At 31.9% G+C, this 72,089-nt stretch overlaps 6 protein-coding genes and 1 long non-coding RNA gene across 7 annotated transcripts; 6 read left to right on the top strand and 1 right to left on the bottom strand.

Annotated features, from left to right (window-relative positions):
• The first annotated feature begins 17,285 nt into the window (after window positions 1-17,285).
• LOC11425204 (pterocarpan synthase 1) lies at window positions 17,286-18,659 on the top strand. Its single transcript, XM_003625271.4, has one exon. The coding sequence runs from the start codon at window positions 17,363-17,365 to the stop codon at window positions 18,017-18,019; it is 657 nt and encodes a 218-aa protein (XP_003625319.1). The 5' UTR covers window positions 17,286-17,362; the 3' UTR covers window positions 18,020-18,659.
• An 11,676-nt stretch (window positions 18,660-30,335) lies between these two features.
• On the top strand, window positions 30,336-31,143 carry LOC11424576 (pterocarpan synthase 1). Its single transcript, XM_003625269.4, has one exon. It carries the CDS (start codon window positions 30,396-30,398, stop codon window positions 30,978-30,980), a length of 585 nt encoding a protein of 194 aa, XP_003625317.1. The 5' UTR covers window positions 30,336-30,395; the 3' UTR covers window positions 30,981-31,143.
• A 3,125-nt stretch (window positions 31,144-34,268) lies between these two features.
• On the top strand, window positions 34,269-35,139 carry LOC11421669 (pterocarpan synthase 1). The gene has a single exon (XM_003625268.3). The coding sequence runs from the start codon at window positions 34,380-34,382 to the stop codon at window positions 34,959-34,961; it is 582 nt and encodes a 193-aa protein (XP_003625316.1). The 5' UTR covers window positions 34,269-34,379; the 3' UTR covers window positions 34,962-35,139.
• A 2,736-nt stretch (window positions 35,140-37,875) lies between these two features.
• LOC11418495 (pterocarpan synthase 1) lies at window positions 37,876-38,811 on the top strand. The gene has a single exon (XM_003625267.4). The coding sequence runs from the start codon at window positions 37,955-37,957 to the stop codon at window positions 38,537-38,539; it is 585 nt and encodes a 194-aa protein (XP_003625315.1). The 5' UTR covers window positions 37,876-37,954; the 3' UTR covers window positions 38,540-38,811.
• A 9,377-nt stretch (window positions 38,812-48,188) lies between these two features.
• Window positions 48,189-49,001, top strand: LOC11440447 (pterocarpan synthase 1). The gene has a single exon (XM_003625264.4). The coding sequence runs from the start codon at window positions 48,289-48,291 to the stop codon at window positions 48,862-48,864; it is 576 nt and encodes a 191-aa protein (XP_003625312.1). The 5' UTR covers window positions 48,189-48,288; the 3' UTR covers window positions 48,865-49,001.
• Window positions 49,002-55,354: 6,353 nt separating this feature from the next.
• LOC11437341 (regulator of MON1-CCZ1 complex) lies at window positions 55,355-65,448 on the top strand. The gene is made up of 15 exons (XM_003625261.4): window positions 55,355-55,513; window positions 55,820-55,889; window positions 56,551-56,652; window positions 56,986-57,118; window positions 57,213-57,427; window positions 57,573-57,832; window positions 58,855-59,008; window positions 59,246-59,355; window positions 59,444-59,531; window positions 60,184-60,516; window positions 60,592-60,666; window positions 61,806-62,344; window positions 62,632-62,740; window positions 62,839-63,018; window positions 64,904-65,448. Exons 5-15 carry the CDS (start codon window positions 57,260-57,262, stop codon window positions 65,078-65,080), a joined length of 2,193 nt encoding a protein of 730 aa, XP_003625309.1. The 5' UTR covers window positions 55,355-55,513; window positions 55,820-55,889; window positions 56,551-56,652; window positions 56,986-57,118; window positions 57,213-57,259; the 3' UTR covers window positions 65,081-65,448.
• A 68-nt stretch (window positions 65,449-65,516) lies between these two features.
• Window positions 65,517-68,832, bottom strand: LOC112416485 (uncharacterized). Its single transcript, XR_003007001.2, has 3 exons — window positions 68,696-68,832; window positions 66,372-66,467; window positions 65,517-66,201 (listed from the first exon to the last, which is right to left on the bottom strand). It is a non-coding gene; the product is annotated as an uncharacterized lncRNA (long non-coding RNA).
• Between the last annotated feature and the right edge of the window lie 3,257 nt (window positions 68,833-72,089).

The raw sequence follows: 72,089 nt of genomic DNA, 5'->3' as shown, positions 1-72,089 counted from the left end.
ACAAAAAAACCCTAAGGACTAACTTGTTATAATAATATGAGTAATGGTATTTGTACAACTATTTTGAGACAACTTTTAAACACCATTCTTTTTCTATTTTCTTATATGTTAAAAACAATAGAAAGAAGAAAAGGAAGAGAGAGAGAGAGAGCAAAAACATCATGAAAGAGAAAGTTGTTCAAAAATTATCATAAAATAATTGTATAAATATTATTTCTCATAATCATATAACTTAAAGGACGATAGGTGATATCTGACCTATGCAATATCCACATATGTGATGTGCTTTTAAAGTAATATTTTGTGTATATTGAAGGTATGTACATCTTATAACAAAGAGATAAAAAAGAGAGAAAAAATAATGCGTTAGAAATGATAATTTGATGATATGATATAAGAAGAGAGATATGGAGAAAATAAAGTGTTGATTCAACGTAAAAAAAAAAATGATGAGTATCTATTTATAATTGTTATATTTATCACGTGCATATAGTGGTTTTCGGCTGAAAACATTAGAAGCTGATAAATTAAATTTATTAAATAATAATTACTATTGTCCCTATTTTAAAATAATTGATGTTTTTAATTTTCAACCCACCATTATTTTTTTCCTTCCAATTATACATTATACTAATACTTTAATAAAAATATCATACACTATTTTATTTAATTTTTTTTAATATATGGGAAATGATTAAAGTATATCAATTTTTTTCAAACGGAGAGAGTATTGTCTTTACAAAATTTTATCTAAATTTTGAAACAATATGTTAATTAAATGTAATGATAAATAGAAGGTTAAATGCATCTAAAGGTCTTTAAGTTTTTCATTTTTTTTCAAAGTGATCATTTAAGTTACAAAAGTCCCAAACAAGTCTTTTTAGTTTTTGAATCGTTTCAAACAAGTCCTTTTAGAGGATGATGATGATTCAGATGATAGCAACAAACAACATTATCCACCATTTGCCATGCCTAAAAAGATGACTGATTTTAAGTGGGTGTTAGGAGCCAAATTTGATACCAAAGATGAGTTCAATGAAGCAATTACCAACTATGCTATCTACAATGTAAGACTAAAATGACTTGCTTGGGATTTTTGAAACTTAAAGGACAACTTTGGGAAAAACGAAAAACTTAAAGGACTTTTAGATGCATATGACCTAAATAGAATAAAAAAAGATTACTTTTTTTTTTTTGAAGGAAAATGAAGATTATTTTAAAATCAAAATACTCCTTTCGTTCCTTTTTAAGTGTCTCTTTTGAAGAAATTATTTGATCATATTTAACTGTCACTTTCAAAGTTCAATGCTTGTTTTACCAATATTATCCTTAGTTATTTATTGTGGAGAGAGAAATATATGAAATGAAATGTTAAATGAATAAGGTCATTATAGTAAAAATGTAACTTATTGCATCAGAAGTAGTAACAATTATTGATTGTTTTGATTCATGTAAAATGTCAACAAGTAACAACTTAAAAAGAAATTGAGGTAGTATATCGTCTAGAACATGATTATAGCCTTTTGAAATATCCTCACGATGATCTTTAACGAACTGCAGAGCCACTTGGAGACTGATAGAAACATGCGAGTAAGACAAAAAAGGATCATATCCAGAAAAGGATAAACAGAAAGAACATATCAATGTTGTGTTACTTAAAGGAAAACAAAGACTGAATAATTATTTCTGACTTTGGTGAGTGGTTGGTAAGGGATAGAGAGATGAGTACGAATAAGGTTGATTCATTATAATATATGAGCAGGTCTTTTAATAATACAACTCTAAATACAAAATGGTTGGACACCGAGGGCCTAAAAAGAGAAAACAATATATGTCTCGCTAGAATACTAGATAGTTAGCCAAAGAGAAAAAAGAAAATATTAAAACCAAGACAATAGGTTTGACTACAACAAATGAAAATGAAAGTCGTTAAAAGAAAGAGAGTTATGCGATTCCAGCCACTATCATGAATGAAGTCTGATGCGGTCTACTAACTGATCAAGCAGTAACTCTTGATTACGAAATATTACTGTATTACACTCCTTTCAAACAATTCAAATAGTAGTGCCAACCATACATTTTGAAGTCCAAAACCGATTTCTTTCCTAGATTAGCCAACGTGACCTTAATTAAGTGGATTTCGGGCAGGTCCATAAGGTGGTATGTTTACGCGCTAAACATGGGAGGTGACCGGATCCATGAGGATAGTGGAAATTGGTCTAGTTTGGTACAATTGGTAAGGGTTGACCACTTGTAATGTCGCAGGTTTAACTTTTATTGTAAACATGATGACCTCTTTGGTGGATAATCTATAAGTATTTTTATTAATGATCGTCGAACCTTGAGACTTACCGTGACTCTAATGAGCCCCAACGTCATCTCATCTAACATTTTTTCTATAAGAAAAAATCATATATCAATAATGCAATGTCATATTATTTAATGAATTAATAACTCATGTCTTATTATATTTATTAAATAACGTGACAATAAATTATTTTGATGCCTGTGTACGATTTTATTTTTCAGTGACACTAAATACAAATTAAGTCCTTTTATATTCGTAAGTTTTAATCGTAAAATATCAAGAAATAAAGAGTAATAATTAAATTTTCTCCAAAAAAAAAAGAGTAATAATTAAATAAAAATAATACAAGTGTAACTCAACTAAAAATATTCAAAGACTTTTCAAAATAAATAAGCAGAACTATTTAATTAAACCAAACTACGTACATCATAATAAGTTTGTTTAATACAACTTGTCAAAAAATATACAACTTGTAAAAATTGGTAAAAAAAGATGGTCATGTTAATGAGTGCCTCCGAGACATTCTTTAAGGATTCAAAAACAAGAAATTATTCCATTAAAAAGTCAAATATTTCAATTTCCAATGCATTAATTACACAAATTTTCAAAAAGAAAATGACTATTTAAATGTCTTAAAGAGTGCCTCAGGGACACTCGTTAACATTTCCCAAAAAAGATATATCAACTTTAACGCATGAAAAGTACCAAGTGTGTAAAAATGGATAGCCCTTTTTGCTTATTAAAAAATGAGCAATGTTATTTGAACAACCATTTCTTGTACCAACTTGTTGGACAACCAAATTATACAAATAAATTTAGGTAGTGACACAAAAATCAAAACAGTAGAGAGAGAAAGTAGAAGGGCAATGTGAATATGAGAGAAAAAATTATCACAAAAATTGTCAAAAAATGGTTGTTCAAATATCATTTCTCTTAAAAAAATGGACCAGCCCTTATATCCTAATGTATTCCCTTTTTGCTTATTAAAAAAAGAGAAATGATATTTGTACAACCACTTTGTGACAACTTTCTCTCTCATACTCACATTATTCTCTTATTCTCTCTCTTCTTTTTTCTCTCTCCATTGTTTTTGACCAATAAAAAGAGAGAAAAAAGAAATTGTCACAAAAGTTATATCAAATGATTGTTCAAATATCACTACTCTTAAAAAAAATGGACCATCCCTTATATTCTAATGTATTAGTGCAATCTTTAAGACTCAAAGTCATTTTGACCTAGCTTTTCTCAACAAAAAAGTTATTGGCATTACATGCGCCAGCCTGCTGGTCTAAATAATGTTTTTTTTTTTTGAAGGGAGGTCTAAATAATGTTTAAATTACTTATATATATATATATATATATATATTTTGTAATTTTAAATTGAATTGAAAAATAAAGTGTAAATAATACAGTTTTATAGAGACATCATATTATATATGGTAACTGGGTTGGTAATCTAAACTATCCACTTATTCATATAAGAGCTGAATTTTTTAAAGTCATACTTTTATCTCTCTCATACATATGGAAAATGTCTCATATTAGATTTAATTTTAGATCTCTTAAGATATTGGATCGGACCAACAACTAACCAGTCTAACCAACTAATTAATTTACGGTGTGACTAAAATTTACATCTAATAGTGGTTTGAATTTGGTCGTGAAATGAGAATCATTTGGGTTTTCTTTGTTTTTTCCTATGATTATCGTTGCTCACTCTCACTCTCTCCAGTGTCAATAGATATGCCAAACACCGCACTGAAGGACTGACTGAGGAGCAGGATCAAAGACGGTGTCATGAGCAAAACCATTACTCATTTTATAAATATCCAAAATTAGAAGAGATAAGTAAACACATTAAGACCAAGACTTAACATTACACTACACCTTAGAATTTTGAAGATACTTCTTTCCTCCATTAACACAAAAATAAAACACTACCATTACAAGCCATGGATGGCGGAGATAGACGAATGTGAGGATGAGGATGAGGAAGGAGAGCGAGGAAGATGAGGTACAAAAATGAAACGGTAACAGAGTGTTTAATAAAAGGGCGATGCTATACATCTTGACAAAGTTTATCCCAAAATTCTCATGAATGGTAATTCCTTTGGTACCAAAAGAAAAGTTCCCACATGCATACGAAGTGGTTACCAACAATTAAGGAATTGATGTTGTTTTAAGCGTGTCGGAAAGCTTTTGAGAAATCATTTTTCGCTGTACAAAGCATTTCCCTTAATAAAATGTTATGAAAATAAGAGTTGCAAACAGAATATATAGTAAAATATAAAAAACATTAGTAGCGGAGTTCCAATAAATTATCATCTATCATTTCCCTCTCAAATTCGTGATACATTATTATATGGAGTATTGAAAGTTTGTCAATCATACAAAAGACTCAATCCTAAAACATATTTTCTGATATTCGAACACTATCCTCAAACTAAAGCTCACATCAAACCAATTGATATTAGAATCAACAATGATGAACAACCAAAGAAAAAACAATAACCATACTAATCAATCATAATAGAGTGGGAACCAATAGAAAAAAGAGCAACCAAAGAAAGAAGCAACAATCATAATAAAGAGAGTAATCAAACGTGTGAAGGATAACCATAGACGGAACATCAGTCAAAGAAAAGAGAAACCAAAGTAGGAGCAACAACCAACGAGATGAACCAACATAAAAGGGGGGATCATCACCCATGTTAAATAGTGAGGATAAAGAGAAGAACAAAACCAACAAGAAATTCAAACCAAACCAATATAATTTAGAATTAAATATGTAAATGGTCCCCGTAAGTTCGCGTGTTTTTGGTTTTAGCCCATGTATCTTTTTTTTTTGTTCTAAAACAACCCCTATAAGTTATAAGCATTTTGGTTTTAGTCCCTGCCGTCATAATCTGTTACAAAAACGTCTATGTGGCAAACGGAGGATGACTTGACGACGTGTGACGTGGCAGATAACGCTGACGTGTCGTTCTACATGCTGAGTCACAAAGTTAAAAGGACAAAAATAAAAAAACAAAATTCGCAGAGGGACCAAACCCAAAAATTCATATAAAACTTCATCTTCTTCCTTCCTTCCTCTTCTTCATCATCTTCAACATATCATTATCAAACTTCATAGAAAACCCATAAATTCATTAATAAACGTCAACATCACTGCACTGGAAATCCATCAAAAATTTATTTGAAAACCCCTTTTAGCTTAACTAAAAGTAAAATCAATCAAAATATTCATCAAACTACATGAAATCAATCAAACTTCATCCAAAATTCTAAGCAAACGGGTGGAACTAAGCCGCTTTCAAGAGAGCCATACTTTCATGTGGTGCTTTCAGAAACACACTTTAGTCCCCGTTATGGAATGGTAATTTCATACTTGGTTTCACAAAAGGAAGAAATTAAAGCATATATTATCACGCTTTCTGCAGAAAAATACTATCATTTTCTTTGTTGATGGGTCACTTTGTCCAACTAATTATTACATCTATTATTTGATATTTTTTTTTCTCATTTGTATCATTTTTGGTGGCTTCTAACAAGTTAGATCTTATATTAAGATGACAGATTTGTGACCACTGATTTTAGCACCTTCCGTTTCATGCTTTGAAAGATATTGGATTGTTGTTTCAGAAAGATCCATATGTCTGTATCATAGAAATCTTGAGCAAATTTTAGTATACAAGACATTTTCATGTTTGTGGAGGTTCATATCCCTTTGTAATTGTTGTGCATATATATTCAAGGAAATCAGAAACATAATCTGTTACAGATGAAACTAAATTCTGTTACATTCTATTATGAAACTAAATTTTGTTATCCTCTGTTTTGATGAAGATGTTGATTGATTTTACTTTTAGTTAAGTTAAAGGGGGTTTTCAGAGAAATTTTTGTTGAATTTCTAGTGTAGTGATGTTGATGTTTGTTGATAAATTTATGGGTTCTATGAACTTTGATGAAGATGTGTTGAAGATGATGAAGAAGAGGAAAGGAAGGAAGAAGATGAAGTTTTCTACGAATTTTTGGGTTTGGTCCCTCTGCAAATTTTGTTTTTTGATTTTGGTCCCTCTAATTTTGTGACTCAGCATATGGAATGACACATCAACGTCATCTGCCACGTCACACGTCGCCATGTCATCCTCCGTTTTCCACATAGACATTTTTGTAACAGATAATGACGGCATGGACTAAAACCAAAACGTTTATAACTTACAAGGATTGTTTTAGAACAAAAAATGATATAGGGACTAAAACCAAAAACACGCGAACTTACGGGGACCATTTACAAATTTAAGCCAATAATTTACGATCAAGTGTCAAGTAGTACTTTGTAAATTGACCGCAATTATATCACCAATGAAAAAGAAGTAAGAGAAAGATGTAGTATTTTTCAATTGCAACCATTTTCAAATGCAACAAAACTCTTTATTGGAGCCAACATACTCAACGACAGGAGTATATACTAGCAAATTATTGGAGTGAACAATGGACAATGGAAACAATGGGCAACTAAACTTCAAGCCTTTAACTAATCCAATGGAAACAATCAAACAAAATTAAAAAAGGGTTACTGCTTTTAACTTCACAATCCAATTGCAACGTAACTTTCGATGCAATTGAAACAACTAGCAGCTTTTTCTTTCTTATTTTTTGCAGGGGAAATGCAACAAGCTTTGTTTTGATATCATGTTAACAATAGACATCGACATAGAAAGAGAGAAGGAGACTAGAGTTATAATTAAATGAAGAAGTTATGAAAATTAGAGTTACAAAGAAAATATATAATGGACTCTATATTGACGGTCAACAACCCTACAAGCACGAATCTTAGGACAAGACGAGGTGGTTTGAGTTAAAGGTGGTTGTTCAGGAACGTTTTACCGCATCCAACGGTGGATCCCAAATGTACTTGCGGTGAGTATAATCTAGAAAACTAGGGTTTAGTATGTTTATGTCATGCATTGAGAATAATCTAAAGGTGGAAGAGTATTTTTAACTCTCTTGAACTTATGTATTATTGATTTGGATCCTAAGTAACTTAAGCCCCAAGCCAAGAAGCGTACGTGCTAGATGCTTCTGGATGATTTGACCAAATATTTAGCTCAAAATATGGGAAATGCGGTTTCACCGCTAAAGGGCATGGGCGCGCCCTTACGGGGGAAAGATGTATCCTTTGTAGGGCCAGTGAACCCTTTATAGTATATTGGCGGTCCAAATATTAATTATTATAAATTAAAATATTATTTTTTAAAGTAGATTTTTTATATTTGATGTGATGTATGCTTCAATTTATCCTTATAAAGCTTACAATATATGTAGGAAAAATTGGATGTATATTATTAGTTTATTGTTTGAAAAAACAGACGCATACTTTTGTTTCAAAAAAGAAAAATGAAATTGGAATTTTGTGGATGAAAAAAACGTGGAATTGGAACTAAAGGTAGACAACCAAATTTTTCAGTAGAATCTAATCTAATCTAATCTTCTAAAAATCTGATGAGCAGTGATTCACGATAATATTCAAAAAAAATTCTCTGATAATTGCTAGAATTCAATACACGCTTATTACAATCTTTCAAAAAAAAAAATACACGCTTATTATAAAGAAAAAACTTATGGGAGCTTCTATGGTGGAAACTGACTTTTTTGAAAAAGTTAATTATGATCTTAATGTTTGATTCATTTTTAAATTGTTAATTACGGATTAATGATCAATAGTAATTCATCGAGTAATGCTTGCAATATCTTGGACTTACAGATACTATTTTATCATTGGCATCTTTAACATGCAAACAGAGTTGATGATATTATGTGGTAGTCTTAAGTGTTACACTTTGTGGAGTTTACACTTAAAACAATGTATGATAAAATTAGATTAAGTGTAGTCCTGTTAATTTAATAAATTGATGATACTATGAGGACTGAACTTTTGATGTCACTGTACAAACAATGGGGTGTTACTCATTATATTTTTGATGGTATAGTATTAACTTCACCAAAAAAATCATTTTCATGACTTCACCATAAAATTTTCCAAAACTTATACCAACAACAAAAATAAAGAGGAAGAATTCAATACACGCGATCTTGAAAAAGGGCAAAAAAAACCACAACTACGAGTGATGTTTTGAAAAGATTCAAAGCTTAGAACTTTAAAAAAATTTAGTCAAAAACAAAAACCTTAAAAAATTGTAGTGTCAACAAAAGAGTGGCGGACTATTTAAGAGTAACATCACTATCCAAAATTAATAAAAAAATCATGTCTTGTCATATTATAAGCTGTCGCAATTTATTGATATATCTATGTTATAATATAAAAAAATACATAGTTTTGACATTATTTTTTCATTTCGAATTATACTCTTAAACAAATTTACAAGAAGGTTATATTATTAATGTAATTTAAAAAATAAAATTTTATATTATATTTATTATATTTTTGATATTATTGAAAAATATAATATAGTTTATTATAATATTTTTTATTTTTTTGACAAGATATACGATATGAAAATGCAAAATATTTATGTCTATAATTTAATCAAAATAAAAATAAAAACAAACTAACACGAAACCATTTATAAACCTACAAACAAAAATAAAGTTCAACTTAAGATTCCAAACCAACGCTCATGAAAAATCTTTTTGTTGAAAGATGACGGCATTACAAGCTTTTCAAGTTATCCCACCGCATGCAACATTTTATGCATCTGTCGATTAAAAAATAATCTACCATAAGATTGAACACGTCCCGTATTAGTAATTATTTATCTTTAGTAAACTCTCTTTTTAAACCTTTTGTATAATCATGGCCGGATCTAGAAATACATTTAAAGCGTGGCTAAATAAGTAGCAACTAAAATAATGATCAACTTTTAATATTTTATATTTTAGCGATTAAATTTTTGTCACTATTTCTGTCGTTAAACGTATTATTGGGTCAAGATGGGAGTTCGAGGGACCATCCACATCCAGGAAGAGCAACTGTACAAGTGAGAGAGACGTCACACTCTTACTCAAAACTTTAAGGCAATATGTTTATGGGTCTTCTCACTTATAAAATGTTTAACCTCCACTTTTCTATCAGATATATGACATATATAACTCACACTTGCACACAACACTCCCCTTCAAGTGTGAGTTCATCAATTCATCGTGCTCCCCCGTCAAGTGGAAGCTTTTACTTGCTTGTATCGCCGTTGCTGCTTTCTCCGCAACGGATCGGCTGCCTCGATTGTACCCTTCACTGAACCGGGGCTCTGATACCACTGTTGGGTCAAGAGGGGGAGCCCGGCGGACCACTCACATCCAGGCAGAGCAACCGTACAAGTGAGAGAGACGTCAGACTCTTACCAAAAACCTTAAGGCAATATGTTTATGAGCTCACTTATAAAGTTTTTTCTGTAGGTCCTCTAAATTACTTTAACCTCCACTTTCCTATTCGATGTGGGACATATAACTCACTCTTGCACACGACACGTATTGGAGACCGATTTTTACTTTTGCGACTGAATTTTCAATCACTATTTCTGCTATCAACTACCGATTTTCATACCTTATAGACTGAAAATTCGGTCGCTAAAGAAAAAATTCTCTATTTAAAAAAAAAAATAAAATTTATTTGTGTCTATGGCCACACATATCCATGAGCTAGATCCGCCTTGTTTGTATTACCTCGAAATATAATATAAGTTTATCTTAGGGAAGATAAAAATAACTTATAAACATAGTGAAGTCAAATAATAATAAAAGAGTTTCGATATCAAGAAAAGTAAAAAGCAAAACAGATAGAGAATTGATGTTGACATATTTGGTTAGGCTGAGACACACGAGTAATTTACCTAAATGTCCTTCGGCAGTTAACTGTCGAATTTTATGGATACCGACTGCAGTTAACTCCCGAGATTTTCCTCGGCAGTTAACTGCCGCCGATTTCATTTTTCCTCGGTAGTTAACTGTAGAGGCGTCCTGAAGCCATAAAATGGCAGAACCTCTTGAGGTAGAACCTGTTACATATGCATGTGTTTTTACACATTGTTTCAATGCCAAATCATAAAGTCAATCAAAGAAAATTACCAACATAATTGAAATTGAAAATATGATACGAAAACGAACAATTGTCATAAATATATGTCGTCGAAACAAAGTAACAACAAATGTCATGAAAATACTGTTGGAACAAAATGTGTTTCACAATGAACCTTATTAAGTTTTGATGATAACAAGGTATTAAAAATTGTCAATTGGTTATTACTAATAATTGTTCAAGTGTACAGGACCAAAGGCTACTCAAGTTATTTCAATAGGTCTTGGAAGAACAATGGGAAAGAAAAAGAAATTCTGAGCATCTGAAGAAAACTGCTCCTGAAGCTGAAGTGCTTCTGAAGTGATGACGTCATCAGAAGCAGAAGGTCATCAGAAGCAAAAGTTTTCATCAGAAGCAATATCTTCACCAGAAGCTACGTTTGATCCTTTAATCAAACTGAAGATTCAAAGTAGCTGATTCTCAATTCAGTCTTATCCAAGAAGAACGAAGAATTGAAAGGGAGGTATCAACGGATATATGGATAGCACTGAGCACTTGCCTCTCGTTAATAGAGTTGACAAAGTACAAGTGTACAACCACTACCTCCACTACTCTGTTTTCTGTCTACGCTACAAGACAAAACAACAGCCATGCCTGCAGAATTTGTACGTTCAAGATGGGAATGAATTTGAAGCTTATTCTTCAAAAGACTACACCCAAATCAGGCAAAGGATTACTGGTGGATAATCAAAGGATTTCAAACGACTCTTTAGACGTGCTGATTATCTCAACGTCTCTTTCACGCCCTTATATAAAGGTGTGAAGACTTGAAGATAAAAGAGAGAGATACATAAGTTCAAAAGCGCCAAAACTCTGTCAATTTGATTCTACAAAGCACACTGAATTTCTGCACTGATTTGATACATCTTAGAAATTCAAAGTCTAGAGTCTTTACTGTATTGTATTGTGAACACCACTGATTGTATATCAAGTGTTCAACTCAAACTCAATTCTCTGTATTTTTGTTTGATTAGAAGTCTCTTGCCTGCGTGCTTGAGCATTAGAAGTCTCTTGCTTAGTGCTTGAGCATTGGAAGACTCTTGCGTGTGTGCTTGAGCATTTTTGTGAAGTCTCATACTTAGAAAGTATTGAGCAGTTGTAATCTTTGTGATTATAGTGAAATCTCCTTGGAAATGCAAGGGGGACTGGACTACTTCCGTGTTGTGGAAGGAACCAGGATAACTGCTTGTGTCTTTGTCTTTCTTTTCTCTGCTCTGTTCTTTTCCGCTGCAATCTGACTCTGATCATTTCATCAGAAGCAATCAAACTGCTTCTGAAGTTTTATCAGAAGAAGTATTTTTTTAAGAGAAAAAGAAAACACAATTCAACCCCCCCTTCTTGTGTTTTTCACCTTCAAATACAACGAAACGATCAAATGTCATGAAAATATACACCAAGTCATGAAAATATATCCTAAACATAAAATACTACTACTCATGGTCTTGCTGATGCTACTGGTGCCTCCTCATCGGCTTCTGGCCTCGCCTCCTAGTCAAGATCGGCGCGATCTGCTTCCTAACATGGGTCATGGTCTGAAACCACTGTTGAGGGCTCATGACCTCCTCCTGACCTATCTGCGCATCAGCGTAGGCAACAACGACACTAACCATGTCATAGGTGTCAGGCGAGCTTCTCGCCTTGTACCGCTCTCACTGCTCTGCAATGATCTGCTCTTCATTTGCTGGCCTCGGAAGATCTCCTGAAAGAGGTGGAAAAATCTGAGGGTGAGACACCTTAGTGTACCATAACACATAGCCCTCCCTCATATGCCATGTCTGCTCTGCTGCCTGCTCACCCCAATCGGCCTCCTTAAGCGTGTGAGTGCGGAAGTATACGAATGTCTGCACAATCTGAGGCGGTGTCAGCTCTACAACATCCGCCGGATGTCTAGGGTTTGTCTGGACGTATCCGTATTGCCTTAACACCCTCTCAGGCAAGTGACGGTACACCCTACTCTACGAACACTGCAAATAATCCAGCCTGAATACCAGAATATCTCCTCAAAACCCTGGATCTTCCTGTGCTCTTCGTACGACCTCCAACATACGTCATCAAACTGAATACGATCAAGCAATGAGCGATACATCAACCCCTCTCCATGACCCTTCTATAGCTTCCATCTCGCCGCAACCGGAAAGTTTTCAACATAGTCGGTGTTTGGATCAACACTGAAAAACTTCGGAAAATGGGCCAAAAACCATGCCTACACAAACCAAACAAATCACATTTATAAATTATTACGCACAAAAAATATAAAAAATAATAAAAGTTAAGGTTCACATTTATAAGTTTCTTACGGTGAGCAGTGTCACGCTTTCCTCAAGAGCTCTGTCTCCAGGCTTACAGGCCTCAGCTAACTCGCCGTATAGGTATGCCAGTGTCATCCCTCCTCACGAATAATTACGCATCCCCGCGTAGCCGTCCTCCATGGTCGTCAGATAGATCGACTCGATGCGTTTGTTACTTCTATCACCAAACAACAAGCATCCTACAAGACAGAGAAGGTAACACCTCACACAATATTTCCTAATCCTCTCCAACTCCTCCATCTCCTCTGGATCCTCTGTATCCGCCAATATGTTAGCCCTACCAAGGTACCTCGTATATAATTCCCTCAGCTTCGGATAACTAATGTACCCACCATACTCTGTACCGCAAAATTTCTCTGCCTCCTGCTGCGACACACCCAAGTGCCTCACCATTAGTGTCGCTCCCTCATGTTTCAACATCTTCTTCCCATGGCTCAACATCCGCCCTTCAATCTGAAGATGCATACGAGATGCGACATCATCCAAAGTCACAGTCATCTTCCCCAAGGGCATGTGAAAAGTCTGGTCTCGGGATGCCACCTCTCGCATAGAGTCATCATCAAAGCATGAGGCACAGTGGCGTAGCCCAGGTAAACCAAATCATGTAATCCGCTCTCCCTAAGCGGATCCCAAAACCAATCCTGATTCCCGTTTGGACGTCCGAGACTCAAAATCTTAGTCCCATGATTAATCGATTTTACGTAACGCACCTTACGAACCTGAAATAATATAAAAAATAAACATAGTTTAAACAATTTATACATTAAACAATGTAAACATTTAACTAAACAATATAAAACTTAACAAATGCAAAAATAAAACAGAACACATGTAAACCTTAAAACTTAAAAAAAACACATAACAAAAACAATTTAAATCATAATTAAACATAAACAAAACAATAAAAGTTGAATAAAGAAAATAATTAAACATAAAGAAAATAATTAAAAAAACACACATATTAAAAAAGATTATAACAAACACATATATAAAAAAAATTAAAACATTAATTTTTGTTGCATATGATAATTTAAGATAATTAAAAATAACACTTACATTATCTGAATTATACCAAAGCGGCAATGTCACATGCTTGTCATAAGAGTTCATCAGAGATATATCTTCCGGTCCTTCAAGAGAGGGAGGCTCCAAAGGTAACACTGCTGGGGTAGCCGCTGCTGCAATGTCATCATCATATGCTATATGCTGCTACTCTGGTATATGATCCTGGTCATACCCACCATCAGTCACATCGTGGTGTACCTGATCCTGATAATTCAGGTACTCCACCTCCTGGCTCGGATCAACCACCTGCGACTCTTTAGGCTGTGTAGCCTGAGAAGCCTCCTGCGAAGTCCCTGAACCATCCCCCCTTCGACCTCTTCCCCTCTTTGGGATGTGCCCGCTTTGCCTCTGCTTCCGGTGGCTTTGAGTCATCGCACGCTTACCACCAATCATCTTAGATGGATCAATGGGGTCCTGATCGGCCATATCTACACAAAAAAATTAAAAAATTAACATCATTTCCATAACCTAATCAAACACATTAAACCTAAACTAAACATAAACATAATCAAACACATTAAAAGTACAACAATGAACATCATTTCCATAACCTAAAATCATTCAATATAATCATCATTACAATAAAATTTATGTCCATCATTTCCATAATAACCTAAACATCATTCAATAATTAACATACACTTAATCATTTCTACACACTTAATCATTTGTGTCCATCATAATTCTCATAACCTAAACTAACTAACAAATTAATATACTCTTAACCAAACTATAATTAACAGCATTTCTATCATTTCCATAACCTAAACTAACTAAATAATCAATATAATTTTCATTGAGGCATTTGATCAAACACTTTGTGTGCAAAGTATAAAACATATTCAAATTGTGTTCATTTGCCACCATTCAAAGCCACATTATGATTTAAACAACATAGGCAACAAGTACATTCATTTTTCAATTCATAAACTACACATGAAATCATCAAATTGTCAATTTTAAAATCAATCCTAACCACATCCAAACTACTATAATTTTTTTAAAAAAATAAACCTAAACAAACTAACATTATTGTTAAAATGATTGATACAACTTACTTGTGATAATGTGCTGTTGATTTGCTTGCAATTCGTGAAAATGGCTTTGGTGAAGATTGGAAAGAATTTGAGAAGTTTGGAGAAGTTTTGAAACTGATATGTGTTTATGTTTTTGCTTCTATTTATGTTCAGCACGCCTCGGCAGTTAACTACCGAGGTTTTTCTCGGCAGTTAACTGCAACCGGTTTTTGAATTCCTCGACAGTTAACTGTCGAAGAGACAAAAACGTATTTTATTTATGTGCCTTAGTCTTATGTAATGTGTCAACATCAATTCTCAAAAAGATATATAAAAATAGAAAGAAAACAAGACATTAATCCTGCTATGTCACATATGGCATGTTATTTTGGTTTTATGACAAAATGGCACCAACCATTTTTTCTGACCAGAAAATGTCACCTACGTTGAAATGTAGAAACATATAAAACAATGTCAGCATCTTAAAAAATAAAAAATAATGCATGAAACAATGTCAGCAAGCAATTTTATTTTCTTGCGTTCTTGTATTGCTCTTTTTTTATTTTTATTTATTTTTTTTTTTTTTTTAAGGATTCTTGTATTACTCTTATCTAGGCACTACTTAATTGTGTGATTAAATTTTTATTAAAATTAATCTTGTTAAGGCGGATGCTAAATTACTAACGTGTCGGTTTTTGTAATTTTTTTTATTGTGTTTAATTGTAATGTTAAGGCAGATACTAACCGTATTAAACTCTTAGTGAGAGTCTGCCGCCTATTTGGGTCCCATAATGCTCGAGGGATTAGTCTCCGCAGTTGCGCACGGAGGATACCCGATTTATACCAAAAAATACTAATTGTATTAATCTTAATCTTATCTAGGCACTTTATTATTATTATTTTTTATCATTACTGAAGGTGATAATTTTATGTGCTTTGGCAAGTGTTGGTTTTCGCGCTACTAGTTCGACAATATTCTCAACTTAGAATCTCACATCTATAATTCGCGGATGACACTTTAATTCTCGTCCCAATATAATGGCTATCAAGGTCAACTTGATCCTCTTTAAATTGGTGTCAGATCTCAAAGTGAACTTTCATAAAAAATTTGTTAGTTGGTGTAAATGTTTCACCTTCTTTGTTAGAAGATGCATCTCGTGTTCTTAAATGCAAAATTGGTTAGAAGCCTTTTAAATATTTGGTCTTTCAATTGGTTGCAACCCAATAATGTTCACCATAGACTCTAATTGTAAGACACGTAACTTCTCTATGGATGGTCGTCTTGTTTTACTCAAATCTGCTTTATCGACCTTAGAGGAGGTGGGAGCTCCTAATTAAGGTTCATTGGAACACTATTTGTTAAGATAGGAATAAAGGTGGTTTAGGTGCTCCTAAGTCTAAATTTTTACTCATAGGAAAATGATTTTGAAGCTCAAGACAAATCAATAAGGATTGCGGTTAAAGATTTTATCTCTGGGATTGAACATGGTCGTATGAAGCATGGACTCCGACATAGACACTTGACACGATACTAGCACATACACTTTGACACCGCTAGGGTAAAAATACAGGACACCGGCACCGTTACATATATGTTAATTTATTTATAGACAGTCTAAATTGAAAATCAAAATACATATATAAGCATCTAACTTGAGCAAATTATTTCATTAGAAAATGTTATCAAACAAGATATCATAGTATTTGACCTTTATTTATTCATCTACTATCAAAAAAGTTAAAAATGTTATTATCAACTTTAATGTTTAAAATCCCTAATTGATCAACATTTCTCAAAGCATATGTAACTCTTGTATCTACGGTATGTGGAAGCAAGAGAGAAAAAATGTTTCAGATATTTGTCTGAGTTGTCTGTCACGACTCGTATGAGTATTATATAGATGTCAGACGTCAGTCCTAGGAGTGTTGAATTAAAGAAAAAACAATTTTATTTAAGACACCGAATTTAGTTATCCATATATGCCATACAAATGTCATAGAAATGTTGGATACCGCGATAGGGCTAATCCTAAAGGTGTCCTTAATTCGTAGACATGGTCATGTTGATGCCAGAGGTAGGTAAACAATATAATCAACAACACCTCATAGTTTTTGGAATCAAGCCCATGATCTGACTTTATTACCTTATATTTGAATCTGTTTTAAAAAATAATTATTAAAAAAATTAAGAAAACTTGAAAGTTGAAACAACACAATCATATGAATATCCGGAATTGATTATTTCCATGATCTCATCTCATGCATGCAATGCCGCATTTTCTTGAGGCTTATTATTCCGTGACTACAACAAAAACAAAAAATAACGACGAAACGTATAGTAAAATACTTTGGTTTGATTTTTTAATCCATATTCAACTTTTATCCTTAGACCGGCATCATATTATCGGATATATACATATAGTATGAGGTCACTCTCCTAAAGTCCAAATACTTTTCATAGTCCCAACCGTCTATAAATACAATCCTTTTTCTCCTTTCAATTATGCATCACTAACAAATTACAACCTAGCCAATAATACTAACTTCACCTATTCACAAATATATCACTATGGCTAACTCCAAAACCCTATTATGCCTAACCTTCTTCACAACCTTTCTCTTTTCTTCCTTTGTTAACGCCACTTACTACCAAAATATTTCTCCATCATACCTTGGTTTCAAACAAGAGAAACTCACTCACATCCATTTTTTCTTGCATGACATCGTTTCTGGCCCAAAGCCTACCGTAGTCATATCAGCTGAATCACCCTTAAACGGTAAATCCAAATCACCCTTACCATTTGGCTCCATAGTGGTTTTGGAGGACCCATTAACCGTTGGACCTGACCTTAAATCTACACAAATTGGAAAAGCACAAGGTTTTTACCTAACAGTGTCTCAAGAAGCTGTGCTTGAATTGGAACTTGTTATGGGCATGACCTTTGCGTTTACGGAAGGAAAATTCAACGGTAGCACGCTTAGTGTGTTAGGGCGCAACACAATTGGTGCCCCTATTAGGGAAATGCCAATTATTGGCGGAACCGGGGAATTTAGATTCGCACGTGGCTTTATTCAGGCAAAAACTCACACGGTTGATTTACATATAGGTGATGCTCACGTGGAATATAATGTTTATGTGTTTCATTATCCTTCCACGTCAGTATCTGAAGAAGTTTTTGCAGACGGAAGTCGATTCATGACTGAATCTATGCTTGGCAAAATATAGATTTTCTAAGGTGAAAACTTAAGTACAATATATACTATGAATAATGTTTGTGCTTGGTGTTATTCTTCGATCATAGCATATGACATGTGTCTATGCTGTGATTGAAAATACCGCCCAAGACTTTTTCGGTATGGTATTTAAGTTTTTCTTCGATTTTTATTAAATCTTTAGTTATTAAGCTATATATATTTTTCACTCTTGTAGTTTAATATCTAGACTTGTTTTGTGTGTTAAAATTTAAATTTGTACGCTTGTATCATGATAGCCTTTATATTTACTGAAATATAAGGTGATGCAAGTTTTATAAATTTATAACACAAAACTAAGTTTGAAAACTAGACTACAAGTGGAGAATAATTCCAAAGACTAAGTTAAAATTGTAAAAAATGAATAAACATGTTTGTCTTATATATCCTAGTTTTTTTTTTTTTTTAATATAAGCTGCATGTGTGCTAAATAATGTGCCGGCAAATATTTTATACTATGAGATGTTTATGGTTGTTTGTTTGTAATTGAAGTCGGGGAAATCAATGGTAACGATGTAAGATGTGTGAGTCATGTGAGTAAAATGAAGATGTGCAATTTGTAACATTTCACTTTGAATATATACATCTATAGAAAAAAGAGGAATTAAAGTCCATGTCGATGTACTATTTGCCAAAATACTTGCTGTTATTATTTTCAATAAAAAAAAGGTGCTTGCTGTTTTTAGCATTTGACTTTAGTTTACTTTATGGAGATCAATCTGAATCTTCTTCATATCGATGATTTTAAAAATAATCCAGAATTTTGTTCTTTGTAAAGTATGGAAGTTCATGACAGTGTATATCTAAGCACATGTTACGGGCAATATTCCTAGCACTTATTTTAAGATTTGACTAATGACTTAAAATGAATTAAAATATATCCATGCCTATAAAAGTTTGGAGATAAATAAGTATCATAATTTAAATATAAATGATATTTCACAAAATAACCCATCCCTCCTCTTTGTGGAGCTCTGTTTGTATATATGCAAATCGGATTAAGTTAATTTCAACAAATTCTCTATGATAGTTTATGTAAAAAATAGTTTGACCATATTATCTCTTTGAATATAGAAATAACCGAACACGGGTACAATTTAATTAATTCATCCACATATGTCATTAAAAATAGCTCTTCGATCCACTATCAATAGGTTATTACATAGAGATACAAATTTTTTAAAAAATTAGCTTCAAAAGTTTTTCAAGAGCAAACACTAATTTCTATATTTTTTCATTCTCTTCCCATGAATAAAAGAGTTGCTAAAGTGATCAATAAATTATTTCTAATTGCTCTAAGCAATCTCCAATTTCTCTAATTTAATTTCTTCTCTCAACTCACTCAATGATAACGACTCCTTAGAGTGTTTTCAATGTGTTTCTCAATCCTAAAATCTCACCATAAATTCTCAACTTTTACCATAAAAGTTTATTCTTTTGGTCTCTCAAGATTACATAACAAAAGATGAAAGAATGCAACTAAATCATATATATGCAAGAGGGTGCTTTGATGGTATATAATTAGCTAGCAGTTTCTGGGCCAAGAGGGAGAAGATGAGGATCATGGTTAGAAAAATAATTTCATCAGAAGAAAATTAATATAATAACACTTACACTTGCTTATTTATGTGGAAAAATAATAATCAAAGGATTTGATTTTTTAAACAAAGAAAGTCTTTGGGGTGACCTCAGTCCTCTTTTTTTTTTTTCATTTTTAAAGATGGAGTGATCACCTTAGTCCTTCGTTGTTGTTTGATAAATATTTTATTGTATTCCTCCAACTTAGATAAGAACCGTTGAATTCAAGATCAATTTTTTCCTCAAATATATATAGTTAAAATATGACATGATTGCAATAATTTGATGTCGTTTTGTATATAGTTGCATCATATATGATTCAGTCGCATGCATGCTCGCAACGTGTAGTATGAGAAATGTAAACTAACATTTTTTATTGAGAGGTACGGCATTGATTTCCAAAAATATTTATAACTTAATTTGTTGACCAAATAGATATATTTTTTTTTAATATTCTTAAAACTGAAAGATTTGTCATATATTGACACGAAAATATCAAACGAGAATTCAAAGCAAAGCATGGATAAACGCATGGTCACTGGTCACTGGTCAGTGAAGAAAATGTTTTGAGAATAATCTTTATAAAGTTTTTAGACCGTTAATCAATCATAAACAATTATTATATGACTTTTTAATTAAATATGATGAAAGTAAAAAAACAATTGAATAATTATAATTGATTGACAATGTTAGAAAAACTTATAGGAAAAACTCAATTGATGTAGTAATTGGAAGAAAAAGATGATGTTGAGAGGTGAAGACTTTATGATTTCATTTTACATGAATTTTTAAAATTTAATCTATATTATTATAATATTTTTAAAATTAAAAATTTATTAATCATAAAGATTAATTTATCGTTAAAAAATTACTCTTTCAAAAAATAAGAACAAAGTCTAAGTCTCTTGGATTTCCTCTAGTTATTGAAAGAGTAATTTTTTTAGAGAATGATAAATTAATCTTTAGAGGAGTTTTATGGGTTTTAGGACAAGTTTGAGAAAAAGACCCCCTTACATAATACATCATAATTTTTTTTTTTTTTTAGATAAACGATGAATGAGACATGAAAATTAGTAGAGGTTTGTGGTTTACATTAGCCTCTGAGACTGAGTTCATAAAAAAAGTGTAAGTCAATGTTGTGTAATGTTTTGCATTTTACATTTTGCGATTCTGCGTTGAGTTTTGCCTGTGAGACTTGTCATAATCAAATCTTGTTCTTGAGTTATCCTCTATGAAAATTTTGCTCTTCACCCAACCAAAAAGTGCTCATTTTCAACTGAAATGACTATAATGCACCTGCATAGGGTTGACAATGAACCGAACCAACTCGATTATAGTTCGACATTCGATTCGATATTTAATCCGTTGAACTTGGTTCATGAACCTAACGAGCTGGACTTGAGCTGAAAATTAAGTTCGTTAATTAAATGAGCTGAACTTGAGCTACATATAGTTCGACTCATTAGGTTCATGAGATGGCTCGATTGTCGATTATATATATAAATCAATTTGAGTTAGTTTTTAAAAAAAATTAATTCAAATGTGGCAAATGTCGCTGAATACAATTTTGTCTTGAAGGGAAGAGCAGTTGGAGTTTATAAGTAAAAGAATATTATGAATTTTGTTGGATTTTTTGTCTCTGTTACTTGTATCAGATATTTTTCTTTGTATTTATGCAACCTTTAACTTTATATAATTTATGTCTATTATATGCATGCTTGTGGGAACTTTTATTTTAATTCAATATTTAATTTTAAAATATATATATATATATATATATATATATATAATATTAAAGATCTATAAATTAAATCTTTTTTTTTTATAATTTTTTTTGGACGAGTTGAGCAACCGAACTGAACCTAACGAGCCGAACCGAACTGTTCGTGAACTTTAAACGAGCCGAACTCGAGCTGAAAAAAATAGTTCATATCGAACTCGAGCCGAGTTTCGAGCCGAACCAATTCTTATCGAGTCGAGCCAAGCTCAGGCAGGTTCGGTTCGACTCGACTCATTTCCAACCCTACTGCATAAGTTAACTCACGCTAATGTAAATCTCCGAGTAAGTTAGCTCACGCAGAGGTGTTTTTTGAATTTCAGTTGAAAATGAGCAAAATGTGTTAGAGAGCAGAATTCATGCTCTATGGGGAGTGGAACGGTAACCTGTCAAGCTAGCACATCTTGTTTTTCCCCTTTTAGTTGTTTATATATAACTTTAGTGCATCATGTTTTGTTAAAGAGTCTTACACATGCAAACATACATAATTGTCTTAAACACTTACTAAATTTAGTTATGGCACCCCCCACCCCTCCCAAAAAAAAATAAATCATGATTCCAAGATACAACTTCCCAATTCTTCAAATATCAGTATCAATCAACAATAAAATGTCCTTAATTGATTTGCTCAAATTTAATTTTTCTCATTCATATATTATTTGTTCTTGTATTTTTATCTTAAACATTTCACATTACTCTCTTACATTTCCTTTTTGGGTAAAAATGAATACACAAAAAGTTGGAAGAGGAAGAACTATTGGTTTAAGTATCGCAAAAAAGAAAAAGAAGAGCAGTATTGAAAAATTGCATGTTGTTATTCCGACTTAAAAAATGCGGTGTTTGATTAAAAGCTGCAAATTTTGTGATTGAGATCTCTATTATACATTGTCCTACAAAATGCACCGTTTAATGTCAAGAAATGGAGAAAAATTCCTCAAAAGGAAGAATACAAGATAGTATTAAAAGTTTTGATAAATTGTAATCTTGTGTTTTTTTATTCTATTTCATTGCTTTTGTGGAGTACTATATTTCTATTTGTATTATTTACAGGCAATTAGCGAAAGGAACAAATCAAATAAAGCAAAACAAGTTATTAATCATAACGTGGAGATCTTGAAATATTAAATCCTTTTTTTTTTCTGTTCATTGCTCATTGATGTGATGATGAAAATTTGTTTATAAGGAGATCGTGAAACAGAAAATTAAAGAGCTCAGGTTTATATATTTATGGAGAATGACTCACACAAATACAAGGGAGAGTGGATAAATGATGCTTTTGGGGAAGTTCCTGCATGTAAAACATATAATTATGATTAGTTTCATATTCTAATTTTAATGAGGATTGATACATGAACACAGTTTTACAAACACAATTTCGACACCGTAACATTATCCGTATTTCCCTTTTTTTTAATTCTTTTTTTCTTTCCCTCTTCCTCTCCACTTCTTTGCAATTCTCACTCTCTCTGTCTTTTCTTCTCTATGCATCTCTCTCCTATCCCTCTTCTTTGTCAATTTCCGACGATAACCTGAACATAACTCTAACGGCGGGCAACTTGGCGAATCTCAAATGGCGTGAGGGAGAGAAGAGGTTGTCGCCGGCCGCCGGAGGTATGAGATCTAGATCCGAGCCGGTTGATGGTTGTGAGGACGACGACGGTCACTGTTGAAGACTGCGATGGTTGCGAGGACGGAGGTCAGGCCACCGGTGGAATAATGGAGAGAGAGAGGCCACACGAAGAAGAGGGGTTGGTGGTGGTCGTTGTTGATGACCATGGTGGTTGTGAGGACGGCGGTGGGGCAAGACGATGGCGAGAACGACAGTGGGCTGGGCGATGATGGTGGTAGGGAGGAGAATGGAGGGAGAAGCACACGTATAGAAGAAGAGAAAGAGGAAAGGAAAAAGATGGATGTCGTGTATTTACATTACTGCCCCTGCTTTAAGGTTGAAATGTCTAAATTACCCCTGATGTCTGAATTGTGTCCAAAAATTTGTGTTTAGTTATCATTTCTCAATTTTAATTTATAATTTACATTTTAAATAGACGAGGATTGAAGAAGCTTCAAATTTGTTACAAGTTGGATATGACTAATATAGACGTGATTACGAATATTGCTTTTAAATCAATTGTAGGAGAACGATCAAACCACAAAAGGAAAAGTTTCAAGTATAAAATCCACAAATTAGGGAAAGTTTGTTACAAGTTTGATTAAAAATAAATAAATTAAATTTGTATTTCAGATTATTGTTTCCATTAAAAAAAGAACTTAATGTGATTGTTATGATGCCGAAGTTATAGTTTAAAAAAAAACTATACCTTTTAGGTTTCAAACTCAACAAAAATAATAGCTTCGGGTTGGTCATCTTTACATGTAGAAATTGAAGAACCCATCACCAAATGATGCTATCATCTTTGTTGGGGAGGTTTCCATTTCACCCAGAGTGGCATTGAGAAGGTCAAATGTAACAATAAGTTCTTTCACCCATTCAAACTCAATTAATGTTTTCAAAATTAATTAAGTTTTTAGTCTCTATAAATATTCACAGTTTTGTTTTTATTACCTATATAATAAAATCACACTATTTTTTTTAAAGGTTAATTAAGTTTTTAGTTCCTATAAATATTCACAGTTTTGTTTTTAGTACCTATAAAATAAAATCACACTTTTTAATCCCTGTGACATTTTCCTTAAACATTTTAGGGACCAAAACTGTTGATGAAAATTTTTGCCAGAGACTAAAAGTGTTGATGGAAAATTTTATAAGGACTAAAAATGCTGATGAAAAATTTTATAGAGACTAAAAAGTGTGATTTTATTTTGTAGGGACTAAAAATAAAACTGTGAATAATTATAAGGACTAAAAACTTAATTAAACCTTTTTTTAATCAACAGGGGTTGTTTCTAGTTATCTAATGGTGTTGGTTTGGAAAATGTGTGTTTTTTTAAAGTCTCAAGTTTGATTTTTCGGTGTCAGTTTTGGTAAGTTAGTCCATACAATTTTAAATAGAGCTCCTGCAAATGGACAATGAGAGATTGGATCTTTCGGAACAGTTAGCCATGCATTTGATACCAAATTTTTTAAAAAAAGTTTTTGGATCATCTAAAAACTCAAGGAATTCTTAAAGGAGAGAATTAAACATTATGATACCAGAATAAATTCTTGTAGATGAAGAATCCTAATTTAACTTTTGTTTAATTTTGTCGGTTTTAATTCCTGAACATTCTCTCTCTTTTTTTTAAACTAAAGTAATATTTAAATTTCCCACATAAGTATCATAATGTTTTCCAGCTAAAAAAATCACATGGATGCTTTTTAAGAGTTAAATCAAGGACAAGGATAACTTTTTTATGCAAAGATTTATTCTGGTGGAGTTAAATTATTTTAAGAGTTCATAATGTATAGTAAGTGCAACACCCACCATTTTAATTAAATTACTATAATATATGCTTTATTTATTTGTTTAAGATTGACTTTATTGTATTTAAGTGATTTAGAATTAGTGAATCGGTGGTATTTATCTTATAGTTAAGGGTGCAAATAGTAAAGCATTCTAAAGTGGGTTTCCCATATTATTAGCTATTTTAGAAATGCACCACCCTTTTTTCTCTTCTATCTTTTTATTTTATTTTGCACAATAGTAGTAACCACTATTTGATCATGATCTCCTTATTTCTTTATAAAAGATTGTCTTTGAATCATTGAAATTCATCACAACAATAGACAATTCTAAATTCCAATCCTTTCTAGTTTTATGAGAAATAATTGCCTAAGGATGGGGTAAACTCTAAAGTATCATATGTTCTCTGATACAAAAGGTGTGTTTTACCAACATAGTCCCATATTCTCATGGTTTCTGTATTGGTAAGACCCGTTTCTTAAGGTTATTCTTTTACTTCAAGATATTTGTCTAGCCTTGCATTTTGAGCAGCATCATTGTCTTTCAACAATGGGTGTTGCCTTTGAGTTTTCTTAAAAACACTGTCACTGAGGCTATATTAGAATTTTGAAGTCCCACGACAAAAGAAAAGAAAGGGATCATGGAAAGTTCATCCTTGACTATCTTAAGGCAAAGAAGAAGACTACTCACCATCATAATGGTGAACTAAAGTAATAGAATAAAGAACAAGGAATAAAAACAAGGAAACTTTTATTAAAATACATACCAAGACAAATTACAAGAATTTTTGGCATGTTTCTATAATGGTGAAGTGGTACAAGGGCCTATCTCTAGTCTAAGGCCATTACAAGTCTAGGTCGTGCATCATCAACCACTGCAAGTCTTAAGAAAGTCAATTACACAAGATCATTCAAGTGCACAAAGTGTAACAACAAAACTTGAATGAAATGAAGTTGTTACAACCGTAAAGTGGGGCTACAATTGACTGTAACAACTTATCTTAAAATTATTCATCTATACCGAGAAGCGAATGCATATGCATATAAAGATTTAAATTTATCCACTAAAAATATCACACGAGATCTCGTCAACTCTCAACTTTCTAGATTGTAGATTTCTCCTCTGTCTAATTTATTTGTCTTTTAACATTTATCCTTGAATTTTCAAATAAAAAGTTACCGTAATAAAAATTAGACGATATCAATTGAAGAATCATGGTTACGTTACGTCTCCTTGCACCACCACCGTTGATGGCACATCTTCTCTCCCCCACTTATCTCTGTGTGGCTGAGTTTACCAGTGGCGGATTTGGCCTCTACCAATCTATTCCCTCCCTTGTTTCTTCTCTCAATAGCTTTGTCTGGTGTAAATTTAATTGTTAATTTCTTCAAAACAAATCTGATCTCAGAAATTACAAAGGTATAAATAAGATTGCTAATATAAAGTACGAGAGATATCAATTGATTTCACATGAGATACAACAATTTGGATCCATTAATGCGAAGAAGGGGGCAAATATGTTGAAAAGAAACTACTACATGAGCCAACATGTAGAAAATATATGCTACATATTCTCTTTACAAGTTTATGTTTGGACATAATATGAGGCATCATATCAACTAAGGGGTGTATTGGATTAGAATTTTAAAAGACTATTTTAATAAAAAAAAAAATTTAAGATTTAAAAGGACTGTGTGAGATTGTATTGATTCTGTGAGATTTTAAAAGACTTTTTATGTAAAAGATTTTATAACTCAAGATTTTAAAGAATTTTAAAAGACTTTTCATGTAAAAGACTTTATACACTCAAGATTTTAAATTCTAGCGTTTGAATAAAGAAAAATAAAACAAATAAAAAATTCTTTTACTATTGATTTTCAAATTTTAAGAATTTTATGGATTTTATAAGATTTTAAGGGACTAAAAAAACACTAACACATTATTCTCAATACACATTTTTTATTTTTTAAAAATGTTATTGCCACAAAATTCAATTGTACATATTTAAAATTATGTCAGCACTTACAAATCTTTCAAAAAAAAAATATTGTGTCAGCCACTACAAATCGGTCGAGTTTACACGAGTTTACCGAGTGTTAACTCAGTCAAACACGTTAAACCTTCCGATTTTACCAGAAATCGAGTTTACCTTAGAGTTAACACGATTTTTGTACCTAAAAACGTAAACTCGATAATCTCGGAGAGTCAACACTCGATTTGCGGAACATTGATTACGACATACTCTCTATAATAATATTCTCAATACAATTTTTTATTTTTTTATGAGATAGAGAGAGGGAGAGAGGGGGGATGAGAGAGAGAGAGAGAGAGAAAGAGAATGGAGAGAGAAAGGAGAGAATAAGGAGGGGGAGGGAGAGAGAGAGAGAGAAAGGAGAAGAAGGAGATAGTAACTTTTAAAAGAAAAACAATCTCAAAAAATCTTATCTTTTCATGAAAGACTTTTTTTTGTTAAAATTATACTACAAAATCCATCAAAATTCAATTTATTAAACAATCCTTTGAAATTTGAATGATTTTGAATACCACAAGACTTTTTTTAAGTAATGAAAAGTCTTGATTGAATACCTCAAGACTTTTTTAAAATGACAAAGAGTCTTGATTGAATACCACAAGACTTTTTTTAAGTTGCAAAAAGTCTTGATTGAATACCACAAGACTTTTTCATAATTAAAAAGTCTTTTAAAATCCCATTGAATCTTAATCCTATACATCCCCCTAATAATAACGGTTGAGATTTGGTGTAAGTAAAAGGATTTACACATGTTAACGGATCCTAACTAAAAATATTACAAATACACAATAGAAATAATGTAATTAGGTTCAAGTTATTAATAAACTTTATAAAAATACGAATTTTTCAAGAGAATGCCATACTCGAAGGTTAAAAAGAAAAGACTTAATTGCAGTTTTGGTCCTCCACTTTTCATCATTTTGCGAAATTGGTCCCCCTATTTTAAAATTGGACAATTTTGGTCCCTCTATCAAATTTTTTGTCTAAAATATTGTGATATGATATATTTTAAATGAAGTTTTCAAGAGAATTTTGTTGCAATTTTATCGATGTTAATCTTTTTTCATTTTCAGATCATATTCCACGACATTTAAAATTTATCACATCACATATTTATAATTCAAAAATATGATAGAGAGACCAAAATTGTCGAATTTTAAAATAGGGGGACCATTTCTGCAAAATGGTGAAAATAGGGGGATCAAAACTGCAATTAAACCAAAAGAAAAACACAATAGATCGTGCATACGGCTGTCTTTTTTCTATCATAGTTTACATCACCCCTAACTGTTCATGATAGTTTGTCCAATAAATTTAATAGAAGAGAAATAATAAATATTTTTCAACCATTTTATGACAATTTTAAAATAATCTTAATCTTCTTTTTATTGATAAAAAGAATAAAGAGAATCTCTGTGAGCTTAATTCAGTTGACAGAGATATTGTATATTATATGCAGGGGTTGATGTACGAACCTCGAACACCTCACTTTTTCACATTTAAATGTGAGCTCTAGCCAGTAACATAAGAATACAAGGGAGAGAGTTGTTTAAATGTTATCATAAATTAACCCAAAGATCATTTCTATTAAAAAATTGACCCAAAGATAATAATGATAGTTTAAAGCTATTCATTGTACCTATTGCTATATTAAATAAAATACACCGTACCTCCTGGCTTCTTGTCAAACAAAGAAAATACACTGTACTTGCCACGATGCAGCAATAGTAGCCTCCGACGGCTTAGCATGTCTTGAATAATGAATGAATTTTTAGTGGTTTTTTAGGAAGTTAAATTTTCAATGTTAGCAACCGATTCTTAAACATATAACAAATAAAAGAAAGTGAGCAATATTTTCAACCAGAGATCGTAGAATTGATTATATTATATTAGGATGATTTGAAGAAGAATCGATTTTTGAAGTTGAAATTTGTAGTCTTTGATTTATAAAATTTATTTTAACTTTAAATTAATTGTTGAATAAACTTTTACATAAATATATATTTAAATATAAATCATTTTATATTCAATTTGTTATAAAAATCAATTATTTTCACCTCAAAACTAAAAATACTATAAGTTGACACTACCGGTTCAAGGTGACCAATTATAAGCAAGTACTATTTATAAAAATTACATCAAGGGTTGGTTTGATAGTGTAGTCTCATATTTGAATCATTCAGAAGCCAGCGATTCTTGTGTTAACCTCGTTAGAAGACGATGTAATTGATCTTCCAAATTACTTGCTCACAAGCCAGATATCAAATTTCTAAAATGAGTATTATATATTAATAGAAAAGGAGAAAAAAAAAACTTGGTAGACATAAAGATAACCGGAGAAAGAAAAGAAAAAAAAAGAAAAGAAAAGGTTTAAATAAGTTTTTTTCACTACAAATATAACATATTTTGTTTTTCAACTCCGAAATTATTATAGGCTCTCATCTTAAGTTTGTTAGAAGACGTCCTCGTAAGCTTAGCTCAGTTGTCAAGGACAATGCATTAATATATGTAAGGTTCGGGTTCAAACCCCGGCCACGCCACCACAAAAAGAAAAAAAAAAAATTTGTTAGAAGACAAATCAATAAGTCGAATATATAAGTATCTATGATACATTTTTCTTAAAGAAATGATATTTGTACAACCAATTTGTGACAACTTTTGTACAATTTTCTCTTTCATACTCACATGATAGTCTTATCCTCACTCTTCTTTTTTCTCTCTCCATTGTTTTTAACCAATAAAAAGAGAGAAAAACAATATTGTCACTAAAATTTTCATGAAATGTACAAATATCATTGCTTTTTCCTTAACTTATAACAAGTTGAATATTATTAGTTTTATGTAACTGTGACATCAACAACCATTTCATAAAAAAAAAAACATAAACTGAAATAATATAAGTTGATAAACGTGTTCACGTTTTGCCCAATTTTTTTTAATATTTTAGTTGCAGTACAAGACAAATAAATAACTGTAAAAAACCAACGGCTGCCATAAAAACCAACGTTGGATGGGGACATTTCATGCTATGATGCCACCTACTTTCAATTTTATTTTATAATAAAAGAAATTTAGGTGGATTAAAAGTAATGTGATTTTTTTTTTTTTTTAGGTTTTTCGAGATATAATTCGATACCAAATATGAGTACCTTTTTTTTTTAGCAAAATTCAAACATGATTTTGTTACGGAAGTTTAATCTCTTCGGTTAGACTCAAAGTTCATTTTTTCTTTTTTTAAGGAAAGTTCATTGCTTATTGAGTAAATATGGTTGAGCTATATTTATAATTTTTCCACTATACTTCTTCACGGATGCTTCGTTTGCTCAAACTACGCCTATCATTTTTCCATAATATTTTGATATCTAGAAGTTTTTGGTCAAAAAAACAAGTTAAAGACAATAATGCGTGTTGACTCAACTATTTGAGGTGCAAGTTGCAACAAACACTATAGACAAATAAGTGAAGCAGCCACCCCCTATTATAAATAGGCATGTATAAAAACTAATTGAAATATACCACCAATCGGATCTGAGTTCATAGTTATTAGTTCATTAACACAACCATGGCAAAATCCTCAACATTCCCCATAACTCTTCTAATTTCTTTGAACCTTACTTTCCTCTCCATAATATCCCTTACCACGGCCACTAATTACTATCAAAGCCTATCTCCAACAATGCTGGGTTTTCAAGAAGAGAAATTCACTCACCTTCACTTTTACTTTCATGACATTGTGTCGGGACCAAAACCAAGCATGGTATTTATAGCTGAGCCTAATGGCAAGGTAAAAAATGCGTTGCCATTCGGGACGGTTGTGGCCATGGACGATCCATTGACGGCTGGGCCCGAACGTGACTCGAAACTTGTGGGTAAGGCTCAAGGAATTTACACTTCTATATCACAAGAGGAGATGGGACTAATGATGGTGATGACCATGGCATTCACTGATGGACATTTTAATGGAAGCACACTTAGCATATTGGGTAGAAACATGATCATGAGTGAACCTGTTAGAGAAATGGCCATAGTTGGTGGAACCGGGGCATTTCGTTTCGTACGTGGATATGCTCAGGCTAAGTTTTATTCGGTTGATTATACAAAAGGAGATGCCGTTGTAGAATATGACATATTTGTGTTCCATTATTAGTTAGGCATAGGTGCTTCATAAAAGTAGAGATTATTTTACATTTATTATTATTTTGTTCTTGTCAAACTCTCACCCAATGTGAAAGGCAAACCGATGAAATAAACATTGTAATACCACATTGGTTATTAAATTCAGTATACATTGTTAATTATTGTCACTTTAATATACCACTAAAGAAATAGATATCTTCAGACTCATTATAGTGTTTCCTCCAAAGGGACAAAGGACCATTATTTGAATTGCTAGCATTGTGACTTGTGAGTCTCGTGATATTCCATTTCTATTTTAACGAGTCGGTATAGCGTACTATACATACTAGTGAAAAGTTATCTTTGAAGACATATTTTTTAGTTATTTTGTTTAGTGATTTTTTTAACATATATAAGTTTTTGTGTGTGGGTTTAAACATTATATCTGCTTCTGTAATATTTTATTCAACAATGAAACTATTCACTTATGCTTTTAGTAGGCGATTAAACATATGTTGTGAGGTAACAGAAGGAGAACATAAAAACATGATTTCTAAAGCGATAAAGAGGACGTGAATTAAAGGAAATTGTTCATGAGATTTTTACTCTATGTAGAGTGGAGTACTTTGATACAAGAGTACCCTTGACATACGTACATTTACGCAAAGTGGAATACTCTGATATAAGAGCAGTACTCTTGACATACGGACCTTTGTGAATGTGCAAGTCAGGGTCTATTCCTATGAAATTCTAGGAAAAATTCGTAGAGCATTTGTTAAATCAAGATTGATATGTAAGGTCTTAATGGACAAACTTTTTGAAAATACACATAAGAAAATATTGTGTACGTTTTGATATTAGAGATAGAGTTTAAGATTACGAGTCACTCTAATAAATCTGAATCTTATTCACTATACAATTGTTCAAGTTGCAAAACACATCTACTTATGCACAATCTTAAAAGAAACTTCCGAGTTATTTTAAATTCAAGTGAAAAATTGAATTAAGAACAAAAGTGTGTTTGTGTGTGAATTAAAAAATTTCGACAAGTCCCACATTGGAGATACTTCTCACAACACAAGTATTTATATATTGGAGGAAGGGCTCTTGGGGCTTGCCCCAAAGAGATATCCAATTTTTTAAAGGGGAGATGATGCAATCAATTTCAACACTACACACGTGAAGACAATGATGTCGTCAGGTCGGATCTGGGCATGAGTTTGGACTAAGTTGTGTATTATTTTTTAAAGATCCGAAATCTTAAATTAATTAATTTTTTGGAATTAATTTTATTTGGTACATGTCTTCTTCTCGTCACAGGTTTGCACGCATCAACATGTGTTTGAAAACACCAACGTGTGAGTCCTCTTGTCCTCTTGTGATTTGCAAATGCAAACTCATTTCTGCGCCAATTCTTAATGAGGTGAGATCATGTCGTTGATCCCATGATGGTCAACTGATCCCATCCCTCCATTTTGGTTGCCTCTTTGGCTCTTGCACTAATAAAATAATGTCTCACCCTAACTTCTCTTCACACCAAAACTCATCTATCAACGGATTTTCTTTCTTCTCCTTTTCTGCCCCTTCGATTAATTTGTTCCTTCGGAAGTTAGAGTGGTCTCGGTATCATATTAAGTGGTCTAAGTACCATTTTAAAGGTGTATTTCTAGAATGGATCTTAGTATCTTACAATGTAGTATGATTCAAATACAATTGTAGATGTGTTGTTTTATATTGGGATGTCATAGTTGATAGTTTTAAAAAGAGTGTCCTAGTCGACGACTCATGGCAGTAATTTTTCTCGGTAGCTTAAATACTTTTGAACCATTCTTAAATATTGCTCCAACAAGGTCATATCCATTTCTCAAACGAAATTAATGATTCCATTTGAAGATATATCAGCACGAAAAATGATATTAATTGGTGGGTACCATCAAATGGATTAAGATGGTAAAAATATCATCTTTATTTCTCAAAGAAATGGATGGTTTCGTTAATGAGCGGAAAAAATCACATTAAGGAGTTTGATGAGTCACAAAATATAGGTCCAGCTAAATATGAGATCCACTAAATTCTTGAGTGCGTATTTCCATTTCATAAATAGAGCCCACAATTTCTTTAAAAAATAGAGAGGGTCTTGAATTCTTGATCAATACAAAACTTTTTAACTTTTCTTTCCCAATTATAACTAATGTCATCCCATTTTTTTAGAAATGAAAATTATCCTAAATGATTTTACTCATATCAAATCATTATTTATTTTTTGGTAACAAAATGCAAAAAGAAAAACAAAAAGAAGAAACAACTATCTAGGGAAAAAGATCCCACTCGCATTTGCTAGTAGGAGGTTGCTGATTCCAGCTGGAGGTGCAACAAAAGACTGGCGTGCCTCATGAGAGCTAGCCTCAATCTTTGCAAGGTAATCAACACAGACATTACCTTCCGTTAACAGGTTGCTTAATCCACTTGATTGCTGTTTTAGAATCTTAATAACACACCAACTCTGACATGCCAAATTCCCAAGCCAATCTCAATCCATGATAAACTGCCAAGAGTTCTGCATGCAGGATATTGGAAAACCCAATCTTACCTGCAAATCCGCAATACCAAGCACCATCATCATTACGAAGCAAACCGCCAAACCCGGAGACACCGGGGTTACCAAGACTGCACCCATCAACATATAAAATCATGCCATTCACATAGGACACATTCCACTTTACCGACCTCGTGGCAGATTCATGCCCCTGTTTAAGGAAACACTTCGATAACAACTGAGCATATAATTAAAAGTGGTGTGCCTTAAGGTGAAGGAAGACACCAATTCATTTGCAAAATACAACTTATTTCTCTCACGCCACAACCACCAACAAGCAGCCAGAAATAGAAAAATAGTGGTGCCAATCGTTCCTTACCGCAACCAGTCATATTATAAGTCATCGCCTTGGTAGAATAGGTGGTCCACAAAACCAATAGATTTCCAGAAAATGGTTGCGAATTCATAATCTCACAAACAATGAAGAATTGTTTCAGCATATTGATTACACGACAAATTATTTTATACTAAAAAATAATAATTAATTTGAGAAAATATGATTGAGCTTATAAATTTTTCACTATATTTCTCGGATGCTTCGTTTGCTAAGAAAACTAACATTTTACATGTTTCTGGCGTCTGTCATTTTTCTACCGTATTTTGACATATATCTAAAGTTTTTGGTCAAGAAACATCAGCTTGAGACAGATAATATTATAAACAAATGAAAGAAGCAGCCACACCTATTATATAAATAGGCATGTATCCAAACCAATTGAAATATACCACTGATCGGATCAGAGACATTTTTCATAGTAATAGCATTCTTATAAGTTCATTATCCGATCCTCAACAACAACAACAAAAAGCATTCTTAGTTCATTCACATCAACCATGGCAAAATTCTCATCATGTTCCACAATTCTCATTTCTTTGAACCTTACTTTCGTCTCCATAATATCCCTTGCCACTGCCACTAATTACTATAAAAGCCTATCCCCAACAATGCTGGGTTTTCAAGAAGAGAAATTCACTCACCTTCATTTTTACTTTCACGACATCGTGTCAGGACCAAAACCTAGCATGGTATTTGTAGCTGAGCCCAATGGCAAGGTAAAAAATGCCTTGCCATTCGGGACAGTTGTGGCGATGGATGACCCCTTGACGGCTGGACCCGAACGTGAATCAAAACTTGTGGGTAAGGCTCAAGGAATTTACACCTCTATATCACAAGAGGAGATGGGACTAATGATGGTGATGACCATGACATTCACTGATGGACATTTCAATGGAAGCACACTTAGCATATTGGGTAGAAATATGATCATGAGTGAACCTGTTAGAGAAATGGCCATTGTTGGTGGAACTGGGGCTTTTCGTTTTGTACGTGGTTATGCTCAAGCTAAATTTTATTCCGTTGATTACACTAAAGGAGATGCCATTGTGGAGTATGACATATTTATGTTCCATTATTAGTTAGGTCTAGCCTTATAGGTGCTTCATAAAAGTAGAGTTTATATTTTGATTTGTTATTCAGTAAATTGTTATTATGCTTCTGTTACACACTCTCGCCTAAAGTGAAAGTCAAATAGGTGAAATAAACATGTAATACCACATTCGTTTATAAATTCAATATATTTATTTTTAGTTTTAATTCAACGAAGAAAAAAAACGAAGGAGAAATATTTTGACCAATTCCCATGTACGGAGGTACCCTCAACCTCCCCATGAATTCCGTTAAAACTGGGTTGAGCATCCAATACAGTTTTGTTTCCCCTTCTCATGTTTCCTTATATTTCATGATCTCCGATTATTAAAAAAACTCATGATGTCTTGTGTTGTTGTTCCATATTGGGTCAATGTTCAATCCATGCCTGAATCCAGGTACCCTTCAAAGCTTATATGTAAGGACCATAGCATGGAATCACCCTAAATATCACTGGATTAAGACCCCATGGAAAGATATAGACCGTTTAGGACAAATAAAATGATGGCCTTTTAATATGTTTATATGTGTCCCTCGAGGACAATTGTCCAGTTAACAATTCAAGGGCAAAACCCTAAACCTCTTCTATCACCCTAAAATCCTAAATCCATTAACTCATGACATTGGTCCAAGTATGCTCATTGTCCAGTTATTGACTTCATTGTGGAAGTATGTACGAAAACTGCAAACTCTCCTCTGAAGAAGAAGGTTGCTAGTGACGAAGATCCAACCTTCAAAGGCATTCACCATCACCAACTAGAGATCTCCAGATCCGGCATGATCAATTGTTATGTTGTTCATCTTCAAGTTTAAGAGGACTATTAAGAAAAATATTTGTAAAAGATAGCTAAATAAAAAATTTGTTGTCCTTTTTGTTTGACTCATTTCAAATTTTCAATTCTATTAATTATAATTTTTTAAATGCCTACAATTTTTTTTACATATCTTTTATAACTAACAATAAATAATAAATGAGTAGTAAAAAATGATAAATAATATGATAGATAAGATAGGTTCAACATTTTTTAATGATACAATTGTAAATAAATATAACTAAATGTCTTAATATTCTGTAAAAAAAAAAAAAAACCTAATTGTTTTAATAGTTTGTAAGGACCTAGTTTATAGTAATTTTTAACAAGATATTATTTTCTATATTTTGTTATATATTATGATTTATGTTTACTAATGGAAAATGTTTACCTTTGGATCATTTTGGGTGGTTCATATTCGACACACTAATAGTTTGTTGGTCTTTTCTATGCAACTCGATTAGATGTTATAACAATCTTAATGGATTTAAATTTGATTTTAGTTCTGTCAATTATAGAAATTTTTTGGCTTCATTTCTTATAATATTTTTTGTTTCAATTCAATCTCTGCAGTTATTATTATTATTTTTGTAAAAACAAATTTAAAATTGTTGTTTTCAATCCTTGACGTACTCAATAAAATTACATCATGACTCAACCCTTAACGTCATAACTAAAAGTTTCCGTATTGAATTTGCAGAAAATGAATGCAAACAAATACACTTACCAGCATTAAACCATAAAAAGTTATGTACTCATGAGCTTAACACTAAATAAATCTTTTACAACAAAAGATACAAATAGAAAAACATTTAAAATTATTAAAAAGATATTTGTTTGGGACATAAAAATCTTAAGCCTTGGTCTTGGAGACTAAAATTATATTTAACTATAATAATCTATTAATGTAATACACTAATACCCCACTCTTCTATTCTAATGGAGTAATAGTCTATCTAATACTCAAATTTGATTTCTATTCTTTGAGTTTTGTACGTGTCCAATGTACCGGCCACAATCATATCTATATAGCAGCCTCCAACCAAAGGCTTGGCACTAATATTAAATTTTCGGTCAAGTCCTACACACCCCATAACACTGGAAGCTAGCTAAGTTCTCTTCTCTGTTGAATAAAATAACATTCCTCTCCCGTTTATAAAATTTCCAGCATTTGAATTTGAATGACGGAAAAAAAATTCTTTATACGCCTTTTAAACATCTTTTTCACACCATGACGAAAATATGAGCCACCTCATATCTTCTAGAGGTGCAAATGATGCAACACTAATTAGAAAATTTATTTACGGTTGGCTCATAAAAAATGCGTGGTATTTGGTTCACTTTTTTCTTTAATAGGAAGGCTTGATTTAGTTGACTTTTTTTTTTTTTTTTTTAACATGTCAAAATAAGATTATATTAACACATAGAAAGTGACTCTCCAAGATGTGCTAAAGGAGGCCAACTAGAGTTTTTACGGTGTCACCAAAACCAAAAACAAATGCAAGCTGCCGCAAAAAAAAAAAAAAAAAATTACAGAGATGTCCATACACAGTAAAGGATGTCGCAACCACTCATGCAAGTTGCCGCATAATAAAAGACTCGTTTTTAATTAACATGAATAGAAGACAGACAAATAACAAGTTGTGTCGTTAGACCTTTTTAGATTGCAAAATCAATCCTCTTAAATACAATATTCATGAAGTAAAAAACATGACTTAGAAGACATGACATTGTTTTATTTTTTATTGAAAGGAAGACATGACATTGTTATGCAAGATTGTTTAAACTCTATGTATAATGTTAACAACCACTAATGTTAGGAAGCCAAAATGTCAAAAATGATGGTTTCCCATAAAAAAAAAAAAAAAGTCATTAGTCTGAGTGAATACGATTGAGTTATATTTTTTTCTCCACTATATTTCTCGGATGTTTCGTTGACAACGCTTTACATGTTTCTGGCGTCTATCATTTTTCCACCATATTTTGACATATATCTAAAAGTTTTTGGTCAACAAACTTCAGCTTTAGACAAATCAATATATACAAATGAACAAAGCAGCCACACCTATTATAAATAGGCATGTATACAACGAATTGAAATAAGCAATAAGCATTCTTAGTTCATTATCCTCAACAACAAAAACTACATTCTTTGTTCATTCGCATCAACCATGGCAAAATCCTCAACATTCTCCATAACTCTTCTAATTTCTTTGAACCTTACTTTCCTCTCTATAATATCCCTTGCCACTGCCACTAATTACTATCAAAACCTATCCCCAACAATGTTGGGTTTTCAAGAAGAGAAATTCACTCACCTTCACTTTTACTTTCACGACATCGTGTCAGGACCAAAACCTAGCATGGTATTTGTAGCTGAGCCCAATGGCAAGGTAAAAAATGCGTTGCCATTCGGGACCGTTGTGGCCATGGATGACCCATTGACTGCTGGTCCTGAACGTGACTCGAAACTTGTGGGTAAGGCTCAAGGAATTTACACTTCAATATCACAAGAGGAGATGGGACTAATGATGGTGATGACCATGGCATTCACTGATGGAGATTTCAATGGAAGCACACTTAGCATATTGGGTAGAAATATGATCATGAGTGAACCTGTTAGAGAAATGGCCATTGTTGGTGGAACTGGGGCTTTTCGTTTTGTACGTGGGTATGCTCAAGCTAAATTTTATTCCGTTGATTACACTAAAGGAGATGCCATTGTGGAGTATGATGTATTCGTATTCCATTATTAGCTAGGTGTATTACTACTAAACTAGAGTTTATTTTTTGATTTATTATTTATTAAATCATTATTGTGTTCATGTTACACTCTCACCTATAGTACGAATAGGTGAAATAAAACAAATGTATACCACATTCATTTTCAAATTCAATAGTTTTTTAGCATTGTGTTGAGTGATAAATTTTAATTTTAATTTTGTAAGACAAGCATGTTAAGACAGATAAACAGACAACAAGTGTGTAATGATTTAATTATATGACAAAAATATGACAAAATATGGCAGTTGTAATGTGCCTTGATGAAAATTATTAAGTTCCAATTTAACATTTTCGATGATAACGAAAAATGTAATTTGATGGAAATTTTATGTATCAATAAGTTCAGAAAAGTCCAGATAACTATGATGTGATGCCAAAATGGGTGGATACGTCTTATGTTTGTGTTTTAGCATAATGTAATTATTTCTCTCAAAAAAAAAAAACATAATGTAATTATCACACATGTAGGGTCTAGGTTGACAATAACTTCCACATGCATACGTGTCAATAACATAACATAACCCCTAAAAGAACATCTTTATACTAACAATTTAGAGTTCTTAGAAATAGCCTATTTCAAATTCCTTTCCTCTAAGGATGTCCACCTCATCAAAAGCCTACTTGGCATATGTTCCTAAAATTCCTCCTAATTTTTAATACCAGCTTAATAATTTTAATTATTATTAAAAACCGTTTTTTATTTAACATTAAATTGTACATAAAGTAAATAGTTGGTTACAATCAGATAATGATTAATATAATTACTGTTTCGATTAAAATTTATATTTTACAATAAAAATTTGAACGTTACAAATCAAATAATTATTAATCTAATTAGTATTCAATTAACATTTATATGTAACATTCAAAATTTGGTTGGTTACAAAATTATAATAAATAAATTGAATAAATTATATTTTGAATTTTGGGACGTTACACTAAGGCATTAACCTACTAATTAAAAAATTAATTGTATTAATTAGTTTTTAAGATTATATAATTAATTTGTTTGTTACAAAACTATATTACATAATTATTTATAAGATATTATTAAATATTAAATTAAATTTCAAATGTTATGAAGTTAATTTTTTGTACGTTACATGAAATATAATTTAATTGTTTAATGCACGTTTTATAATATTAAAGATGTTGATAATATTAATTTTAGAACGATCAAATTGATAATTAATTTATATTAACCGTTATGGTACTATTTTTCTATATAAATAGTAGAGATTTTGGGTATGAGTACACAACAATCACAAAATATAGTTCTTCGTTTTCTGTTCTTTGGTGCTCTGATATCTATATTCTAAACTATTTCTGTAATTTTTCTATTGCAAAGGAAAATGTCAACGAAACACAACTTCATCTCTAATGTTTCGCCAAGAAAACAATCGTGGACATTGGTTGTGAGGGTTGTTCGTGCTTGGTTTGGTCAAGACTACAAAAATAAAAAACTACCATTTTCCATGGAGTTGGTTCTAATTGATCGAAAGGTACCTTTTTCATATCGTTTTTCTTTTTTGTTTTTTTAGTATTTTTTTGTTTAAAGTATAGTGTTCTCATCTTTTTTATCTAGGGTGATCGAATTGGTGCGTCTATACGAAGAACATTGATCTACAAGTTCAAGAATCAACTCCAAGAGAGAATGGTGTTCACGATTTCCTCATTTAATGTTGCTAGCAACATTGGTTCGTATCGACCATCACGCAACGAATACAAACTGAATTTCACAATCAACACAAAAGTCAAACTATCTAAAACTGTTTTGGTCCCAACAAACGTGTATTCGTTTACACCTGCACCTGATGTTTTCAATGAATCTTACGACAACAACTACTTAGTTGGTAAGTGACTATAATTTTCTTCATGTAGATTATTTTAAATATTATTTTTGCTTACAAAAATAACACAATAATTTATATATTGAATTAATAAAATGTTTTGTTTAATATGATTCAATTGTACGTTATATTCTTTTAATAATAAATAGTAATTTGATCGATATTTTAATGTGTGTTATATATGCAGATGTAATTGGAGTCATGATTGGAGTTGGAGTTGAAAAAGAGTACGAAAGAGATGGTGTAAAAACTAAAATGAATGTCATTGAATTGGATTCAAATGGGTAGGTTTGATTTTTTTTTTTTTTTGTAATTGTAATTTTTCAAGACGGTGTATTATAATATTTTTATTAATATTTGTATAATCTTTGACAATTTTAAATAGGTACGTACCGTTTTAAATGTACTCTTTTTGGAGAGTATGTTGAAGAGCTGAACTCTTTCCTATCTTCCGGTGAATCTCAAAATGTTGTTGTAGCCATTATGTTGACAAAAGTTAAATTGTTTCAAGGTAATAATTTATGACTAGCAATTGTGATTGTTTGTTTATACGAATATATATACTTGATTCATATACTTTTGAATCTTAATGATAGGAAAACCAAATTACTATTCTCCTACATCGGGATTGAATATTATAACTAAAGTATACTTGATTCATATACTTTTGTATCAATCAATAATATTATAACATTTTTTTTTCTTAAGTTATAATATTATTGATTGATACTTTTTATTATAGCTTTCTTAGTGCAATACAAATTCTCCTATATCGGGATTGATCCAGTTACCAAATTCATCTCGCATACCTGTAAATGAGTAGTTTCTCTTACTTACTCCTAGGACCACTATTGAGGAGTTGAAGAATGTTAATAAGGTTTTTTTTTATTATTACAGGTCTATTTTGGTAAAGTTTGCACACCTTTTGGTATAATGTTATTTTGTATGGTGATGCAGGGCACCTCTTTTATTGTCTTAGGAATTTCAATTTTCAATTGAACAAATCGTTTTTGTTGCATGTATTGACACTTCAATAAAAAAAAATCAGTTTCCATATTTTCAATTTACAATTTACTTATGTCTTAAACTTTACACAAATTCTAAAGTAAATACAAAAATTAAGTTTCCCTAAGTGTGAATAATTAGCGATAACCTATTATTTTAAAAATATTGTTTTTGTGTTTTAAACTTATTTTTTGTTCACAAATATAAAACCAAACATGATTTGTTAATGCTTTTTTTATATTCAAAATTTAACATAAAAATTCATTTTTTTTAATGAAATACAAAATATACATATATTTATGAGGTAAATTTTATTCAAAAATGTGCTTATTTTGATAAATTAAAAAAATAATATCAATGAATATTATTTATGAAACCAATAAAAATAATAGATGTAACTAAAATTTTGAATTAGTTTTTTTTTATTTATAATTGCGATCATAGAGATCATTGTGATTAAGTAAAAAATTAATATTTTTATTAAGAGTGAAAAATTAAAACATAGTAATCATATCCATTTGATATATTGAATGACTGACAAACCAAAGCTTATACAAACTCTTACTAATTAGTTAATTTTTTAGAAATATATTAATTATTTATAGTGTTTTAATCTTTTGGATTTAATTGTACTTTTGTTGATTATTTTATCACTCTCACAAAAATAGTCATCTAAAAATTTAACTTTTTGATCTCAATAAATGATTATTTATTGTTCAATTTTAAATACGAAGATAAAATACCACATAACGCCAAAATTATGATTGAAAAGAAACAAAAACAATAATATTTAAAGAATCTGTTAAAATTTAAATCATATTAAAAAAATTTAAATAAAATGTATCCCGTGCTTGACACGGGGCGTTACACTAGTACAAAACAAAACATAAGATATAATTTTGGTTACTTTCTTAGTTTGCCTAAGGATACAAGGATTTTTCGTCAAAACTTTATGGCGAGAATTTTCAAAATCTAATATAATATTTATTAGTGTAAATTATAATCTCCTCTCTTGAAAGTTGTTTGAACTACATTATTCTTCTCTCTTATGTTAAAATATATACATTTTATTTCTCTTTTATGTCAAGCATATTATAATATATTTCACTCCCCTTTTCATGCAAGAAGGTTGAATTACATCCCCTTCTTTCTTATGTTAAAATCTACAATTTCTTCCTTGATAGCTTTTTTTATTTGCAAAAAGAAAATCTAACGCACTCTAAAAAATAGTATTATAGATCTATTTTAATATAATCAAAATTTAAATTCATATTTTTCTCTATTTTTTATTCACATTTCATTAACATCTAATTCTAAACCATATTTTCTATTTTTTATGAATCCCTCAAATTTTCTACTGTTTGATAATTTTTTATTAAAATATGTCTAATTATTTTTACATAATTTTTTAGGCTTAAATAAGTGTTTGGTCCCTATAAATATACCAACATTTTATTTTAGTCCTCTAATTTTTTCTTTCGACTTTTAGTCTTATAAAATTTTCAATCACCACTTTTAGTCTCTATTTTAAGACAACTCATGTGTAGCCTTTGTATTTTTTAATGAAATTGTGCAGAATATTATAAAAATCTTTCCTATAAGAATTAGATTTTTTTTTAACAAAATATGAATTAAATATGAATTTTTAACCGCCACGAATATAAAAATTCATATTTAATTTATATTTTGTTAAAAAATTCTATTTTTATTTTTGGAGAGATTTTTATAATATTATAAAATTTTCTGCAAATACTTATTCAAAAATATGAATTCTACATATATGAGTTTACTTAAAAAGAGAGACCAAATGTGAAGTTAAAAAACTTTTGTGGGACTAAAAGGCTATTTTTTTTTAAAAGGGACTAAAACAAAAAGTTGGTATAGTTATAAGGTCAAAAACATATTTAACCATTTTTTTTTATAACTAACCATATATAATACGACAGATAAGATAAATTTATTTATTTCCTAAAAAATAAAGATAAATTTATCTCTTTATTTTTCTTCAACAATACAACTATGAATAAATTTAAGGTATCAATTTTATTAATTTCCTTAAATTGGTCCGTAAAATCATATATTTTGTTACAAAAATAATACTAGTTATAGGGTCCATCTCCGATACGCGAGTGACATGGGTCACGTACCGTACTTGAGCTGGTTTTTTTGACTTTTTTGCCAGCTTAAGGGATTGTAGCCATTGGATATATATGGATTGAAGTGAATGGTTGAGATTTAATGATATTATGACCTGACAAAAGGTTTGTATTTTAACTTTAATTGATTTTTTTGAAAATGTCATGGTACTTGTAGTTAAATACTGTAAAGGATGCTTTGGACAAAAAGGGGTCAAAACAAGGAGGGGGGAAAATTTGATTATTGGAGTAGAAGGAAAGCAAAATTGAGCCGCCAAAAATATGACTAAAGTGAAATTAAGTTTTTTTTTTTTTTTTATAGTTTTTTTTAATAGTTAAAATTCAATTCATAACTAAAATGAGATTACGTTATTTATGTGCCGTTTGGTCCGGCTTTTTCCAATTTTTCTGCATTTTTAAGGAGAAGTTAGGCCAAACACAATATCAATAAAGTACCTTAAAAAAAATACTTTTGTTCGAATGCATAAAATTGAATGGAATAAGCTTTGATCAAAACTTGTTGGATGCTACTTCAAAAAACTACTTCTCTGCAATTTATTTCACAAGCACCTCTCTTCAACTCTTGCTGGCAACCTTTTCTTTTATTTTTTAATATTATATTTTAATTTGCTTTTTTCTTCCAATTAATTTAATTTAATTTAATTTTTTTGAACCGGTCCATATAATTATTTTTTTGAAAGAGGGTTCATTTAATTTTATTATATTTTTTTAAGGAATTTTGTTATCTTTTTATCACTTATATATTTAATTTTAATATCATTTAATCATCACAACCTCATAAATATTTTTATTTCTTTTCTTCAACCTCGCAAACATATACACACACATTAGCGGTTAGAATAATAATTTATGTTTGTCTGTCTGTTTTTTTGTTACGCTAATGCGTATAATTTATTTTTAGCGTTGCATAATGCATATAATTATTTTTATAATATTTTGATTTCAATTAAAAGTACAAGTATAGATGCCTAAAAAAATTATACTTATATTTTGCACCTTTATATTGTAACAAACTATACATATCTTTTTCTTATTAAAAAAAAAATAAACATATTTTTTTCATTGACACCAACAATGCAACAAATTATATAATAATATCATATAATATAAATTCTTATCTTTTTTAATGACACAAAAAATATGGTATTCGTATAACGAAATTTGTTATTGAGTGTAATTGAAAAAGAAAAAACCAACTATTTTGATATTATTTATGTTATTATTTGAGCTTCCTTAAATTATTTCTCATATTCAAGTATTTAACAAATCCTTTATATGATGATACAAATTTCTTGCATATTACACAAAATAAACGTCATTGAGTAAATATAGTATTTAAATTATTTTTGTTTTTAAATTATAACAAATCAAACTAACCATGGTTATTTATTTCAATGAAACAAACAATATAACAAAAAAAATATAATCTTCCTTCAAAAACAAAAACAAAAAAATACAATCTAAATTCTTATTTTTTTTAATGACACCAACAACGTTCTTTATCACTGAAAAAGTTGTTAAAAAGTATAATCAATCAATCAATAATATCAATATCAATAATCAATGGTATATAAGTAAGGTTTTTTATGCCACATGTCACTTCCACATTCATTCTCATTTGGCAAAAATATTTCAACAAAGATTCGATTACTTATTATGTTATCTTTTAGTAGTATATTCTAATGCAAATGTTAACTATAAATAAATGATTTTTGTCAATCAGATATTCACATATTTTAAGCACAAACGGAAACCCCAGATTTTGTTTAAACCTTCTTTTCATCTAACCTTTTTCCTTCTTTTAGGTTTGCCAAACACTAATTCTATTATCTCTCTTACATATACGTTGATATATATATATATATATATCAACCACTTCTAATGCTACATTTTAATATAACAAGTTTTCATATTTTTGTTATTTTTGTATATTTTTTGATTTTTGAAGATTTAATTTTGCATAAATATCTCAACAAACCACATATATTATATATTCTTGTTTTATTTTTGTTATATCTTATCTTTTAAAACCTAATTTTTATAATTGCTTAAATTATTCGTTACTTCTTTTTATTTATCTTTTAGCATCATATTCCAATTCAAACTTTAACTATAAATTTAAGTTCCATTATTCAAAAAAAAAATAAAAAATCTAGGTTCCTTTTGTTTTATTTCTTTATCATAGTTTATTTCAATAAATTTATTCTTGTTTGTACCGATGTATATATAGATGTAAGTGTGTTTGTAAAAAAATTATTTAGACTTATGTGTCTATGTAAGGCTTGGTCCATAAAAACCCATAATAAAATGAATTAAATTATTAAATTCTAAACTGGTAATTGGGATTAAATAGAATAAAAATCCATTTATATCATAATTGGATCAGTGGTGCAGGTGGCAATGTATTTTATTGATCCGCGAATTGACCCGATAGGATCTCCCTTGCCATGCAATAAAATTCAACGATTTTTACGTTGTTTTGATCGAAATTGAAAGGCAAGAAGAAATCACATATTTCTTTTGCATATCCACAAACCAATAAAAGATGATTATTTTAAGGTTCTTGAAAGAAAAAGAAAAGGCGATTAAACATATAGTATCAACGTTTTACACAGTAATTTCATGAGTTTCGATTCAACATTTAATAACAAAATCCCATATCAATTTGAAAAACAATTATTCACACCAAAAATTGTAAAACAAAAAATGAGTTATGGGTAAAACTGAATCAATTTAGAAGTTGATTGCTTTAGGATTTTAATATATTTATATGCTTAAAACTGTGAGTTTTCGGAATGCTGGAGGCGGCTCGGCAAACTTACGGCAAGATCACAAGTTGTGAAATGGGAAGAAGGGAGGGATTTGTTCTAGATGGGGAGTAGTTGGTGTCCAAAATCACAAGACCAGAATTTTCCAAAATCACATTACCGAAATTGCCCTTATATTTATATTGTAACATAACTTTCAAATAATTATTTCTGAAATAAATAAACCTACTGCAACAGGTTATATACTGTAGAAAACCTACACATGCAGGTAAAAGAAAAAAATTGCTACTCGCGGACGGTATGTGACCCATGTCACTTGCGTACCGGAGATGGAGCCCTAGTTATAGTATGTTAACAGTTTGTTGGTCTTTTCTATGCAAGTTTGCAAGGTATGTAATAATAGTATTTGTTGTGTAAATTGAGTATATTTTTTTGAGTATTACCACAAATACTAATACTTTGAGTTTTATGAATTTAATTGGCTGGCTAAACTCCCTTTGAAAGATTTGAACTTTACATGCTTAAACACGAGTTTAAAACTAAAACATTAGTTAAGCCACATAATGTTATATTGTTTGTCTGATGTGATACCCTACTCTTCTGTTTTAATAATAGTCTAATTTTTGTTTATTTTCTTTCTCTCCTTTGAGTTTGGTCATGTTTCAAGCGTACCAACTACAAGCTTACCAATAAGAGGCTCCACCGGCTTTGCAAAATGTTGAATGGTGCAATCTTCAAAATCAGTTGTCTTCTGATTGGTATTGGTAAGTCTACACACCTCGTCACACTGAAATTTAAGTCCTCTCGTGTGTTTAGTAAAAAAGAAAAGTCATCTTCTATGTACAAAATTTCCAGCATTCGTACGCATTGAGTTTGAATGACGGAAAAAAGTTCTTTACACATTATACACCTTTTAAACATATTTTCACACCGGAAAGAAGTATGAGCCGCCACATATCTGGCAGTGTACTTCAAATTTATTTAAGTTTGGCTCTTTGCGGTTTGAAATTCATTTATTTAATTAAACAAATTTATCTAATCATCGAGTTTAGCTCAGTTGATAGGAACAATGCATAATATATGCAAGATCCGATGTTCAAATCCCGAGCACCATAAAAAAAAAAAAAACGAATTTAGCTAAAAGTATGAATTGTCTAAATCTAACTAAGTAATCCAATTTAGGTTTGATTTTTTTTTTGTTAGATAGCCTAGTGGCTAGATTCAAACACATTATTTGTGGAGAAGTGGGGAATCCGGAGTTCGAACCCCGACCCCGACACATAATATCTCTTGTAGCTATCAACTAAGTTATGCTTACTATCTCTTGTAGCTACCAACTAAACTATTTAGGTTTGATTTATTTGACTCGTTTATAGTTTAATTACTTTTCTTCCATTTTTTAGCATTAATCTTGTAAAAAAATGTCACCAAATACTTTATTGTAAAAAAATAAATATGTACTTAAGAAGTAAAAAAAATTATAACTTCTTGACAACAAAAGACATTTATCAAAAACATAGTAAAAAATTTGATATGATGAAACATAAATTCGAACCCATAATTTTTCTTAACACTAAATATGTGTGAGTGACTTGTTTGTTGTTGAAATCTTTAGAGACTTTTGTTTTTTTTTTAGAGATTTAGAGACTTTTGTTGTTTGCACAAAAATTTCCTATTATTTTAGTTTTACACGTAACTGTAACGTCAATCAGTTTTTCAACCGGAAACATGAGGTTTAGCAATGAAATCATCTACTATAAAATAAATAAATAAAATCAACGTCACTCAAATACTATTTGCACAAACATTACTAGTGGACAAACAAATGGAAATAGCCTTAAGTTTTATAAATAAATAAAATATATAGACATCGATCATATAAATTTATTGAGGGCCACTCGTCGGATGAGGAAATTTTCCTCTTAGTTCATTCAAATCCACCATGGCAAAATCCTCATCAATATTATCTTCCCCCATAACTCTCCTTATTTCCTTCTTCATATCCCTGGCTACAGCCACCAATTACTACAAAAGCTTATCTCCAGCTTTGTTGGGTTTTCAAGAAGAGAAATTCACCCACCTTCACTTCTATTTCCACGACGTTATGGAAGGCCCCAAAGCAAGCACAGTGATAGTAGCCGAGCCCAACGGCAAGGCTGAAAACTCTCTTCCATTCGGGACAGTGGTGGCCATGGATGATCCGTTGACGATTGGGCCTGAACTTGACTCGAAACTCGTGGGTAAAGCTCAAGGAATTTACGCTGTAATATCACAAGATGAGATGGGACTAATGATGGTTATGACTTGGGCGTTCTCAGAGGGAGAATTTAATGGAAGCACACTTAGTATATTGGCTAGGAACATGATCGTGAGTGAACCTATTAGAGAAATGCCTATTGTTGGTGGAACTGGGGCTTTCAGATTTGTTCGTGGTTATGCTCAAGCCAAGTTTTACTCTGTGAGTTTTGCCACTGGAAATGCTGTTGTGGAATATGATGTATTCGCGTTCCATTATTAATTTACCATTAGTTTGGGTAGAATAAGATTAATAATATACTTTGTAGTCTAATAATTGAATTCTTCCCGAAACTGTATGAATAAACATGTAGTTTGTGATTAAGTTTAATTTATAAATAAACATTTACTTTCTGGTTATTTAAAAAAGTTATTTCAGCTTATCTCTCTTAATGTGACATTATATCCCGTGGTGAATCTCCTCATAACTATGTTGTAGGATTTGTCTAGAGTAACAAATAAATTAGTTTATCGTATTGTTAGAGCATTATGTTGCTTGCCTTCTCATAGTTTATAGTATTGTCCCATATTTTCTATGATGTTCCTTATAATATGTACTCATTAATTCTTATTGAAATAAACTACTTTTGCCTTTGTTAAAAGAATAACCATCAATCTCTTATAATATATACTACTCCCTCCATAACTAATTATAAACTCCATTATTTGAATGAGAAAAAAATTTGTCTCTAAATATAAACACTTATACAATTCACTAAGCGGATTTGTTAGTTTTTTCTCGTAATACTACTAATTTATTTTAGAATATGAGAAATTAAAGTTAGATATTAATATACAATCGATATTTTAAGAAAGACCCACTTATAAAGTGGATACATTTCCTCAAAAAAAAAAAGTGGATACATCAAATTCACTAATCACACTTTCTAATATATATGTGAAAAAAGGTCAAAGATATTTATAAAATGGGACTGAAGAGAGTAGCAAATATTTGTAAAGTATACGTAAAAAATTATAAGAATAACTTCTGATAAATTTATGAGTAGCTAGTCATTTCTCAAAAAAAATGAGTAGCTAGTCTTTTTTATTTCTTTTTTACTTTCAAAACTCTTCAAAATAACTTTAACCAATATTTTGTCAAAAAAGAAAAATATTAGCAATATCTTATAGTAAGTAATCCATAGATATGATACAAATGAGTATTTAAATATAAAACATTTATATTTTTTTTTATCAAATAGCAAAAGAGTACAAATCAAGTCATAAGGCTCAAGCAGAAGGACTTAAACAATCTTTATGCAACAGAGGTGACACAAAAGAAGGGGGAGAATCCCACCATTGATAAGAATTAAAAGCCAGACCTTGCCCATTCTTATCAAGTGCATCAAACCACAAGGTTACCAACCCTAAGCACATATGGTAAAATAAAATATTTTTATAGGCTAATTTAAAACACATTTATTTATGAGATTTTTATTAAAAGGGTCATGCTAATTTGTACCTTTAAATATATGTTAAGGATTTCATAAATGGTAAATATTAAAAAACTTTAAACAAATACCTAACTAAATTTTTTAACCACCATTACAATCTGACACACAGCTACGTAGATGATGAATAATTGGGTCTTAGTTTTTATTTTATATTTCAAAAAAATAGCAGTAAAACTCACACACACTAACTAAGTGTGTGAAATTGCCTTTGCATATAAATATCTTTGTAGTAATTTATTATATAAGTTGTATCTAATTAACGATAGATTTGTTCAAGTGGTAAAAGAGTTAGACCTTTTAAAAAAATGATTGGAAGTTCAATCTTTGATTCTTAAATATGAAGAAAATTTAATTGGAACGTGAAAACCTTCCTTGTGTATAGTAACCCAAAAAATTGAGTTGTATTTACCAGACAATCTCAACTAGATTTTAGTTAGTACTTGAGAAATTAGTATCTTACATGTCTGAGTATTATAGTAAAAGTATAGTTTAACATATACAGTATATGTTTTGTTATTAAAAAAAGATATGGAAGATGTTAGCAACACTTTATTTTGAACACTCTTTTTAACATTCACTCTCTTATTTGACAAAATCATTGTATGTCCCCCCAGTTATGTAAGTTCTATTTCCAGTATAGAACCACATTGATTTAAACCAATAAAAAAGAGATTATTGTTGCTAGCACTACTCAAAAGATATTGTATATGTTTCGTCATCCTTCCGAGAGACGTGGATCTCAAGTTTCTCAGGGCTACTTGTTGGGATCCTCTGTTATTTTTCATGTCGTGCTTCATGCAATACATCAAGGGCTTTTGTTGGCTAAACAATTGAATAACCATAATATTACTTGTTACACAAATCTCTATCGTGTTGATATCTTCTAGGTTCAAGCGTCAAAGTTTCACAAGTATGTCATCTTGATCCAAGACATCAACGATCTCCTTCATCAACATTGACATAGATGTACAAACTTCCTTGTTAAGTTAGGAACTTCTTCTAACATTGATATCTTAGTTCACCCCTCCCGACCAACTTGCATCTTAAACCTTCTTTATGAGACTTTATCAGAACTTGATGATCCACAAGAGCTTAGTTGTTCCTTTCTTTTTGTTGTTTTCTTTGTATTTAGCTTTCCAACCAAAAACAAAATACAAACAATTATTTGGCAAAAAAAATGAAAATAAACTTTTTTATTCTTTTTTATCTAAATTTTGTTTCTTCTTTTTTTAACGTCTAAAATACAAATTGTGCATCTTTGGTTCGATGTTAATTTTTATTGAGGCATGTTCGTCCTTGAGACACTTGTTAAAAAAACAAAAATAAATAGTTTTTGTACTGAAAAAAAAAACCTCATTTATTATATTTTTAAAATAAAAATATTGATTACACACATTTTAAGATAGTTTTGCTATATTAAATTCCTCAACGAGTGCTCTGTATTGAAAAAAAAATATCTTTTTTCTTATTTTTTATTTTTATATTTTTGAAAAAGTCTAATTAACTACATAAATTTCAAGATACTTTTAGACTTTTAGTAGTATAGTTGGTTCTTTATCCAACCAACACTCTCGTGTTAGTATTTTTCATTTTAATTATATTTATTTGCTTATTGTTTGGCATATACCTTTTGTATGTTTCCAAACGTTAACGTCATGTTATTTGTTTGTTTATTACATCTCATGTCATGTTGTTTGTTTATTGCCTCTCTTCTTTTATTTTTGAGAGAGATCTATCAAGATCTTGAATTCACGAGTTTTTGCTATCAAGTTTAACAATTTACTGTTTTATTCATCCTTTCCTTAACGGTTAACACGACACCACTCTTCACAATTTTCTTTACCTAATTTCAACTAAACAGAGTACTTTGTATTCTGTAAATCGAAAGAGTCCTAACATTCAGGATTTGTCCTATTAAAGTACACGTACATACACATACATATGAGATTCATGTAAATACAGCATAGGTTAAAAATAAAGACTAGTGACAAAAAAAAAAAAGTTAATTCATTTTTTGAAAAGGTATAATAAACTAAGATATATTAAGTAAGTTTTAGTAAGTTTGACCTAATTTAACATATAAACATAAATTCGTTTTGGATAAAAAAAAATAGAAACATAAATAATAGCAACTTGATTTATCTTTTAAGTAAGTTCAATATTATCAATCAACTATATATGTCATTGTGTCGATTCTATTTTTTAAATCTAGTAAAAGCAAGGCAACCCATCATTAAATAAGGCCTAAAGCAAGCATCACAATGATGCATTTTATATAGTAATTTGATTTAAACTTTTGAGTTGACATTTATATCTCTTAAAATAAAAAATCAAGTCTTGCAACTATAAATCAAGAAGACAATCTACATCAAAAAATAAATCAAGAAGACAACAACCAATAGAGTTCAAATAAAATAGACTATAAAATTAAGACCAAGTGCTAAATCCAATCAAATTCTAACCAAGAGTAAATTGTAGATTGAGCTCATGAAACAAAACAGATAAAAAATGACAAGGAGGTATTAATACAAATGGAAATATGAGTATGTATTCCTCTTTTGAAATCTAAAGCCCTTTTTTTGGATTACTTCGCCTTTTGGCCGGCCATGAGTAAAAGTACCATTTTAGTTTTTTTTAGCCTTCTTGTTTAGTAAACAAAGGACAAAATTGGACTACTAAAACCTTAAACATAAGCTTCTTATTCAGATTAATCATCCTAAATAACATCGAAGACCGTCATGGTTAAATAGAGTTTGAATGCTTATTAATATTATATAAAATACTCATCGTTTTTTCTTTGTGATTTTGGATCAGTATAGAGGTTTATCGATGAAATTTTAACTTTAAAAATTTATCGTATCTCACCGTACAAAATGATTCCTATGCTATTCGAAACTGCATGGCCAAAGGAAGTTTCACTGAAATTACATACAATATTTGATGACTTTGGTGAATGGTGAAGGACAGATGAAGCTCGAATCTGAATCAAGTAAATCAAGCATGGAGTTTATAGGTGCATGCACTAATACTCAATTGCAACTCTCTCGTGGTGGCTTTGGTGGATGACATTCTAACACGCCTTCTTTTCAAGGAGAAAAAAAAAGGGAAATTAATAAATTATATGCCAAAATGAGTTTTAGAAGGGAGTGTGGACTTTCTATGATAAGAGATCACTTATAAATATAAACATTGTGAGAGATGAGTAGAAATATACTAATAGCAATGCTCACATTTAACCCAAAAAGGTTGGAAAGGATAAAAACCAAAACATTTATTTTTATAAGATAAGATATGAACCAAAGACAAAATGAATTTTGATGAGTGGCCGGCCGGGTAAAATATTTTTCACTACAAACCAATTACAACTCAACATATTTTTTTACAACTCAATATTTATTGTATACACACTTACTTCTATGTCAATATCCTTTGGCCTCAAAAAATATGTTGAAATCGTTTGGCTTATAGTAGCAGTAAAAAAATATGTTTGGTAAAGATGCAATTGACATGATATAAATATGCAATTATGATTGGTAAAAAAATATCATCATTTATTAATCACATGACATAATTATGTAATTATGATTGTTAAATAAATATCATCATTTATTTCATCTAATCCAAACTGCACTTAATAAGACCAAATCAATTTCTTAAGAAAAACGAATCTAAATCAAATTATATGTTACTCTTTTTTGTTGAACTAAAACAAAACAAAACAAAAGAAAAAGAACATAAAAAGGCACTCTAGGTGTCCAGGTCATCCGCTGATCTAAGAGGTCAAATGACGGGGAGGACAATTCATAGCGGAAGAATTCATATTTTGTTAACCAATCAACACTATGATTAACTTCTCGAAATATATGACGTAAGACCAAATCTGGGACACGGTCGATCAAACTGGTAATATTCAGTAGTAACAAATTGCATGCATGAAACTCTAACTCATTTCTTGGAGTCAACGACCGAATAGCCTCAAAGCTATCTGATTCATGATTGCTCCTGAAGGCCCATGTTGGAGCAGAAGAGCGATGCCATGATAGATTGTAAAAAGCTCAGCAAATAGCACATCACCTTGACTTTGCTTCGTGGAGGCAGAACCAAGCTCCTGAAGGCCCATGTTGGAGCAGAAGAGCAATATCATGATAGATTGTAAAAAGCTCAGCAAATAGCACATCACCTTGACCATCATTGGAGGATTGCTCCGTGGAGGCAGAACCAAGCTCCCGAAGGCCCATGTTGGAGCAGAAGAGCGATACCATGATAGATTGTAAAAAGCTCAGCAAATAGCACATCACCTTGACCATCATTGGAGGATTGCTCCATGGAGGCAAAATCAAACAAAGTGTTGCAAACGCCTTAATTCTCCAAACCTAGTTCTAATCATTTGTTGTGTTCTAAGTTATATTGTGTGCTAACAACCAATCATATCCAAATTTACAAGCACAAACCCCTATCTTAGAGTCATTCCATATCCACATATCATGTCACTCGTCATCATAAGTAACGTGATCGGTGTTGGTCAACAAACTGAACAATAAAAAAAAGGTACAATGGTCATTAAAACATTCCACTTCCAACAACCATTTGAACCAACCTCCCTAAGCGTTAGATGAGTATTTACGATGTTGACAAAATCAACCTTCTGACACAATCTCCCCATCCTAATCAAATCAGAAAACCAAAATGAAGAATTTCTATCAATGATACAATAACTAAACCTTATGTAAGATTTATAGTTGCCTCCAATATATTTCTTCTAATTCTTTACTGTGAATTTTCATTTTAATATTTTTTGTGAATTTTCATTTTAATATTTTTTTTATCAATAAATTTTCATTTCAATATTGATACACAACCCTGTAGTGGTAGGACTCACTATATAATATTTTTTTTTATGTATCTATCTCTCATTAAATAATATTTTTCATTTATTTTAAGCAAATTAGAATCTTCCCCAAATTTGTTGTTTCTAAAAGTTTTTTTTTGTCGAAACTGTTTCTAAAAGATTAAATGAAGTGAAGAGAGAAAGAGTCTATTAAGCAAGAAAATGAAATCCCCGTGAGCTTAGCTCAGTTGGTAGGGATATTGCATATTATATGTAGGGGCCGGAGTTTGAACCCGTACACCCACTCCTCCATAATTTGTATGAGTTTTAGCCGGTAGGCTACTTGACAAAAAAAAAAAAAAAAAACGCGGTAGGGTATAAAAGCAAAATCAGGAGTGCAGAAAACAGTTAGCACCTCTATATTGCTTTCTGCATCACATAGTTACAACACGCAACGCAACAGAATCAATACGACTGGTAGGTAGCGGAACTCTGCACTGTGTACTTTCTCCATTCATTCGAATAAAAGCTCGCAGAATCGTGATCTGCGATTGATTCTGTTGCATAATGAACATCACCGATTCTTAATGGTAACCTTTCATAAACCACTTAATTTTTATATCTCACATTTTCGATTCAATTCGTTTCGCTATGATTTCCTTCTATTATCCTCGCAACATTATCCGTGAATGTAATTTGAGACGAACGTTACTTAGGGATTTTAATAATCTTTTTATTTACCGGTGTTATGCAATTCAAGAATTTCGAATTAAGCTATTGTTTGTTGTTATTATAAGGAGAAATTCAGAATCTCTGAAACTTACAAATGCTAATATTTTATTTTTTGTTGATTATAGTTAATTATGGTTTAATTGTAGTTTTTGTATGTTTTGCAGCTTTGTGAACATGAAGGAAAAGAATACTAGCTCTGTTCTCAAACGTATTTTAGTGAATTGTGCATCTCAGGTTTGTAGATGCTTTTGATTTTTGGTTACGATATGAAATTTTAATGTGCCGAGTAAAACCTTTTACGTTATGAGTTTTAGACCGACACCAACATTTAACAAGAATGGAGCATTTGATAATTATTTGCAAAAAAGTCGGTTAGAAAATAGAGAAAAGGGGACATGAACTGTTAATATAAACCAGTTTTACACTGACGTCCAATAACAATTGACTGTTGATAATCTTTTGGCGGTCATTTTTGATAAGCGATTAGAATATATGCTTACAAGGAATTAATAGCCGATGGAATCTTATTGGATGATGGCAGTGTACCTCCATTAAACTCTATAAAATAAGCATACATGGCAATATGGTGGTTTCTTATTGGATGCTTTCTTTATATCATTTTTGTTACTTAGAACTCGTATACAAGATAAAGTTCACTAATCTTTGGTACCTATAAATGGTTGACTTGATTTTATCACTTATCACTTGCGATAACCAAGTTTAATTTATTTACTTAGATGCGTTAAACATGTAATTATGATCGAGCCATCGGGTTGTTGGGAAGTGGAGGGAATCCGTTGTGTGATTTATGTTTTCTTTCCATTTAGGCTTCAGCCTACATTCTACATGTCTTATTTATGCATGAAAATTGATATGGTTAAGTCTCATTGGATAGGCGAAAGCATACGGGAGTTGTGTTGCAGCTAAGGTTCCAGATATTGAACGTGATATGTGTGTAACGGAGTTTCTGGCATTAAAAAGTTGTATGCAAAATACGGTATCATATTCTACAGTTATCTTGACATAAAGTTTTTTTACACGCTGGCTCGGTATTTTAGCTATAAAGCTATTTGTTACATTTCATGGGGAAATACAACCACAAGCAGCATTGTGGAAAAACTGAAGAGAAACATTTTTGCAAACTTCATTTAATTGGGTCACGGCTTTTGACAGTTACAAGCCGTTTAAGTTTATAAAATTTTGTTTTTCCATGTTTTCCCCCTAAAATTATTGATCTATTATGCTGTGTTGTGTCTACTGTATAACTGTTACTTATTTTTGCATTTCTATTAAATATTGTATGTTTAAAAATACATATTGCTCCTAACAGCTCAAAAAGAAGGTTTAAGTGAATGTCCATCTGCTTTCTGGGCCATTGAACACGCACAGAAAAAGTTTGATGGTTATACAGATTTCTAATTACCAGTCTAAAGAGGAGTGTCGTAAAGCTTTTGAAGGCAAAGGTTTAACCTTCAACACTCATATCTCCTGATAACAATAGATACATTAACCTTTTACCATCCATAAGTGTAAATAACTTTAATTGTTTTGCTGCAGTTTATTTTATACCCCAGCTATTTATTGTGTAAACAAGAAGCAGAAATATGTCTAGAAAAGCAACAACCTCAAAGCCTACTATAGGTCTGAGAGGATCTGATGGTCTCTCACATGCTTACATTCAGTATCCACCGCTTCGGTGTAATGTTCCTGAATCAGGGGGGTTATTTTATGACGATGGAAATAAGTTACTACTCTCCCCAGCAGCTGACCAGGTAACATGATATGCTTCGTATATTTGTTTTTCGGTGAAAAATGAATTGCGTGTTACGTCCACCATTCTGAATTGTATCAAAATGATGTGTTATCTGTCTATTTCATGGTCAACTGTTAAATCACATATATTTTTGTAATGTTTAGGTCTTTTCATGGAAAGTCGGTATCTTTGATCCTCTCACTGGTCCGACCACCGACTCAATAAGTGAAGGCCCTATTATAGCTATTCGGTATTCTTTAGACACAAAGGTCATAGCCATCCAGCGATCAGGCCAGGAGATACAGTTTTGGGATAGAGAAACTGCGGAAACGTTTAGCCATAAGTGCAAGCCAGAATCAGAAAGTATACTTGGATTTTTTTGGACAGACAGTCGACAGTGTGACATTGTTATTGTTAAGACCAAGTATGGTTGCCTTTTTTTTATTTTTTATCATCTCTATTTTTAATTCAATTACATTGGTCAATAATGCATTTTTTTTAATGTCCTGATCTTAAGTTCAGAAGAGATCCAAAAGTTAGTAAAAATGTTTCCAGGCTGGGAAATTTTCAGTCCTATTATAGTATAGGATTTTAGAGAATGATTAAATAATTTGGAGTCTTATATCATAAGGTTTATAAGAATCTTCATTGGACAAACCATATTCATTGATCTACTAGTCTGGTGCTTAAACTTGTCTTTAGAAAATTATGAAACTCTCGTCATGGACTCATTAGCGCTCTTTAGTAATCGTGGTAGGGGTCCAGCAACTCTCGTCATCGACACTTTTTTATCTTTTTCTTCTTCTAGTTCTCTCATCACATCAATATCTGTGGCACATGACTCTCTCCTACTTTTCTTCCCCTCTCTTTATGTTTATTTTTCATCGTCTTGGATGAACATTTAATTATCTTTTAGTTTTTTGGGAAGAAGCATATTGTAAGGCAAAGAAAAGGTACATAATCTAATAGCTTTAGATTACTATTAAATATTAAAAAATATTTATTACAGGAATAAGTTTTGCAGTCTGTGTCCATGAGGCGTCAGCTCAATGATAAGAGTTTAACATTTTAATCTCATGGGAAGGAGTTCGACCCCCCCCCCCCCCCCCCCCGCGAACGATTGTTTTCAACTGAAGGAGTTTAATCATTTTCCCGATCCCCAAACATTTTTTATTTAAAAAAAGTCTTGCAGTTCCTTAAGATATCTGTCAAAATAATATGCTAAAATGTTTTGTTGGCTGAGCAAAATAATGATGCAAATAAAAAAAAAAACCTTATCCTACGAGAGCTATGAAGGCATGAGTTTTTGCATTGGACTTTTGCCACTATGCTCTAATATTGTATTCTAGACTGTTTCAAATATGACACTACTCCCCAAGTATTTTGCCTTCCTCCTTTTTTCTTGTTTGTTTCTTAAGTAAAGAGACTTATTCCATTTTTTTACAGTGGTCTAGACTTGTGTGCATATAAATCAGAGTCAAAATCACTCCAATTGGTGGAAACAAAGAAACTGAATGTTAGTTGGTATGTTTATACACATGAAAGCCGCTTGGTTCTTCTTGCATCTGGAATGCAGTGCAAGACATTCCATGGATTTCAGGTATGGGAGTGTGCTATGTACTTCTTTTTTTCCTTTTAGTTTTAGTACAATAAGATATTTATATCATATAGGATTCGTAATTTATTTTGTTTCAATCAAAGATATATCATTATTGTTCAGAAAAGAATGCAGGTACTTAAATAGTCCTTATCACGATCCTTCAGTATCAATATAGATTTTATCTGATAGTTTTCCTGTGTTAATTCATTTGACTGATAGTAAAACATCTCTGGTTAGATTTCATCTGCAGATATTGTACGCTTACCAAGGTTTGAGATGGTTATGGCCAAATCTGAGGCAAATAGTAAGCCCGTTTTAGCAGCTGAAGACATCTTCATTGTCACTGTGTATGTACCAGTTATTTTCTTCGTCAACCTTAGACCTTTGTAATTTACATAGCTGCCTGTTGAAAGTTTTTTTAATGATCAATCACAGTTATGGTAGGATATACTGCTTGCAAGTCGATAGAGTTGCAATGCTACTCCATTCCTATAGGCTATATCGTGATGCAGTGATACAACAGGTGGGGTTTTGTTCTAATTTCTTATTGACTTTATAATTCAGCCAAAAGTTCTTTTTTACAATAACATTTGTGAGAGCTTCTCTGAACATATGCTAATTTTTTATTTAGGAAATCTTCCCCTTCTATTTCACTCTGGCGAAACTCTAACATCAAATATAATTCACACTGTTAAACAGATAAAATGAATGTTTGTGATCCTTGTCCTTTACAATCTTGGGTTATTTATACATTCCACAAAACATTTTTTACTGACAGAAAATTAGATACAAATCAGTATTAGTTCATTGTATGATTTCATAAGCAACAAGCGATCTGAAATAATTTCATTAGTAATATGGAGAATTAGATCTATGTAATTTCAGAAATTTGCAAATTAATAAATGTAAGATTAATTGAGTTTATCTTAATACAATTATGTTTCTTCTGATCAATTAAAATTAATTTCTAGCTTCAAATTTTACATATGTTGTACATCCCTATTGCAATTCTTAAAAGTGTGTAAATCTGTTTTAGCTAGACACACAAATAAAACATGTCCACATGGGACATGTAATTATATCCTGGATCTTGTATGATAACAATGGTTGTGTGATTCATTGAACTATGCACATCTGAAAAATAAAAATGAGACCGATGCTCCTGATATTTGCAGGGATCTTTACCAATTTATTCCAGCAGGATTGCTGGGAGTGTGGTCGACAATGTACTTCTTATTCATCAAGTTGATGCAAAGGTTGTCATACTTTATGATCTCTTTGCAGATTCTCGAGCACCAATATCCGCACCACTTCCTTTATTGTTAAGGGGTTTCCCCAGGTCCAGTAGCTCATCTCAATTTAGTGGCAGAGAAAGTGAAAGTTCAGATGGTAATGTTGCGAGTAGCCATGAAGCAGTTACATATGCTGATTCATGGATTTTCCTGGTGCCTGACCTCGTATGCGATGTGGCCAATAAGCTATTATGGAAATTCAATTTAGACTTAGAAGTAAGTATTTTATTCATTTTGGTATCAATGTCAAATTTGTTGTGCTTCCGTGAAATGAATAACCTTAGTTTGTAGGCAATTTCCGCCAGCAACTCAGATGTACCATCAATATTAGACTTCCTGCAGCGGCGTAAGTTAGAGGCTAACAAGGTATGTTCAATCCATCCATCCCAACTTCATTACAGCAATGCTTCTAATTGATTAATTATTCAAGATGCAATAGTGAAGCTGTTGTTGTTAGCTGTTTCTTTTTAATTTAAACCAAGTTTACCAGTAGTCAGTCAGTTTGTAACTGGAATTTGGCCACTTTTGTATTGAAAACTATATTTCTAGGGGCTGCAAGCTGCAGCTATGTTCCCAGTTAGCTTATTCATCTATAAGCTGATTCAGAATCAAAAAGGCTTTTAGTTGCCCTTACTTGGTAAATTTCATCACCTTACTAGATGATGACCCCTTACTACTAGATGTTGCAGGCTTTGCATCAGACAAAGGGTTGCAGGCTTAGCATCAGACAAAGGAAGGCACTGGGCAGAAAAATTAAGTACCCATCCTCTTTGCTTCTTTGAAGTCTGACTGTGTCACTTCCAGCCATAGGTCTCTTTGCCATAGTCTAACGTAGTCTGCCTTGTTTCACTGGCCAACCATACTCTTCCTTTGGCATAGCCTTTTTTGTCATCTTATTTTTTGAGCTTCTACTCCAGTTATTTTTAATGATCACATATGTTTAGCAATTTTCACTTCTAGGCATCAATTACACTATTATTTCATTTAGTGGGTTTAAAACTAGCAGAAATTTTTCTATAAGTCATTTAAAGGCCCTTTAGACATAAGCATCCCTTAATATAGGAGATAATATTTGAGCAATCAACAGGCATTTGAGACTTAAGACTCTTACCTGTCTACGATATGTGTTACAATTGAGTAGTATCATCTACCCTAGCAAATTTGGAAGGTTATGTAGTCAACTGTATTCAAGACTGTTAGATAAAATTATATAATTTTTATGGGGTACTGTGGACGACTTGTAAATTTATTGCTAAACCTGAGTATTGAATTCCCTGTATTCTCTATCAAGGTATTGCACTGTAAGTCTGAAATGTAATTCTGGCATAATTCCCCATCTAAATTGGCTGTAAAGGAAGTTGTTTTATATTGATATTGATTTAGATGTCTTTTTAATTGGTTCTAAACTACAATTATTGATAGTATTCATTTTGTTCCGAAACTTTGAACTAATCAATTGATGATTATTTTACAAATCTCAGCTTACTTCATTTCTTCCTTTTCAGGCTAAACAATTGTGCTTGGGTATAACACAGACACTTATTCTAGAGCGCAGACCTGTGCCTGTGGTTGCCAAGGCTATAAATGTACTAGTCTCCTCGTACTCCCATTCAATTAAAACTTGTAGCTATCTGAAGGGGCTGAAACCAGAGATGCCATTAAATTCTGGTGCACAAAATTCTGACGCTGATGTATCTACTATAGAAAGAGATGCAATTGGGAAATCGATCATACACGAATCTACCGCCAGAGTCGACAGCGAAACTTTGGACTCTGAGGATGAATCACATTTTACAAATCTTGAACATAATTCAAAGGAAGCCTATGTTGGTGGTAGTGTAAACAATGAGAACTCCCCAAGTAATGAAGCTCATAGTTCTTATGTTATGCAATCATCTTTACTGTCTGTGCAAGAGGAATCCCAACTTACTTCAGCAGCAATCTCACCCGATGAGATGTACAACTTTGTCTTTTCGCCTGTTGATGAAGAGATGGTGGGAGACCCTTCTTACTTGGTTGCTATAATTATTGAGTTTCTTCACAGGTTTGCCAATATTACTCTTTTTTTTTTTTTTTTTTTTTGGTTGTTAAAAAGCTGGTTTGAGTCTCAAGGCATTCCATAGATTAGTGTTCTAGTTTCTAATGGATTTTAGTTTTTCCACTGTTAATGTGTGACAATGAGATATATGATTTCAACTATTTAAAAAAAACATTGAAATGATGGATGCAAATTTGGGGACTTTAATTTAATATGCTATTTTTTTATCTGATCATGACTTTTACTGCCACTCTTGAGAATCAGCTCTCAATGCTCTTCATTAATCATTGCAGTGCAAATTTGGAAAAGATTCGTGTGCTCCCAAATCTATATGTATTGATAATTCAACTTCTGGTGCGGAATGAACGCTATGCTGAATTGGGGTTGTTTGTCGTAAATAAGGTTACCGATTTCTCTGTATAGTATTATTGTGAAGATATTAGGTACCTGTATGCTGAATTAGAGTTAATTTAATTCTGAGAAGAGACTTTTTGTTGCAGATTTTGGAGCCCTCTAAGGAAGTTGCATTGCAGCTCCTAGAGTCTGGTCGTCAGAATACCCAAACTAGAAAGCTTGGTCTGGATATGCTGAGACAGCTTGGTTTACATAATGATTATGTAGTGTTGCTAGTGCAAGATGGATACTACCTTGAAGCCTTGCGATATGCACGGAAGTATAAGGTAATTTCTACTTTGCTTGATCCTGTTCTGGAAAGTAATTTTGCAGTGTTTTAAGTTCTTAAAAGAACAGGGAGATGATGGAAATATGATGAATAGGTGCTACCGTTTTCTCATGATTCTGTAGGATTTATCGCTGTAGAAATTCCATTCGTCCAGTTTTCTGTGTCTGCCGATGACTTTTTATTTACTGCATTTGTAGAAATCCCTTTGCAGAAAATAGATTATGTGTTTTTAAACAGTAAAATTAAATTAAGTCCTTCTTTAGTGGTAGTGTTTAGGTGCCCCCATATTCCATTTCCATAGAGGTCTGCCGACCCATGATTGATAGAAATTTCAAGTGCCTTGCCTAAGTTATTCACCCTGGCAAGACAAACTTAAAAGCAGGCTAAGAGCATGCCGGGTGAAGGGAGCTAAACTACCCTTGCAAACGAAAAACTCTCCTCTCTGGATTAGTAAGACTTTATGGCTAGGACCCACCTTGCATCATGGCCTTGATTAAATGTTTTCTTTGCGGAAGCTGGGAAGAGGGTTGAGGAAGCCTCAGGCTAACAATGAAAAGTAACAGCCAGGGCCACGTCATCTCCATTGACCTGATCTTGTTTCCCACTGAATGCCATTTTATCCATCGGCACACACGATCTCGGAAATTTCTTCCCCACTCGTGACTTTTCACTATCAAGTATCAACCTGCAGTAGCTGCTCCCGGGACAGCCTTGACTTGGCTTCAGGAAGCTTCCACCGTCATGCAGCAGGGATGCCAGTCATTAGAAGGCCAACCATGTATTAATTGCATGGTAGAATACACTTCATCTGATGTTTAATATGTATGTCGTGTGATGTGATTATTGAGTGGTTTGGTTGCTTGTGGTTGGAAAACACCCTGTACATGAGCAGTAAACCTGGGTTTCATCAAGGTGTTAGAGTTTGGGGTAATGCATAAGTAAAAGGTTTCCTCACCTTTTCCAACCATCAGATGTCACATAAAGAAAAATACGAGATCGGGTGATTTAAGCATGTGCAGTAGCCATGGCAATATGCATTCTATGACTCAAACGTGAATTTCAGGCTAGCAATGGCTTAAGCTCTTTCACTTTTTTAAAAACTACCGCAGCATTCTCATGGACAAAGATTAAAATGCAACTAAAAGTAATTAAGACCATTTTTATAAATTATTAAAATTAATATATTAAAATTACTTTTTTACGATGTTAAAATATGAATGGTCCATGCTGGAACAAGACTCATTTGACTGCGTCATCACAGTTAGCTATTTCCATACCTCTGCAGTGTAAAGCGGTCCATCCCCTAACATTGTAGTCTAGCAAGTGACTGTGTCAGCACAGGTTGCTTTGCCAATTCAAATCGAGCTAGTGGGGTGAACCATGTCACTTTGTTTAAGATGGATTGTGTCATCACTGATGAAAAAAATAATTATTTACTGCATTGAATCATAATAGGATATTTTGCCATTGTGCTATCCATCTAATCAATTCCAGTTAATGGAAAAGCTGTTGCTGCTACTGCATTGAAACTTCACTGACTGAGTAACTATTTATGAATTATGATCATAAACTGAGATGTTTACGTTGTTGGTGTAGTTGGAGAGGCTCTGGTGCTTTACTAATTTTGAAATTTGAATTGTGAACTTTTTACGAACAAAGATTAATGTAATTTTCAAATTGTCGATCTTGTAACTATAAAGTATATGCGTATTTGCTATCTGAAGCAAATTTATAATGTACTGAAGCATACCATCAAGAGCTGCTTCAAGTAGTTATCATGTAGAGCGTGTATAACGAAGCGTGAAAGTTTCACAGGGTTTGCGTTTATGATTTTGTTTTAATTTTAGAACTCCAAAGCTAACTGGTGTGAGAATTATTTTCAGGTGGATACCATCCGACCATCGTTGTTCTTAGAAGCAGCTTTTGTATCCAATGACTCCCAACATCTTGCAGCAGTTCTAAGATTCTTTACAGATTTTCTGCCTGGCTTCAAAAACACCGCAGAGCATAATAGGTACCATCGCATACTGAATGAGATGAACTCTTCCATGACTGCTTGAGAGGTCTTGCAAGAAAAGAAAAAAAAAAGAGAGAAATTTAGTCATCGTCAGGAGTAAACCCTTGTTCAAGCGGGGCTATCTCATTGTGACATCCGATATATCCTTTATTCTACATGTTGTATGTTAAATAAATATCTCTCTTCCTAGCAATTTTAGTTTTAGCAGATATTGTGATCTAAATGAAATTTTCTCGGAAGAAAATTTTACTTAGCTTGAGCTAGCTTGTGGATGAATTGCCTGGGTTGTTGTCCTTCAAAATTCATCATGCTCTGTAGTTGCTATTTACTTGCATTATATTCATTTTTATAAAATATAAATAGGGAACTAAAACAAGAATGAAAAAACATCTTATTCTTGAACGCGTTAAATGATGTACTAAATAAAATTGCATGATGCATACAATTTTATGAAGATTGAACTCAATTTTAAGCTAGAGAATTTTTTTAATCCATTCCATTTTGATATGAGAATCAACATAACTTTCTTCAACGTAATTCACTCGTTGTGCATATAGAAAGCCAAGAACCAATCCAGTTTTATATGCCATAACAGAATTTTGTAAAATGGAATCGATATATTCAATTATGTCAGGAACATATACTATTCTGTATATACTATATATACTAATCTGTTTGTGGATGTGCAAACGCACGCCTACAATGTCATGGTGATCTAATTAGAAAAATAATAAAGAAAGCTGCAGGTATCCACTCAAATTTAATTTGCATAGTAATGCTGCGAGTCTGGATTGTCGAGGTAAATGGCAAATGGACAAAGCAATTTTGTTGACAGAATGAGCAGAGGAAATATAATAACATGTTTTGATTTAAAGGCTTAAATATGCTTTTCATCCCTGTAATTATAGGCCATTTGGTTTTTCATCCCTGAGCTTACTAATCCTCCCATTTTGCCCCTGCAATTACTAATCATTTTAAAATTCGTCCTAATTACAAAAATTTGTTGAGGTGGAGGGTAATTAGATACGTGGCATTTGGTGAATGGAGTTTTGTCAGGACACGTCAGCTGATGGCGAGGGAAATGACATTTTTACCCTTAATGAGTCTGGAATCGCGCGCAATGACCATTTTACCCCTGCCTCCATCTTTTCTTCTTCACGCATTCTGAAACAAAAATACACTCACTCAGCAACACAACAATGGTACAAAAATGCACCACACTAAGCATGCGAAAATAGAAACCCACATGTTTTTTATCATCTATTTCACCGAAAAAACAAACAAAACTAACATATTTATACAAACAACATATTTATACAAACAAACGATGGTACCTGGGTTTTTCTTCTTCACGATACCTTTCTACAAACGAGTTCGATTTAGTGCTTTGCGTTCCAATAGAGATTCCAACACCAATTTTCGGAGGCAATCTGTAACGTCCTAGTTGTTATATTTAATTAATTTGATTTATGTGGAGTATATATATAGTTATATATGATGTTGGTGATTTATGTGGAGTATATGTATATATTTATATATATGCGTGATTTTTGAGTGATTTATGTGGTGTATTATTTTATTATATGGTTTATTTGATAATAATTAGAATAAGTATGAAATAATAATTATTTTGGTGTTTGGGGAGTTAATAGAAGTTAATAGAAATTATGGGGAGTTAAGTGTAATTAGAAGGGAGTTACTTTTGAGTGGGAAGTTATACAGAGAAGTTAGAATCAGTTTCACGTAGAACCAGTTTTGGGAGAAAGCAAGAGAGAACCAAGGAAGAACCAAGAGTTGATTTTTGCTGTGCATTTCTTCTGCAAATTTAAGGTAAGGGTGAGGTTTACTTCAATAGTGTAGATTTTAAAGTCTGATTTTGAGTTTAACAGGTTTTGGAGTGAAATTGAAGAATTGGGTATAAATTGAATTAATGGTTTTTGGGGTAGATATTGCTGTTCTGATGTTAGAATTTGGTTTTGGTTGCATAGAAACATTCATTTCTCATCTGTAAACTGATTTGGGGAGTGATTGGAAGAAAAATGGGATTTTTGGGAAAAACCAGTTGCCGCGCCATTTTTCGGATGTCAAGGCCATTTGATTAGCTTTTGACTCACTTTTTATCTCACGACTGAACAAATTTTTTTTAAGGGGAAAAAGTTCCAAACCACCCATTTTGAAGAGATTTAGGGTTCGGGGGTTGGTTATATTTAGGGAAGGTATTAGCACCCTAAATATTCGTAGTACTCTACGAGAACCTCTTGATTTTATTTAACTTTTTGTGCTTAAACTTGCTTGCTTTTAAAAAGATGAAAATGGAATTGAAAGATGAATTGAAAAGGAAAAAGAAAATTGATTTTAATTGAAGAGGCAAAAGAAAATTGTTTTTTAGTTGATAATTGAAAAGAGAAAAAAGAAAATTGTTTTTTAATTGATTTGGAAGGACAAGGTCCTCTACCTACGTACCCGTGAGGGATCAAAACCTCGTAGTTCGGGGTAGAAATTGACGTTTGATCTGTTTAGTGTTTTTTATATGTTTTGAAAAAGGTTTTGAAATAAAAAGCCAAATGGCAAATGAGAATTGATTTGTGTTTTTTAGATTGAAGAAAATTGACTTGAAGTTGAATTAGACTTGATTTGAAATTTGATTAAGAAAAATAAAAAGAACGATCACTTGATTTGAGAATCAAGGTTTGTAATGAAAAAATATTTTTGTGATTTGTTATTTAAATGTTTTTGTTGTTTTGGAATAAAGATATGAAAATTATATAAGCAGAATGAGAAAAATGAAGTTAAGCTGAATTGTGAAGTTGTTTTAACATGGACCAGAATATTCTGGAGAATAATTAAATTAAACAAAAATAAATAAATATTAACATTTAAGTTAGGACCAGAGCACTCTGGATTAACAAAAATATAATATTAACAGTTAATTTAGGACCAGAGCACTCTGGATTAATTTAATTAACAATGACCAGAGCACTCTGGAGAATAATTAATTTAAACAGAAATATAATATTAATAGTTAATATAGGACCAGATTATTCTGGAGAATAACTAAATTAAGCAAGAATATAATATTAAGTTAATTTTGGACCAGAGCACTCTGGATTAACAGATAGAGCGAGAATTAAAATGCATGAAAAAGAAATTAGAAAAAATGAGATGCTGGGGGTGTGTGAGCAGTAAAGGGGGGTGCAGAAAATAAAACGAAAAAGATGGGCCAAGAACAAGGTTGGACCTCAGAGATCGAATCTCGGCCGTTGATTTGATCAACGGCCTTGATTTAATCTGCCAAATAAAAGGGGTATAAATACCCATTTCTCTCTTTTTCCTTCATTTCTTTTTTTCTCTTCTCTCTCTTCACTTTCTTTTTCTCTCACGTACTCTCTCTTCTCTCTCTTCTTATCTTCTTTCTTCTGTTTTTTTTGATGAAGTTTCCGGTGAGTGTTGAAGAACACCACCGTGAAACTCAGTTTCCGGCGCGGTGGCCGGCGAGTTGTCGCGGCGGCGCCACCGCGCCGGAAAAAAACTCCCCTTTTTTTTAAAAAAAACGTTTTTTTAAGACCTCTTCTTCTTCTCTTTTTGATTCTAGGTTCAAAACTTCTAAAACAAACACTGTTTATCCTAGATCTAGAAAGAAAAAGAAAAATCTTTATACCTCTTTTACTTTGGATCTTGGTTCGATGGTTGTGGTGGTTTGTTGTTGGATTTTGGTTGCTGGTTCTGGGTTAAAACATTGTGCGGAAATGATGATGAAAAATTGTGTTTGTGTTGATTCAGAAAACGATTGTGGTGTTATGTGATTTGCAGGTTTTGCAATTGAAATTCTGTCCCTTTTTGATTGTGTCTGTAATGTTATATTTATAGAGCTTGTGATTAAGACAATTTTGTTGCTTGGAGAGGAACATGACAGGCTGTTTTTGTGGCTAGGAGAGGAACATGACAGGCTGTTTTTGTGGCTTGGAGAGGAAGCATGAGGCTTTGTGCTGTTTATTTGGATATTATCGGACAGCATTTTAATTTTTTCTTTGGATATTAAAAATAAAATAAAAGGACTAAAAAATGAATATAAATGAGATAAAATAAAGATTAAAAAAATGAATTTAAAGTCAATAAAAAAAGGATTCTAAATAAAAAAGATGGAAACATAAAATTTGAATAAAAAATTGAAAATTGAGAGAAGAGGGCCCGACTCGGAATCAACTATGAGGTATTTTAAAATACCTCCCTGCCGAATTTTTTGCTCGAAGGGCTGAGACCGGTCGGAGCTAAATGACACGTGTCAGTGCTGTCTTAGGTCAAAAATTGGGGTATGACACCAGTTTTCTGCCCGTACAAAAGTTCATCGCTCGCCTCGCGAGTAGCCTTGCTCGCCATGGCGAGTGAGCAACTTCATAGCTTGCCTCGCGAGCAGACCAACTCGCCATGGCGAGTAGCCCAGATTAAAACTTGATTTTTAAAAAGTTGTTATAAGATGTTTTGGGGATGGTTTAAGGTACCTAGATGATAATAATGAAGACTGGAACAATTTTCAGGTTAAAAAGATGATTAGGGAGCTTAGTATAGAAGTTGGAGTGAGAAAATGTCATTTTTCCCGAGAGCACCTATTTTTCACTCGCCTCGAGTTCGCCTTGAACTCGCCATGGCGAGCAAGTAGTTTTGTGAACTCGACATAGCGAGTAGATGTGCTCGCGAGGCGAGTTGCACAGTTCCTGAGTGCTGTTTGTTTGTATGGATGGTAGTGTTTGATGTTGTAGTTTTTAGCATGGTTATATGTAATTATGCATTATTTGGGATGATTGGATTGCTGGATTGATGATTACTGATGATGACTGAAATGTATGTTATTTATTGAATCACACATGTTGTTTAAGTGGTGTCACATGAAGTTTGCATTGCATGGTCAGTTGTATGTAGATATACACAAGTAGGTCCATTGCATATGCATAAAACAGCGGAGATGACTCATGTCCTGGAGTACTAGTTGCTCAACAGCGGTGAGAGCTTCGGCCCTGATGAATGCTTTAACCATTCAAAAGCGGTGAGGGCTTCGGTCCTGTTTGGTACCACATGCATATTTGCATCCATTGAGAAGTCTAAGGTGTTGTCTTAGCAGTGTTGTCATGTCATTTGCATGAGTCTTAGTTGTTGATTTTGGTTGTTACTTGATGATGATGATGTTGTTGGTGAATATGTACATTGTATACATACTTGTTAAGTGGATTATGATGATGCTGTTGTTGCTTGTGAACTAATTATGTATATTTGCAAGATAATGTATTTGATGTTATAGGGTATTAGATTCAATTGAAGATTTAATATCTATATTTATTGTTGTGAATCTCACCCCTTCTGCTTGAAAATGTTGCCCTTCCTATGGGTAACTTGCAGGTGATCCTGAGTAGTTGGTGGTGGCTCAATGTCGTGTCTAGGGCTCTGATACGTGGGATGGGAATTATTATTTATATTATTGTTGTTTTTCCTTTCCATGTATCAAATTTTGGAATTGTGATGTGGAGCCTTTTATTGTCTTTTGAACAATGATGTTGACTTATGCTAAGGCCTTTAATGCCATAGACTGTTGTTGGATGTTCATGAGGTTATGGATTTGAAAACTATTCCGCTGCTATGTTTTCATATATATCAAGTTGTTTTGACTAAATAGTTTTATTTTCTATTTAAGAAATTTTGAAATGACGTGTAGCATGCCCGTTGTGGAATTACTCTGATGAATATTTGTTATTTAATTGCTTTTGGGTAACGGGGTGTTACACAATCGAGTTCCAATCGAAATCTTCTCAACAATTTTCCCCAATTCGCATTTCAACCCTAAACCCTAGAACATTTTCCCCCCAATTTCATGTTTCTGATTGAGAAGAGAAGAAGAATACGTGAAGAAGAAAAGATGGAGGCAGGGGTAAAATGGTCATTGCGCGCGATAACAAACTCATTAAGGGCAAAAATGTCATTTCCCTCGCCATCTGCTGACGTGTCCTGACAAAACTCCATTCACCAAATGCCACGTATCTAATTACCCTCCACCTCAACAAATTTTTGTAATTAGGACGAATTTTAAAATGATTAGTAATTGCAGGGGCAAAATGGGAGGATTAGTAAGCTCAGGGATGAAAAATCAAATGGCCTATAATTACAGGGATGAAAAGCATATTTAAGCCTTTAAAATATTTTTAAATTATTTAAAACTATTGTGTCCATGTCTTTTATAAAATAGAATCATCAATATATTTTTATAAAAGAGAATCCCAACTAATAATCAATAACCAAATCGTTAAGATTTGAGTGGTAAGCAACTCAAATATTTTAAACATGTGATTAGAATAACATCTTACTTTTTCAAGAATATAGTGCTTCAAAATATCATCATTCGAGGCAAAGCTAGAAATGTCTTACCACCTTTTGAAAAAAGGAAAAATATCTTAACTAAAATGTATTTAAAAAAAATAGATTTAATCAATATGTGCTCACAATGTAAAATAACTAAAGACGTATAATCATCTCATTATATATTATATTATTTGTGCATATATTTGAAAATATAATATCACAAAGTGACTATTTTTTTCGAGGCACAAAGTGACTCAATTGGAATACGATTGAAAGTCTGTTTAAAAGAAATTACCCTTTGAGTGTAGGATATGAGTAAAAAATAACAATTAAAAGTGAATTAATATTGAATACGATTGAAAGTATGTATAAAAAAAATTGTATAAAAGAATTACCCCTTAAGTGTATGATACGGGTAAAAAAGTGTGCGATTATTAAAGTTTTAATATTTATAAATTTTTTATTTATTTTTTTCTCTTAAAAGGTACCTCCCAGTTGAGGTAATTCCATCAAAGTGTGTTAGACATTAAATATAATACATGTTTTAAACAGAATTTGAACATTGATTCGTCACATTGTGAAGTTTAACCTCTTCGCTAGACTCAATCCAAAATATGTTAAAAATTTATTTTGTACTTTATTGGACCGTCATAATATTCCTTAGGGTTAAAAGCCCTCCAGAAGGGCCAAATCCACATTATTAATCA

Source organism: Medicago truncatula, chromosome 7 (genome assembly GCF_003473485.1).
Source record: "Medicago truncatula cultivar Jemalong A17 chromosome 7, MtrunA17r5.0-ANR, whole genome shotgun sequence".
Taxonomy (NCBI): Eukaryota; Viridiplantae; Streptophyta; class Magnoliopsida; order Fabales; family Fabaceae; genus Medicago; species Medicago truncatula.
The sequence above is the reverse complement of the archived record's forward strand: the minus strand, read 5'-3'. Positions and strand labels throughout refer to the sequence as shown.

Bases quoted from the DNA above. Each gene is read 5' to 3' on its own strand.
- LOC11425204 (XM_003625271.4), top strand. From the start codon at position 17,363: ATGGCTAACTCCAAAACCCTATTATGCCTAACCTTCTTCACAACCTTT.
- LOC11424576 (XM_003625269.4), top strand. From the start codon at position 30,396: ATGGCAAAATCCTCAACATTCCCCATAACTCTTCTAATTTCTTTGAAC.
- LOC11421669 (XM_003625268.3), top strand. From the start codon at position 34,380: ATGGCAAAATTCTCATCATGTTCCACAATTCTCATTTCTTTGAACCTT.
- LOC11418495 (XM_003625267.4), top strand. From the start codon at position 37,955: ATGGCAAAATCCTCAACATTCTCCATAACTCTTCTAATTTCTTTGAAC.
- LOC11440447 (XM_003625264.4), top strand. From the start codon at position 48,289: ATGGCAAAATCCTCATCAATATTATCTTCCCCCATAACTCTCCTTATT.
- LOC11437341 (XM_003625261.4), top strand. From the start codon at position 57,260: ATGTCTAGAAAAGCAACAACCTCAAAGCCTACTATAGGTCTGAGAGGA. The intron at 57,833-58,854 runs GTATGGTTGCCT...ATTTTTTTACAG, and splicing joins ATTGTTATTGTTAAGACCAA to TGGTCTAGACTTGTGTGCAT. The intron at 59,532-60,183 runs GTGGGGTTTTGT...TGATATTTGCAG, and splicing joins GTGATGCAGTGATACAACAG to GGATCTTTACCAATTTATTC.